This window comes from Bubalus kerabau, chromosome 5, assembly GCF_029407905.1.
Source record: "Bubalus kerabau isolate K-KA32 ecotype Philippines breed swamp buffalo chromosome 5, PCC_UOA_SB_1v2, whole genome shotgun sequence".
NCBI lineage: Eukaryota > Metazoa > Chordata > Mammalia > Artiodactyla > Bovidae > Bubalus > Bubalus kerabau.
The window spans coordinates 14204199-14276287 of NC_073628.1; the positions used below are offsets into that span (position 1 = coordinate 14204199).

Consider the following 72089-nt stretch of genomic DNA (forward strand, 5'->3'; position numbering starts at 1 on the left):
ATCCCCTGGAGTAGGGCATGGTGACTCACTCCAGTACTTTTGCTTGGAGAATCTCAAAGACAGAGGAGCCTGGAAGGGCTGCAGTCCATGGGATCGCAAAAACTTGGACACAACTGAAGAGACTTAGCACACCACACAGATAGAGACTAGATCTTCTCACATGGACTACAAGTAGGTTAAGTGAGAGCCATGTCCTCCAGAACGTGTGGTCTAGCATGGGCTTCAGAAACTCAGTTCAGTTGCTCAGTTGTGTCCAACTCTTTGAGACCCCATGGATTGCAGTACACCAGGCTTCCCTATCACCAACTCCTGGAGCCTACTCAAACTCATGCCCATCACATCGGTGATGCCATCAAACTATCTCATCCTCTGTCATCCCCTTCTCCTCCCGCCTTCAATATTTCCCAGCATTAGGGTCTTTTCCAATGAGTTGGTTCTTCGCATCAGGTGACCAAGGTATTGGAGTTTCAGCCTCAGCATCAGTCCTTCTAATGAATATTCAGGACTGTTCTGCCTTAGGATGGATCGGTTGTATCTCCTTGCAGTCCAGGGGAGTCTCAAGAGTCTTCTCCAACACCACAGTTCAAAAGCATCAATTCTATACTGCTCAGCTGTCTTTATAGTCCATCTCTCACATCCATACATGACTACTGGAAAAACCAAAGCCTTGATTAGATGAACCTTTGTTGGCAAAGTAATGTCTCTGCTTTTTAATATGCTATCTAGGTTGGCCATAACCTTTCTTCCAAAGAACAAGTGTCTTTTAGTTTCATGGTTGAAGTGACCATCTGCAGTGATTTTGGAGCCCCCCAAAATAAAGTCTCTTTCTGTTTCCATATTTTACCCACCTATTTGCCATGAAGTGATGGGACCAGATGCCATGATCTTAGTTTTCTGAATGTTGAGCTTTAAGCCAACTTTTTCACTCTCCTCTTTCACTTTCCTCAAGAGGCTTTTTAGTTCTTCACTTTCTGCCATAAGGGTGGTATCTGAGATGCTGATATTTCTCCCAGCAATCTTGATTCCAGCTTGTGCTTCATCCAGCCCGGCATTTCTCATGATGTACTCTGCATATAAGTTAAATAAGTAGGATGACAATATACAGCCTTGATGTACGCCTTTCTGGATTTGGAACCAGTCTGTTGTTCCATATCCAGTTCTAACCGTTGCTTCCTGACCTGTATACAGATTTCTCAGGAGGCAGTTCAGGTAGTCTGGTATTCCCATCTCTTTAGGAATTTTCCACGGTTTATTGTGATCCACACAGTCAAAGTTTGGCATAGTCAATAAAGCAGAAATAGATGTTTTTCTGGAACTCTCTTGCTTTTTCAATGATCCAGCAGATGGTGGCAATTGTATCTCTGGTTCCTCTGCCTTTTCTAAAACCAGCTTGAACATCTGGAATTTCATGGTTCATGTACTGTTGAAGCCTGCCTTGGAGAATTTTGAGCATTACTTTGCTAGCATGTGACATGAATTGTGCAGTAGTTTGAGCATTCTTTGGCATTGCCTTTCTTTAGGATTGGAATGAAAACTGACATTTTCCAGTCCTGTGGCCACTGCTGAATTTTCCAGATTTGCTGGCATATTGAGTGCAGCACTTTCACAGCATCATCTTTCAGGATTTGATATAGCTCAACTGGTATAGCTTAATTTTATATAGCTCAAGAGTAGAGGTTAGACTCTCAAAAATACAATATTAAAAAAATTAAAAATAAAAAATATAAATATATATATGAAGTTTGCTTTTAAAATAGGGTCTTTTTTTGTAAGGTAATAGTAGGTTATAAAAATAAAAATTAAAGGAGTAATACAGGACTTAAAATTTTTAAATAATTTAAAAAATGATAATAGTAAAAATATATCTAGGAATTTCTCTGAAGATGTTGTGGGTGGTGTGGGGTCAGTTCAGTTTCAGATAGTTCCTTGTTCCAGCTTATACTTTTCAAGATCTATAGGCCCCTTCCAACGTAGTCAGTGCTAACTACAGGGTTTTACTCTTGCACCTGCCTTTCCAAAATGGATCCCTCTCTTTGTTTCGGCTTCTTCTATTTGCAAGTCTCTTCCATGTCTAATTTCCGCCCTGACACAAGGAGGTGAAGGTGGTCATTTATTTAGGCTCACTTATTCAGTTGTGCTTTGTGGAGGGAGCAGCACTGCAAACAAATATCACTGGCATGTGTGGGGAGTGCTTGCAGTGTTTGGCCACACTGGGTTTGCCCCGCTCACGGCATGTGAGCTTTCCCAGACTACACTGCTCAGGTTCCAGGTTGCTCTGCAGGGGAACTGTCTAAAGTGGGCCCTGGGTTGTGTGCACTTCCCAGGTCTAAGCCACTCAGGTTCAGGTTCTCAGATAGTCCACAAAGATGCAGATGTGATTGGGCCTGCCTTTTGTGCCCTTCCCAGGTCCCAGCAGCTCAGACAACCATGTGCTTGACGAGTGCCCTTTCCCCGATAAGGTGCGCTGCATCTTATCACCTCCCCTATCCCAGCCACTCAATTTCCTGGGTGCACAGTGGGAGCGCCGTCTCAGGTATGCCGTTGTCTCCTCTGGGGAGCTGGTATCTGGCTGTGACCCTCCCAGCTGATGTCAACCATCCAGGATCCTAAGAAGACTAAGAAGACTTGGTTAGCAACTGGGAGCCTGCTCACAGTTTGGTAGATGATGTCATCTCTGTGGCTAAAATCACCCCTTTCCATCTCTGGCTGCCACCATCTTCCTCCCTGCTTCTGGCAGGGGATGGGCCAGTCCAAGCTGGCTTGCTGTCCTCTGGTATTTGCTCAGTCCTTTGTTCTGTGAGCCTGCCAGCAGTGCCTTAGCTTAAGGCTTTTCAAGGGAAAGTTCTCTCTTGCTCTCTCTCTCTCTCTCTCTCTCTTTTTTTTTTTTTTTTTTTTTTTTTTTTTTTTTTTGTCTCTCTCTGGCTGTCCCACAGTTTGAGTTGCTATGTCACCTTAGTTCCCTCAGATTGACCTCAGGGCATTGAGGCCCCGTCCTAGCCCTAAGCAAGGCAGCCCATGAAAAGGCCAGCATCTGGGCTACTTCTCCACTGGGAGTTGCCATTAAGCATGTAATCTGTGGGTTTATTTATTTATTTATTTTTCCTACTTCCAGTTATGTTGCCCTCTGAGATTCCAAAATTCCCCACAGACCCACCAGTGAGAGGGTTTCTTGGTGTTTGGAAACTTCTCCTCTTTTACACTCCCTCCCAGGATGGGTCTCCGTCCCTAGCTCTTTTCTCTCTCTTTTTATCTTTTATATTTTGTCCTACCTCCTTTCAAAGAAATGTGCTGCCTTTCTGGGTGTCTGGTGTCCTCTGCCAGCGTTCATAAGTTGTTTTGTGGAATTTGCTCCACATTTAAATATTCTTTTGAAGAATTTGTAGGGGAAAAAGAGGTCCCCCCGTTCTATCGCTCTGCCATCTTAGAACCGCCCCCTAGATAGTATTTTAAATGCTTTACATGACCTGCCATGTTGCTGTCCAGCTTGGGATGATGCCCACAGTTAGCTAGAATCAAAAAGCCCCTGAGTGTGACTCTTCCTCTGGCCAGCTCTGTCCCCTCTGCATCTAGAGCAAGAATTCCAGCAGAAAGGACAGGAACTCTAGCAAGGTTTACTGGAAGACCCAGGTGGGTCTAGACCTCTGGCAGGTACCATTCTTTCCCCAGTATGTCTTCCTTCCCTCCTGGATCCTGAGCAATCTTCCCACATGTTGGTTCCTGGCTAGTGAACTCCTCCTCCCTTCCCTTACAAATATCCCCAAAGCCCCACGCCATGGCTCCCTCCCTACACAGGCCTATCCCTCACCTGCAGATGGCACTAAAGAGGAGAAAACTAGGGAAAGTAATGCCCAGTTCATTCTTTCTAAAGATGTCCCTGGGGAGGAGCCAAGATGGCAGAGGAGTAGGACGGGGAGAACACTTTCTCCCCCACAAATTCATCAAAAGAGCATTTAAACGTCGAGTAAATTCCACAAAACAACTTCTGAATGCCGGCAGAGGACATCAGGCACGCAGAAAAGCAGCCCAACTCTTCTAAAGGAGGTAGGAAAAAATATAAAAGATTAAAAAAAGAGACAAAAGAGGGAGGGATGGAGTTCCGTCCCGGGAAGGGAGACTTAAAAAGAGAGAAGTTTCCAAACACCAGGAAACCTTCTCACTGCCGAATCTGTGCCGAGCTTTGGAAGCACAGAGGGCAACATAACATGGAGGAAAAAATAAATACACAATTAAAACTCACAGATTGCAAGCCCTACAGTAACTCCCCCAGCAGAGAAGCAGCGCGGACACCTGCACACGCCATTAGCAAGCGGGGGTTGGACAGGGAGGCACCGCATGGGCTGCATCACTTAGAGTAAGAATCTGGCCTGAATATCCTGAGAGCTATCTGAGTGAAATAATTTGGGCTAGCAAACCAGACTGTGGGATATCTACCACGCGAAAAGCCAGCCCTAACCTAAGACACCGCCAGGCCCGCGCATGGAACAAAGGACTGAACAGAGATAGCCGGCTGCAGACCTTCCCCCTCTGGTGACAGGCAGCCAGAGCCGGAAGGGAGCAATCCCAGCCCCAGAGAGACATTATCTATAAAACTGTAAGCAGGCTTCTTTGCTAACTAAAACTTCTTGGGGGTCTGGACAGTCAATATCTGCCTGAGAAGGTGCGCCGGTTTTACACCCAGATAACCGAGTGGCAGGGAGGCGATAAGTAGCAGCATTGGCACTTGCCAAACACCTCATCACCTGAGCTGCTTGGACCTGGGAAAAGCACAAAACGCAGGCCCAACTGAGTCTGCGCCTCTGAGGACTACCCGAGCGCCTGAACCTGAGCGGCTTGGACCTGGGAGGTGCATGCAGCCCAAGGTCGGCCTCGGATTATTCCCAGCAGAACAACCTAGAACCCGAGCAGTGTGGGCAGGGAGGCTACACGCGCCGTGAGCGGGGGCAGACCCAGTGTGGCTGAGGCACTGCAAGCACACGCCAGTGTTATTTGTTTGCAGCATCCCTCCCTCCCTCCCCACAGCACAACTGAACAAGTGAGCCTAAATAAAAAAAATTTAAAAAAAAGTGTCCTCCACCGTCCCCTTTGTGTTAGGGCGGAAACCAGACACTGAAGAGACCAGCAAACAGAAGAAGCTATAACAGAGGGAAACACCTTGGAAGCTACAGGCAATAGATTAAAACCCTGTGGTTACTACGGACTACAAAGGAAGGGGCCTATAGATCTTGAGAAATATAAGTAGGACCAAGATTGTAGCCAAAAATGAACTGAACCCACAATACTCACAACAAAACCAGAGAAAGTCCTAGGTATATTTTTACTATTTTTACGATCATTCTTTCTTTCTTTTTTTTTTCTTTTTTAATTTTTTTTAAAAAAATTTTAAGTCCTCTATTGTTCCTTTAATTTTCACTTTTATAACCTATTACTTTGAAAAAAAAACCCTATTTTTTTCTTCTTCAGCAAACTTCATATATATATATTTTATAATTTTTTGACCTTGTTTTTTTTTTCTTTCTTCTTTTCTTTAACATTGTATTTTTGAAATTCCAGACTCTACTCTAGATTTTTAATTTTAGGTTTTTGGTATATGTTATCAATTTTGTACCTTTAGTTTTTTTTTATAATTTCTGTGACTTTTTTTTTCTCTGTTTCTTTCTCTTCTTCTTTTATATAACATAGTATATCTGAAATTCCAAACTCTACTCTAGATTTTTAATTTATGCTTTTTGGTATTTGATATCAATTTTGTACCTGTATTTTCTTTATAATTTTTGTGACATTGTTTGTTTTTGTTTGTTTGTTTTCTCTCTTTGTTTTTCTTCTTTTTTTTAACATTGTATTTTTGAAATTCCAAACTCTACTCTAGATTTTTAATTTTTGCTTTTATGTATTTGTTACCAATTTTGTACCTTTAAGAACCCAATCTTCAGGACCCATTTTTCACTAGGGAGCGAGATTACTGGCTTGACTGCTCTCTCTCTCTTTGGACTCTCCTTTTCTCCACCAGGTCGCCTGTGTCTCCTCCCTAACCTCTCTCTACTTTACCCAACTCTGTGAATTTCTGTGTGTTCCAGACGGTGGAGAACACTTAGGGAACTGATTACTGGCTGGATCTGTCTCCCTCCTTTTCATTCCCCCCTTTTAGCCTCCTGGCCACCTCTGTCTCCTTCCTCCCTTTTCTATTCTCTGTATAACTCCGTGAACATCTCTGAGCGGTCCAGTTGTGGAGTACACATAAGGAAGTGATTACTGGCTAGCCCACTCTCTCCTCTATTGATTCCACCTCATCTCATTTGGGTCACCTCTAACTCCCTCCTCCCTCTTCTCTTCTCCATGTAACTCTGTGAACCTCTCTGAGTGACCCTCACAGTAGAGAAACTTTTCATCTTTAACGTAGATGTTTCATCAATGGTACTGTATAGAAGGAGAAGTTTTGAAACTACCATAAAAATAAGACCGATAACTGGAAGCAGGAGGCTTAAGTCCAAACCCTGACTCCAGGGTACTCCTGAATCCAAAGAACATTAATTGACAGGAGCTCATCAAACGCCTCCATACAGACACTGAAACCAAGCACCACACAAGGGCCAACAAGTTCCAGGGCAAGACATACCAAGCAAATTCTCCAGCAACAAAGGAACACAGCCCTGAGCTCCAAGATACAGGCTGCCCAAAGTCACCTCAAAACCATAGACATCTCATAACTCATTACTGGACATTTCATTGCACTCCAGAGAGAAGAAATACAGCTCCACCCACTAGAACACCGACACAAGCTTCCCTAACCAGGAAACCTTGACAAGCCACCTGTACAAACCCACACACAGCGAGGAAAAGCCACAATAAAGAGAACTCCACCAACTGCCAGAATACAGAAAGGACACCCCAAACGCAGCAATTTAAACAAGATGAAGAGATAGAGGAATACCCAGCAGATAAAGGAACAGGATAAATGCCCACCAAACCAAACAAAAGAGGAAGAGATAGGGAATCTACCTGATAAAGAATCCCGAATAATGATAGTGAAATTGATCCAAAATCTTGAAATCCAAATGGAATCACAGATAAATAGCCTGGAGACAAGGATTGAGAAGATGCAAGAAAGGTTTAACAAGGACCTAGAAGAAGAGTCAATATATAATGAATATTCAGCCAGTCTTTGTCTTTTGGTTGGGGCATTCAACCCATTTACGTTTAAGGTAATTACTGATAAGTATGACCCCGTTGCCATTTACTTTATTGTTTTGGATTCGAATTTATACACAATTTTTGTGTTTCCTGTCTAGAGAATTTTGATATTTGGCAAATCTAATACAGTTATGTAAAGTTTAAAAATAAAATAAAATTTAAAAAATATATATATATATAATGAATAATGCAATAAATGAAATTAAAAACACTCTGGAGGCAACAAATAGTAGAATAACAGAGGCAGAAGATAGGATTAGTGAATTAAAAGATAGAATGGTAGAAATAAATGAATCAGAGAGGATAAAAGAAAAGCAAATAAAAAGAAATGAGGACAATCTCAGAGACCTCCAGGACAATACTAAACGCTACAACATTCGAATCATAGGGGTCCCAGAAGAAGACAAAAAGAAAGACCATGAGAAAATACTTGAGAAGATAATAGTTGAAAACTTCCCTAAAATTGGGAAGGAAATAATCACCCAAGTCCAAGAAACCCAGAGAGTCCCAAACAGGATAAACCCAAGACGAAACACTCCAAGACACATATTAATCAAATTAACAAAGATCAAACACAAAGAACAAATATTAAAAGCAGCAAAGGAAAAACAACAATAACACACAAGGGAATTCCCATAAGGATAACAGTTGATCTTTCAATAGAAACTCTTCAAGCCAGGAGGGAATGGCAAGACATACTTAAAGTGATGAAAGAAAATAACCTACAGCCCAGATTATTGTACCCAGCAAGGATCTCATTCAAGTATGAAGGAGAAATAAAAAGCTTTTCAGACAAGCAAAAGCTGAGAGAATTCTGCACCACCAAACCAGCTCTCCAACAAATACTAAAGGATATTCTCTAGACAGGAAACACAAAAACGGTGTATAAATTCAAACCCAAAACAATAAAGTAAATGGCAACGGGATCATACTTATCAGTAATTACCTTAAACATATATGGGTTGAATGCCCCAACCAAAAGACAAAGACTGGCTGAATGGATACAAAAACAAGATGCCTACATATGTTGTCTACAAGAGACCCACCTCAAAACAGGGGACACATACAGACTGAAAGTGAAGGGCTGGAAAAAGATTTTCCATGCAAATAGGGACCAAAAGAAAGCAGGAGTAGCAATACTCATATCAGATAAAATAGACTTTAAAACAAAGGCTGTGAAAAGAGACAAAGACGGTCACTACATAATGATCAAAGCATCAATCCAAGAAGAAGATATAACAATTATAAATATATATGCACCCAACACGGGAGCACCGCAGTGTGTAAGACAAATGCTAACAAGTATGAAAGGAGAAATTAACAATAACACAATAATAGTGGGAGACTTTAATACCCCACTCACACCTATGGATAGATCAACTAAACAGAAAATTAACAAGAAAACACAAACTTTAAATGATACAATAGACCAGTTAGACCTAACTGATATCTATAGGACATTTCATCCCAAAACAATGAATTTCACCTTTTTCTCAAGCGCACATGGAACCTTCTCCAGGATAGATCACATCCTGGGCCATAAAGCTAGCCTTGGTAAATTCAAAAAAATAGAAATCATTCCAAGCATCTTTTCTGACCACAGTGCAGTAAGATTAGATCTCAATTACAGGAGAAAAACTATTAAAAATTCCAACATATGGAGGCTGAACAACACGCTGCTGAATAACCAACAAATCACAGAAGAAATCAAAAAAGAAATCAAAATTTGCATAGAAATGAATGAAAATGAAAACACAACAACCCAAAACCTGTGGGACACGGTAAAAGCAGTCCTAAGGGGAAAGTTCATAGCAATACAGGCACACCTCAAGAAACAAGAAAAAAGTCAAATAAATAACCTAACTCTACACCTAAAGCAACTAGAAAAGGAAGAAATGAAGAACCCCAGGGTTAGTAGAAGGAAAGAAATCTTAAAAATTAGAGCAGAAATAAATGCAAAAGAAACAAAAGAGATCATAGCAAAAATCAACAAAGCTAAAAGCTGGTTCTTTGAAAGGATAAATAAAATTGACAAACCATTAGCCAGACTCATCAAGAAACAAAGGGAGAAAAATCAAATCAATAAAATTAGAAATGAAAATGGAAAGATCACAACAGACAACACAGAAATACAAAGGATCGTAAGAGACTACTATCAACAATTATATGCCAATAAGATCGACAACTTGGAAGAAATGGACAAATTCTTAGAAGAGTACAACTTTCCAAAACTCGACCAGGAAGAAATAGAAAATCTTAACAGACCCATCACAAGCACGGAAATTGAAACTGTAATCAGAAATCTTCCAGCAAACAAAAGCCCAGGTCCAGATGGCTTCACAGCTGAATTCTACCAAAAATTTAGAGAAGAGCTAACACCTATCCTGCTCAAACTCTTCCAGACAATTGCAGAGGAAGGTAAACTTCCAAACTCATTCTATGAGGCCACCATCACCCTAATACCAAAACCTGACAAAGATGCCACAAAAAAAGAAAACTACAGGCCAATATCACTGATGAACATAGATGCAAAAATCTTTGACAAAATTCTAGCAATGAGAATCCAACAACACATTAAAAAGATCATACACCATGACCAAGTGGGCTTTATCCCAGGGATGCAAGGATTCTTCAATATCTGCAAATCGATCAATGTAATACACCACATTAACAAATTGAAAAATAAAAACCATATGATTATCTCAATAGATGCAGAGAAAGCCTTTGACAAAATTCAACATCCATTTATGATGAAAACTCTCCAGAAAGCAGGAATAGAAGGAACATACCTCAACATAATAAAAGCTATATATGACAAACCCACAGCAAACATTATCCTCAGTGGTGAAAAATTGAAAGCATTTCCTCTAAAGTCAGGAACAAGACAAGGGTGCCCACTTTCACCATTACTATTCAACATAGTTTTGGAAGTTTTGGCCACAGCAATCAGAGCAGAAAAAGAAATAAAAGGAATCCAAATTGGAAAAGAAGAAGTAAAACTCTCACTATTTGCAGATGACATGATCCTCTACATAGAAAACCCTAAAGACTCCTCCAGAAAATTACTAGAACTAATCAATGACTATAGTAAAGTTGTAGGATATAAAATCAACACACAGAAATCCCTTGCATTCCTATACACTAATAATGAGAAAACAGAAAGAGAAATTAAGGAAACAATTCCATTCACCATTGCAACGGAAAGAATAAAATACTTAGGAATATATCTACCTAAAGAAACTAAAGACCTATATATAGGAAACTATAAAACACTGGTGAAAGAAATCAAAGACGACACCAATAGATGGAGGAAATATACCACGTTCATGGATTGGAAGAATCAATATAGTGAAAATGATTATACTACCCTAAGCAATTTATAGATTCAATGCAATCCCTATCAAGCTACCAACAGTATTCTTCACAGAGCTAGAACAAACAATTTCACAATTTGTATGGAAATACAAAAAACCTCGAATAGCCAAAGCTATCTTGAGAAAGAAGAATGGAACTGGAGGAATCAACCTACCTGACTTCAGGCTCTACTACAAAGCCACAGTTATCAAGACAGTATGGTACTGGCACAAAGACAGAAATATAGATCAATGGAACAAAATAGAAAGCCCAGAGATAAATCCACGCACATATGGACACCTTATTTGACAAAGGAGGCAAGAATATACAATGGATTAAAGACAATCTCTTTAACAAGTGGTGCTGGGTGCCGAGGTCCAGCCCCGGCTGATCCAGGGTATTCGAAGGGGAGACGGAGTAGGCGACCTATTTATTTATTTATTCAGAGATATAAAGAATAATAGAATAAGGATAGCTCAGTAGTAAAATTCAGTGGAGAAAAGAAGCTGAGTAGCTTGGTTTACGCGGAAAATCAATATAACCCGTGACACCAGGTTAGCTCTGACCACAGAGGCCGCAGGCGCCCTCTCAAATAGTGGAAGGTGCCCCACCTTAGACACCTTCTCGAGTGGGTCTTAGAAGCCCAGGCAAATAAGTGGTCACAGAGGATATCCGCGCTCCAGATGGATACTCAGCTGAAGGTTTAGGGGAAGAATGACATGGGGAGACCAAGCGTTGGTGAGCAAGGCCCGTAGCTTTATTTTCAACAGGGGCTTTTATACACTAAGTTACACATAGAGGATAATAGGGGATGCAAAGTCAGCAGTTTTTGATCCTTATCAAAAACCAGGGTTTCTTTCCTGTAAATTTATCTTATACAAATGGTTTAGGTGATTTACATCATCTTCTGGCCAGAAGGCCTATTAACATTTTATGACTCTTGACAAGGACTTATCAACAAAGACTTATTTTCTCTAAGAGTAATTATTTTAAGGTTTGGCGCCATCTTTCAAAGATAAAATTACATTCCTATAGGGCGGATGTGTAATGGCTTTACAACAAAGGAAAGAATTTATTACCTTAAGGGTCTAAAGTTACTAACACCAAGGCCACTACTTATTTTTTCTACATAGCAACTATATTAATTAATACACATTCAAGGATACAATACAGGGGATGTGGAAACTTGGCAACAAGCATTGGCTCATCAATGAAATCTTTTACTAGTTTCATTCTGACAGTTTCTAACTCTCTGAGAGGCTCTAAGCTATTTGAATATCTTAAGCTTCCCATGCCTCTCGAGGCTGGGAGACTGTAAACAATCATATGCATAGCTGTAGGTGTCCGGGTAAACTTGTCAGGCGACTTAGAGAGCCATCTGAGGGGTTTGGATTTAAACACTCCTAATTGCCCAGGAACTTTATTAATTGGAGCTGTAAGTTAACTCTTTGACAGAGAGAGCGAGATCGTGGTAGGGGACAGCCCCCAGTAAAGTCAGAGGTGAGAGCACAAAGCAATAAAGTAGGCAGACTCTGGTTTTTGGGGGTAGATGCTCGAGAATATCCGGGGGGACTTCCTAGGCTCGATCCTGCCTTTGCGTATGCCGAGCCTCCTTCCTCATGACCTTTGTCATGAGTGGAATGTCTCTCGCCAGCTCCCGGCAACTGGGAAATCTGGTCAATCACTTGTAAAAGAATGAAACTAGAACACTTTCTAACACCATACACAAAAATAAACTCAAAATGGATTAAAGATCTAAACGTAAGACCAGAAACTATAAAACTACTAGAGGAGAACATAGGCAAAACACTCTCTGACATACATCACAGCAGGATCCTCTATGACCCACCTCCCAAAGTATTGGGAATAAAAGCAAAAATAAACAAATGGGACCTAATTAACCTTAAAAGCTTCTGCACATCAAAGGAAACTATTAGCAAGGTGAAAAGGCAGCCTTCAGAATGGGAGAAAATAATAGCAAATGAAGCAGCTGACAAACAACTAATCTCAAAAATATACAAGCAACCCCTACAGCTCAACTCCAGAAAAATAAATGACCAAATCAAAAAATAGGCCAAAGAACTAAATAGACATTTCTCCAAAGAAGACATCCAGATGGCTAACAAACACATGAAAAGATGCTCAACATCACTCATTATCAGAGAAATGCAAATCAAAACCACTATGAGGTACCATTTCACACCAGTCAGAATGGCTGCGATCCAAAAGTCTACAAGTAATAAATGCTGGAGAGGGTGTGGAGAAAAGGGAACCCTCTTACACTGTTGGTGGGAATGCAAACTAGTACAGCCACTCTGGAGAACAGTGTGGAGATTCCTTAAAGAACTGGAAATAGAACTGCCTTATGATCCAGCAATCCCACTGCTGGGCATACACACTGAGGAAACCAGAAGGGAAAGAGACACATGTACCCCAATGTTCATCGCAGCACTGTTTATAATAGCCAGGACATGGAAGCAACCTAGATGCCCATCAGCAGATGAATGGATAAGAAAGCTGTGGTACATATACACAATGGAGTACTACTCAGCCATTAAAAAGAACACATTTGAATCAGTTCTAATGAGGTGGATGAAACTGGAGCCTATTTTACAGAGTGAAGTAAGCCAGAAAGAAAAACACCAATACAGTATATTAACGCATATATATGGAATTTAGAAAGATGGTAACAATAACCCTGTGTACGAGACAGTAAAAGAGACACTGATGTATAGAACAGTCTTATGGACTCTGTGGGAGAGGGAGAGGGTGGGAAGATTTGAGAGAATGGCATTGAAACATGTAAAATATCATGTACGAAATGAGTTGCCAATCCAGGTTCGATGCATGATACTGGATGCTTGGGGCCAGTGCACTGGGACAACCCAGAGGGATGGTATGGGGAGGGAGGAGGGTTCAGGATGGGGAATACATGTATACCTGTGGCGGATTCATTTTGATATTTGGCAAAACTAATACAATTATGTAAAGTTTAAAAATAATATAAAATTTAAAAAAATAAAAAAAAAAACAAAGATAACAAAAATATAAAAGAATAATATTGTGAACCCTGTATTTCAAGACTTGGCATCAAGAACCATTAATACAACTCTAATCTGTTAGTTAGCCCAGGCTGTCATAGACTGGAGGCTACAGGTCCAAGATTAAGGTACTGGTCAACTGAGTTCCTAGTGGAGTGTTCTACTGAAGAGTGTTCTTCAATATTGGACTGTTCTTGGCTAGCAGACAGTTCTATCTTGCTGTATCCTCAATGTCTCTGGGGTAGAGAGAAAGAATGAGAGACTTAGAGGGAAGGAGAGGGAGGATCAGAGAGGGGAAAAGAGAGAAATAGATGAAGCTCTCTGGTGGCTCTTCTAAAACCTCTAATCCCATCATGAGGGCCCCACCATCAAGACTCCATCTCAAGATAATCACCTCCCAAAGGCCCCTCCTCCTAATGCCATCATATCAGGAGTTAGGGACACAGCATTTGAATTTGGTGTGTTGGTTGCTTGATCGTGTCTTACTCTTTGCAACCATGGACTGTAGCCTGCCAGGCTCCCCGTCCATGGAATTTTCCAGGCAAGAATACTGGAGTGGGTAGCCATTCCCTTCTCCAGTGGATCTACTGACCTAAGGATTGAACTAAGTTCTTCTGCATTGCAGGCAAATTACAGTCTGAGCCACCAGGAACGCCCTTGAGTTTGGGGGTAGACACAATTCAATACAGAGCAACTACACAGATGTTCCTTTTAAAATCAAGACAGACCCTCATTTAAAATGTGTTCTCCATCCTAAACCCCCTTCCCACCTCCCTTCCCATCCCATCCCTCTGGGACATCCCAGTGCACCAGCCCCGAGCATTCTGTATCATGGATCAAACCTGGACTGGCGATTCGTTTCACATATGATAATTTACATGTTTCAATACTATTCTCCCACATCATTCCACCCTCACCCTCTCTCACAGAGTCCAATAGACTGTTCTATACATCAGTGTCTCTTTTGCTGTCTCGTATGCAGGGTTATCATTACCTTCTTTCTAAATTCCATACATATACGTTAGTATACTGTATTGGTGTTTTTCTTTCTGGCTTACTTCATTCTGTATAATAGGCTCCAGTTTCATCCACCTCATTAGAACTGATTCAAATGTATTCTTTTTAATGGCTGAGTAAAATTCCATTGTGTATATGTACTACAGCTTTCTTATCCGTTCATCTGCTGATGGACATCCAGATTGCTTCCATGTCCTGGTTATTATAAACAGTGCTGCGATGAACATTGGGGTACATGTGTATCTTTCGATTCTGGTTTTATCAGTGTGTAAGTCCAGCAGTGGGTTTGCTGGGTCATATGGCAGGGTTTTTTCTTTTTTCTTTTTTTTTTTTTTTTTACATTTATTTAAGGAATCTCTAGGGAGGAGCTAAGATGGTGGAGGAATAGGACAGGGAGACCACTTTCTCCCCCACAAATTCATCAAAAGAACATTTAAACCCAGAGTAAATTTCACAAAACAACTTCTGAATGCCAGCAGAGGACATCAGGCACACAGAAAAGCAACCCATTGTCTTCGAAAGGAGGTAGGAAAAAATATAAAAGACAAAAAAAGAGACAAAAGAGGGAGGGATGGAGCTCCATCCTAGGAAGGAAGGGAGTCTTAAAAAGAGAGAAGTTTCCAAACACTAGGAAACACTCTCATTGCTGAGTCTGTGCCGAGCCTTGGAAGCACAGAGGGCAACATAACAGGGAGGAAAAATAAATAAACAATTAAAACCTGCAGATTACAAGCCCAACAGTAACTCCCCCAGCAGAGAAGCAGCGCCGACGCCTGTACCCACCACTAGCAAGAGGGGGCTGGGCGGGGAGGTGCGGGCTGCATCGCTTAGAGTAAGGATCTGGCCTGAATGCCCCAAGCGCTGTCTGAGCAAACTAATTTGGGCTAGCAAACCAGACTGTGGGATAACTACCACGTGAAAAGCCAGCCCTAACCTAAGACACTGCCATGCCCGCTCATGGAACAAAGGACCAAACAGAGATAGCCAGCTGCAGACCATCCCCCTCCAGTGACAGGCAGCCAGAGCCAGAAGGGGGCAATCGTAGCCCCAGAGAGACATTATCTATAAAACTGTAAGCAGGCTTCTTTGCTAACTACAACTTCTTGGGAGTCTGGATGGTCAACATCTGCCTGAGAAGGTGCGCTGGTTGTACACCTAGATAACTGAGTGGCAGGGAGGCGATAAGTCACAGCAATTGCGCTGGCCAAATACCTCATCACCTGAGCTGCTTGGATCTGGGAAGGGCACAAAATGCAGACCCAACCAAGTCTGCGCCTCTGAGGACTACCCGAGTGCCTGAACCTGAGCGGCTTGGACCTGGGAGGTGCAAGCAGTCTAAGGCCGGCCTCGGATGGTTCCCAGTGGAGCAACCTAGAGCCTGAGCAGTGTGGGCAGGGAGACTACACGTGCCTTGAGCCAGGGCAGACCCAGTGTGGCTGAGGCACTGGGAGCACACGCCAGTGTTATTTGTTTGCAGCGTCTCTCCCTCCCCACAGCGAGACTGAAGAAGTGAGCCTAAAAAAAAAAAAAAAAAAAAAAAAAAAAAGTGTCCACCACCGCCCTCTTTGTATGAGGGCAGAAATCAGACACTGAAGAGACCAGCAAACAGAAGAAACTATAACGGAGGGAACTGCCTTGGAAGCGACAGGCAATAGATTAAAACCCTGTCATTAGTACTGACTACATAGGAAGGGGCCTATAGATCTTGAGAAATATAACCCGAACCAAGGAACTAGCTGAAAATGAACTGACCCCACAATACCTACAACAACATCAGAGAAAGTCCTAGATATATTTTTACTATTTTTATGATCATTCTTTCTTTCTTTTTTTAATTTTTTTAAAGTTTTTAAGTCCTCTGTTACTCCTTTAATTTTCACTTTTATAACCTACTATTACTTTGCAAAAAAAAAAAAAACCCTATTTTTTTAAAGCAAACTTCATATTATATATATATATTTTATAATTTTTGTAACCTTTTTTTCTCTCTCTCTTTCTTTCTCTTCTTCTTTTCTTTAACATTGTATTTTTGAAATTCCAAACTCTACTCTAGATTTCTAATTTTGCTTTTTGGTATTTGTTATCAATTTTGTACCTATATTTTCTTTATAATTTTTGTGACTTTGTTTGCTTTGGTTTGTTTGTTTGTTTTCTCTTTCTTTTTCTTCTTTTCTTTAGCATTGTATTTTTGAAATTCCAAACTCTACTCTAGATTTTTAATTTTTGCTTTTTGGTATTTGTTATCAATTTTGTATCTATATTTTCTTTATAATTTTTGTGACTTTTTTCTTTTCTCTCTTTCTTTTCCTTCTTCTTTTCTTTAACATTATATTTTTGAAATTCCAAACTCTACTCTAGATTTTTAATTTTTGCTTTTAGGTATTTGTTACCAATTTTGTACCTTTAAGAACCCAATCTTCAGTACCCATTTTTTACTTGGGAGCGAGATTACAGGCTTGACTGCTTTCTCCCACTTTGGACTCTCCTTTTTCTCCACCAGGTCGCCTGTGTCTCCTCCCTAACCCCTCTCTACTCTACCCAACTCTGTGTATTTCTGTGTGCTCCAGACGGTGGAGAACACTTAGGGAACTGATTACTGGCTGCATCTGTCTCCCTCCTTTTCATTCCCCCCTTTTAGCCTCCTGGCCACCTCTGTCTCCTTCCTCCCTTTTCTGTTCTCTGTATAACTCCGTGAACATCTCTGAGCGGTCCAGTTGTGGAGTACACATAAGGAAGTGATTACTGGCTAGCCCACTCTCTCCTCTATTGATTCCACCTCATCTCATTTGGGTCACCTCTAACTCCCTCCTCCCTCTTCTCTTCTCCATGTAACGCTGTGAAATCCTCTGGATGACCCTCATGGTGCAGAAACTTTTCATCTTTAACGTAGATGTTTTATCAATGGTGCTGTATAGAAGGAGAAGTTTTGAGACTACTGTAAAAATAAGACCGATAACTGAAAGCAGGAGGCTTAAGTCCAAACCCTGACTCCAGGGAACTCCTGACTCCAGAGAACATTAATTGACAGGAGCTCATCAAACGACTCCATACCTACACTGAAACAAAGCACCACACAAGGGCCAACAAGTTCCAGGGCAAGACATACCAAGCAAATTCTCCAGTAACACAGGAACACAGACCTGAGCTCCAATATACAGGCTGCCCAAAGTTACTACAAAACCATAGACATCTCATAACTGGACACTTCATTGCACTCCAGAGAGAAGAAATCCAGCTCCACCCACCAGAACACCGACACAAGCTTCCCTAACCAAGAAACCTTGACAAGCCACCTGTATAAACCCACACACAGTGAGGAAACTCCACAATAAAGAGAACTCCATAAACTGCCAGAATACAGAAAGGACACCCCAAACTCAGCAATATAAACAAGATGAAGAGACAGAGGAATACCCAGCAGGTAAAGAAACAGGATAAATGCCCACCAAACCAAACAAAAGAGGAAGAGATAGGGAATCTACCTGATAAAGAATTCTGAATAATGATAGTGAAATTGATCCAAAATCTTGAAATCAAAATGGAATCACAGATAAATAGCCTGGAGACAAGGATTGAGAAGATGCAAGAAAGGTTTAACAAGGACCTAGAAGAAATAAAAAAGAGTCAATATATAATGAATAGTGCAATAAATGAGATCAAAAACACTCTGGAGGCAACAAATAGAATAACAGAGGCAGAAGATAGGATTAGTGAATTAGAAGATAGAATGGTAGAAATAAACGAATTAGAGAGGAAAAAAGAAAAACAAATTAAAAGAAATGCGGACAATCTCAGAGACCTCCAGGACAATATTAAACGCTACACCATTCGAATCATAGGAGTCCCGAAGAAGAAGACAAAAAGAAAGACCATGAGAAAATACTTGAGGAGATAATAGTTGAAAATTTCCCTAAAATGCAGAAGGAAACAATCACTCAAATCCAAGAAACCCAGAGAGTCCCAAATAGGATAAACCCAAGGCGAAACACCACAAGACACATATTAATCAAATTAACAAAGATCAAACACAAAGAACAAATATTAAAAGCAGCAAGGGAAAAACAACAATAACACACAAGGGAATACCCATAAGGATAACAGCTGATCTTTCAATAGAAACTCTTCAAGCCAGGAGGGAATGACAAGACATACTTAAAGTGATGAAATAAAATAACCTACAGCCCAGATTATTGTACCCAGCAAGGGTCTCATTCAAATATGAAGGAGAAATCAAAAGCTTTTCAGACAAGCAAAGCTGAGAGAATTCAGCACCACCATACCAGCTCTCCAACAAACACTAAAGGACATTCTCTAGACAGGAAACACAAAAAGGGTATATAAATTCAAACCTAAAACAATAAAGTAAATGGCAATGGGATCATACTTATCAGTAATTACCTTAAACGTAAATGGGTTGAATGCCCCAACCAAAAGACAAAGACTGGCTGAATGGATACAAAAACAAGACCCCTACATATGTTGTCTACAAGAGACCCACCTCAAAACAGGGGACACATACAGACTGAAAGTGAAGGGCTGGAAAAAGATTTTCCATGCCAATGGAGACCAAAAGAAAGCAGGAGTAGCAATACTCATATCAGATAAAATAGACTTTAAAACAAAGGCTGTGAAAAGAGACAAAGAATGTCACCACATAATGATCAAAGGATCAATCCAAGAAGAAGATATAACAATTATAAATATATATGCACCCAACACGGGAGCACCGCAGTGTGTAAGACAAATGCTAACAAGTATGAAAGGAGAAATTAACAATAACACAATAATAGTGGGAGACTTTAATACCCCACTCACGCCTATGGATAGATCAACTAAACAGAAAATTAACAAGGAAACACAAACTTTAAATGATACAATAGACCAGTTAGACCTAATTGATATCTATAGGACATTTCATCCCAAAACAATGAATTTCACCTTTTTCTCAAGCGCACAAAGAACTTTCTCCAGGATAGATCACAATCTGGGCCATAAATCTAGCCTTGGTAAATTCTAAAAAATTGAAATCATTCCAAGCATCTTTTCTGACCACAATGCAGTAAGATTAGATCTCAATTACAGGAGAAAAACTATTAAAAAATCCAACATATGGAGGCTGAACAACACGCTGCTGAATAACCAACAAATCACAGAAGAAATCAAAAAAGAAATAAAAATATGCATAGAAACGAATGAAAATGAAAACACAACAACCCAAAACCTGTGGGACACGGTAAAAGCAGTCCTAAGGGGAAAGTTCATAGCAATACAGGCATACCTCAAGAAACAAGAAAAAAGTCAAATAAAGAACCTAACTCTACACCTAAAGCAACTAGAAAAGGAAGAAACGAAGAATCCCAGGGTTAGTAGAAGGAAAGAAATCTTTAAAATTAGAGCAGAAATAAATGCAAAAGAAACAAAACAGACCATAGCAAAAATCAACAAAGCCAAAATCTGGTTCTTTGAAAGGATAAATAAAATTGACAAACCATTGACAGACTCATCAAGAAACAAAGGGAGAAAAATCAAATCAATAAAATTAGAAATGCAAATGGAGAGATCACAACAGACAACACAGAAATACAAAGGATCATAAGTGACTACTATCAGCAATTATATGCCAATAAAATTGACAACGTGGAAGAAATGGACAAATTCTTAGAAAAGTACAACTTTCCAAAGCTGGACTAGGAAGAAATAGAAACTCCTAACAGACCCATCACAAGCACGGAAATTGAAACTGTAATCAGAAATCTTCCAGCAAACAAAAGCCCAGGTCCAGATGGCTTCACAGATGAATTCTACCAAAAATTTAGAGAAGAGCTCACACCTATCCCACTCAAACTCCTCCAGAAAATTGCAGAGGAAGGTAAACTTCCAAACTCATTCTATGAGGCCACTATCACCCTAATACTAAAACCTGACAAAGATGCCACAAAAAAAGAAAACTACAGGCCAATATCACTGATGAACATAGATGCAAAAATCCTTAACGAAATTCTAGCCATCAGAATCCAACAATACATGAAAAAGATCATACACCATGACCAAGTGGGCTTTATCCCAGGGATGCAAGGATTCTTCAATATCTGCAAATCAATCAATGTAATACACCACATTAACAAATTGAAAAATAAAAACCATATGATTATCTCAGTAGATGCAGAGAGAGCCTTTGACAAAATTCAACATCCATTTATGATGAAAACTCTTCGGAAAGCAGGAATAGAAGGAACATACCTCAACATAATAAAAGCTATATATGACAAACCCACAGCAAACATTATCCTCAGTGGTGAAAAACTGAAAGCATTTCCTCTAAAGTCAGGAACAAGACAAGGGTGCCCACTTTCACCATTACTATTCAACATAGTTTTGGAAGTTTTGGCCACAGCAATCAGAGCAGAAAAAGAAATAAAAGGAATCCAAATTGGAAAAGAAGAAGTAAAACTCTCACTATTTGCAGATGACATGATCCTCTACATAGAAAACCCTAAAGACTCCACCAGAAAATTTCTAGAGCTAATCAATGAATATAGTAAAGTTTCAGGATATAAAATCAACACACAGAAATCCCTTGCATTCCTATACACTAATAATGAGAAAATAGAAAGAGAAATTAATGAAACAATTCCATTCACCATTGCAATGAAAAGAATAAAATACTTAGGAATATATCTACCTAAAGAAACTAAAGACCTATATATAGGAAACTATAAAACACTGGTGAAAGAAATCAAAGACGACACCAATAGATGGAGGAAATATACCACGTTCATGGATTGGAAGAATCAATATAGTGAAAATGAGTATACTACCCAAAGCAATTTATAGATTCAATGCAATCCCTATCAAGCTGTCAACGGTATTCTTCACAGAGCTAGAACAAATAATTTCACAATTTGTATGGAAATACAAAAAACCTCAAATAGCCAAAGCAATCTTCAGAAAGAAAAATGGAACTGGAGGAATCAATCTGCCTGACTTCAGGCTCTACTACAAAGCCACAGTCATCAAGACAGTATGGTACTGGCACAAAGACAGAAATATAGATCAATGGAACAAAATAGAAAGCCCAGAGATAAATCCACGCACATATGAACACCTTATCTTTGACAAAGGAGGCAAGAATATACAATGGATTAAAGACAATCTCTTTAACAAGTGGTGCTGGGAAAACTGGTCAACCACTTGTAAAAGAATGAAAGTAGAACACTTTCTAACACCATCAGATCAGATCAGATCAGTCGCTCAGTCGTGTCTGACCCTTTGCAACCCCATGAATTGCAGCACGCCAGGCCTCCCTGTCCATCACCAACTCCCGGAGTTCATTGAGATTCAGGTCCATCGAGTCAGTGATGCCATCCAGCCATCTCATCCTCTGTCGTCCCCTTCTCCTCTTGCCCCCAATCCCTCCCAGCATCAGAGTCTTTTCCAATGAATCAACTCTTTGCATGAGGTGGCCAAAGTACTGGAGTTTCATCTTTAGCATCATTCCTTCCAAAGAAACCCCAGGGCTGATCTCCTTGCAGTCCAAGGGACTCTCAAGAGTCTTCTCCAACACCACAGTTCAAAAGCATCAATTCTTCAGCACTCAGCCTTCTTCACAGTCCAACTCTCACATCTGTACATGACGACAGGAAAAACCATAGCCCTGACTAGACGAACCTTTGTTGGCAAAGTAATGTCTCTGCTTTTCAATATGCTATCTAGGTTGGTCATAACTTTCCTTCCAAGGAGTAAGCATCTTTTAATTTCATGGCTGCAGTCAACATCTGCAGTGATTTTGGAGCCCAGATAAATAAAGTCTGACACTGTTTACACTGTTTCCCCATCTATTTCCCATGAAGTGATGGGACCAGATGCCATGATCTTTGTTTTCTGAATGTTGAGCTTTAAGCCAACTTTTTCACTTTCACTTTCATCAAGAGGCTTTTGAGTTCCTCTTCACTTTCTGCCATAAGGGTGGTGTCATCTGCATATCTGAGGTTATTGATATTTCTCCCGGCAATCTTGATTCCAGCTTGTGTTTCTTCCAGTCCATCGTTTCTCATCATGTACTCTGCATATAAGTTAAATAAACACGATGACAATATACAGCCTTGATGAACTCCTTTTCCTATTTGGAACCAATCTGTTGTTCCATGGTTCTAACTGTTGCTTCCTGACCTGAATACAAATTTCTCAAGAGGCCGATTTGGTGGTCTGGTATTCCCATCTCTTTCAGAATTTTCCACAGTTTATTGTGATCCACACAGTCAAAGGCTTTGGCATATTCAATAAAGCAGAAATAGATGTTTTTCTGGAACTTTCTTGCTTTTTCCGTGATCCAGCAGATGTTGGCAATTTGATCTCTGGTTCCTCTGCCTTTTCTAAATCCAGTTTGAACATCAGGAAGTTCATGGTTCACATATTGCTGAAGCCTGGCTTGGAGAATTTTGAGCATTACTTTACTAGCATGTGAGATGAGTGCAATTGTGCGGTAGTTTGAGCATTCTTTGGCATTGCCCTTCTTTGGGATTGGAATGAAAACTGACCCTTTCCAGTCCTGTGGCCACTGCTGAGTTTTCCAAATTTGATGGCATATTGCATGCAGCACTTTCACAGCATCATCTTTCAGGATTTGAAATAGCTCAACTGGAATTCCATCACCTCCACTAGCTTTGTTCGTAGTGATGCTTTCTAAGGCCCATTTGACTTCACATTCCAGGATGTCTGGCTCTAGGTCAGTGATCACACCATCGTGATTATCTGTGTCGTGAAGATCTTTTTTGTACAGCTCTTCTGTGTATTCTTGCCATCTCTTTTTAATATCTTCTCCTTCTGTTAGGTCCATACCATTTCTGTCCTTTTTCGAGCCCATCTAACACCATACACAAAAATAAACTCAAAATGGATTAAAGATCTAAACGTAAGACCAAAAATTATAAAATTCCTAGAGGAGAACATAGGCAAAACATTCTCCAACATACATCACAGCAGGATCCTCTATGAACCACCTCCCAGAATATTGGAAATAAAAGCAAAAAGAAATAAATGGGACCTAATTAAATTTAAAAGCTTCTGCACAACAAAGGAAACTATAAGCAAGGTGAAAAGACAGCCTTCAGAATGGGAGAAAATACTAGCAAATGAAGCAACTGACAAACAACTAATCTCAAAAATATACAAGCAACTCCTACAGCTCAACTCCAGAAAAATAAATGACCCAATCAAAAAATGGGCCAAAGAACTAAATAGACATTTCTCCAAAGAAGACATACAAATGGCTAACAAACACATGAAAAGATGCTCATCACTCATTATCAGAGAAATGCAAATCAAAACCACTATGAGGTACCATTTACACCAGTCAGAATGGCTGCTACCCAGAAATCTACAAGCAATAAATGCTGGAGAGGGTGTGGAGAAAAGGGAACCCTCTTACACTGTTGGTGGGAATGCAAACTAGTACAGCCACTCTGGAGAACAGTGTGGAGATTCCTTAAAAAACTGGAAATAGAACTGCCTTATGATCCAGCAATCCCACTGCTGGGCATACACACTGAGGAAACCAGAAGGGAAAGAGACACATGTACCCCAATGTTCACCACAGCACTGTTTATAATAGCCAGGACATGGAAGCAACCTAGATGTCCATCAGCAGATGAATGGATAAGAAAGCTGTGGCACATATACACAATGGAGTATTACTCAGCCATTAAAAAGAATACATTTGAATCAGTTCTAATGAGGTGGATGAAACTGGAGCCTATTATACAGAATGAAGTAAACCAGAAAGAAAAATACCAATACAGTATACTAAAGCATATATATGGAATTTAGAAAGATGGTAACAATAACCCTGTATATGAGACAGCAAAAGAGACACTGATGTATAGAACAGTCTTTTGGACTCTGTGGGAGAGGGAGAGGGTGGGATGATTTGGGAGAATGGCATTGAAACATGTATAATATCATATATGAAACGAGTCGCCAGTCCAGGTTCGATGCATGATACTGGATGCTTGGAGCTGGTGCACTGGGACGACCCAGAGGGATGGTATGGGGAGGGAGGAGGGAGGAGGGTTCAGGATGGGGAACACATGTATACTTGTGGCGGATTCATTTTGATATATGGCAAAACCAATACAATATTGTAAAGTTAAAAAATAAAATTAAAAAAAAAAAAAAGGAATCTCCACACTGTTCTCCATAGTGGCTGTACTAGTTTGCATTCCCACCAACAGTGTAAGAGGGTTCCCTTTTCTCCATACACTCTGCAGCATTTATTGTTTGTAGACTTTTGGATAGCAGCCATTCTGACTGGCATGAAATGGTACCTCATTGTGATTTCGATTTGCATTTCTCTGATAATGAATGATGTTGAGCATCTTTTCTTGTGTTTGTTAGTTTAGTTAGTACATGTTTGGAACACATGTACACCCATGGTGGATTCAAGTCAATCTAGGGGAAAACCAATACAATATTGTAAAGGAAAATAAATAAATGAAATAATTTTTAAAAATTAAAATAAAAAACACAACTACTGACTTCAGTGATGTTCAGTGACTGAACGTATTCTGTGGGAAAAAAAGACAGACCCTTATTTGAAATGTTCTTTTAAAATATTTTTTTCATTTTTCCTGAAGTTATTTTAAGGAAGAGGTTACCATTTCAAATATATACATAACCACCAAAATCTTTTGTTTCAAATTAAATTAATATCCAATATCTAGTCCATGTTCAAATTTATCTGTGCTGTGCATAGACTCTCAGTCATGTCTGACCCTTTGTGACCCCATGGACTGTAGCCTGCCAAGCTCCTCCATCCATGGGGATTCTCCAGTCAATAATACTGGAGTGGGTTGCCTTGCCCTTCTCCAGGGGATCATTCCAACCTAGGGAAAAACCCAGGTCTCTCTCATTGCAGGTGGATTCTTTACCATCTGAACCACCAGGGAAACCCAAATTTCTCTAATCCTCTGAAAAATGTCTTTTAACAGTTTATTTATTCAAATCAGAGTCTAGACAATGTACACATATATTGCATGAGACCTTTCTCAGACTTTAACTAAATAACAATCTCCCCCCATTTTATGCCATTTATTTGTTTAAAAAGTGGGAGTAGATGGGGTGGTTTGTCTCATAAAATGTTTCAAGTATTAGGTTTAGAGCAGGGCTCCACAACACTGGTACCAGGACCAGTACCAGTCCTTGGTCTATTAGGAACCAGACAGCACAGCAGGAGGTGAGCAGCAGGCCAGTGAGTGAGGCTTCATCTGTATTTACAGCTGCTCCCCAGGGCTCTCCCATCACCCCCAGATGGAACAGTCTAGTTCCAGGAAAACAAGGTCTGGGCTCCCACTGATTCTGCCTTGTGGACAGCTGTCTAATTATTTCATTATATATCACAATGTAATAATAATAGAGATAAAGTACACAATAAATATAATGCCCTTGATTCATCCTGAAATAATCCCCTCGCTCTGCCCTGTGGAAAAATAGTCTTTCAGGAAACCAGTCCCTAGTGCTGATAAAGTTGGGGTCCACTGGCTTAGAGGATTACTTCCCTGTTCCTTTGTCTATGTACTTCCCTGAAAACTGGTAGTTAGATCCAGACTTGAGTTCAGCAAATTTTATTGGAATATTTCATATGTTGTTCCACATATTTCTTAAGGCACCATTCCAAGAGACTCATAATTTCTAGTTGCCCTACTTTGATTGAATCTTAGATACAGCGGGTCCTGAGTTGCCAACCTCTTGCATCCATTATAAACTTCCCCTTTAACATTTCATCTAATGGTTTTAGCATCCATTGATGACCTTGTCCTAGATCCATTGTTTCATGAAGCTGTTGCAAATAGTGGTTTCCTGATTCTAACATTTCTTCTGATTTAATTCATGAAATTCTTCAAGTAAAGAAAACATTTCACCATTAACTATTGTACAAGCTGAGGAGGGGAGTAAGTGAAGCCAGCTCTTTAGCTCCCGGTGGAGCCAGGAAAACAGAAGTCCTGGCTCAGTCAGAGTTCCCATCATGGTTCAGAAACAGCAGTCATTTTGATGACTCAATATTGAGCCCTGTTGGTGGCAGGAGTTGCCTCTAAACAGAAGATTGCCACCCCAAGAGGCAGAATAATTCATATTTGCTCCAGACTCAGGAATTCAAAAAGCTTTCTCAGGGCTACTTGCTCCTCCCAGGCACACATACATTCTCCAAGGTGGAATTATCATCTTGATGCCCACTTTCCTCATGAGGAAACAGGTTAAGGGACTTGATCAAGGCCCCACAACTAGGGATATGAGGAGCCAACGTGCAAACTCAGGACATCAGTTCCCAAATTGTGTGGTTTTGCTCTGCTCCCACCAGAGATGGAGGGTGCTGACCTGCCACTAATTGTGAAGGCAGAAGCAAGCAATATCCAGGCTTAAAATGAAGAAAGTGAGGAAAACAACTAGACCATTCAAGTATCACCTAAATCAAATCCCTTATGGTTATACAGTGGAGGTGACAGATTCAAGGGATTAAATCTGGTAGACAGGGTGCCTGAAGAACTAATGATGGAGGTTTGACAGTGATCAAACCATTCCCAAGACACAGAAATGCAAGAAGGCAAAGTGGTTGGTTATCTGAGGATGGCTACAAATAGCAGAGAAAAGAAGAGAAGTGAAAGCAAACGGAAAAGAGAAAGTTAAAACCAAAGGAATGCAGACTTCCAGAGAAGAGCAAGGAGAGATAAGAAAGCCTTCTTAAGTGAACAGTGCAAGAAATAGAGAAAAACAATAGAATTGCAAAGACAAGACATCTCTTCAAGAAAATTGGAGATACCATACGGACATGTGATCTGAGGTGGACTAGTCAAAGCACTCCCTTGAACCTTCAGGTCTCTGAGCTTCTTTCCTTATGGGTTAGATGCCTTAGGGATATAAAACCCTAGGGCAGGTAGCTCTGGTCTCCCTCACTAGGTGTAGAAGCCTTAAGGAAGAAAGCTGTCAGGCTAAGACAATCAAAGAAGAGAGAGGGGAAAGAGCGAGGGTGAGAAAGAGAGAACTGATGACTTCTGATTTCTTGGGTCCAGTCACTGAGATCTTTCTATCTGCTCTGGTTCCTATGTACAGGATCTCCAGTGTTCTTCTGAAAAGTCTCCCCTTTACTTGAAACCAGCTGGAGTTGAGCTCCTCTCCCTAGTGCTTCAAACTTGGTTCTAGATCCTCCCTGATTATGATGCACCTCCCAGACCCAAAAAGAGGCACCCATTTGTTTTAGCACCATTAAGAGTAAAACATTTTATTCTTTACTGAGAATAGAGTTTGCAGAGCACCAAACACAGTTCACCAGCATCTCTGGGCAGGAGTGCCCTAGTGTGAGCGAGTGTGTGTTAGGAGCAGCCTGATTGATTCCTGAACGAGTCCAAGCATTTACACTGCTGGAGCCAGGCCAATCCTGTCATTTCTTCGATCAAAAACTGCGAAGTACTGTCTCAGGAAGGCGTCACCCAGGATCCAGGTCTCTGGAGAGCTAGTTTCTGTGCCCCCATGAAAGATGCTAAGGCAGAAGTTTTGAGCCTTGGGGAGTTAAGAGAGACACACCAGTCAGCCTGTGTGCTTACTGCAACTCCCTCCTCAATATCCAGACCTGGCATACTTCTTGGTTTTATTTCCCTCTTTTGGTAAGTATCAGGTGATTTTCTCAGAAGCTGGGGATATGAGGGTTCATCCAAAACCAAAAAGGACCAAAGCATGTGGTTGCAATATGGCAGGAGTGTGGGGAGGGGAGGATTGGGAGTTTGGAATGATCAGATGCAAAGTAATATACAGAGGAATGATAAGCAACAAAGTCCTACTTCTGGAGCAAGGAACTGTATTCAATATTTATTGACTAACTGATGAAAAAGAATATATATATTTGTATATGTACAGCTAAAACACTTAGCTGTGCAGCAGAACTTAAGGCAAAGCTGAAGATCAGCTATACTGCAACACGTTTTTTTAAGAAAAGAACAAGAGTGCCTCCTAGTTCTCCTCACACTCTCTGTTTCTTTCCTTCTGACTCCTGCTCCTTGTTTTCTCTGCAGAGAATGCCTGTTCTTCTCCTGCGTCCCCCAAACCAGTTCTTTTTAACTTTTAATTTTGTTTTGGAGTATAGCTGACTAACAGTATTTGAAGTTTCAGGTGGACAGTAAAGGGATTCAGTCATACATATACATGTATCCTTGTCCCAGAGACACACCCCTCCCATCCAGGCTGCCACCTTATGTTGAGCAGTGTTCCCTGTGCTATACAGTAGCTCACTGTTGGTTATGCATGTTAAATACATTCAAAGCAGTGCTCACAACATATTCTTTAAGCCTTCTCTCAGCCCCTCTGAGAAGACTGTTTGGACCCACACTCAGCCTTTGGTCACTTCAGGTTTGGCTGGGTGACTTATTCTGGTCTCCATCCCCGCCAGTTGGTCCATAGCCCAAATTACCCCTAATAAATCCCAGGGTCCCTTTGCAGAGCACCACGGGGTGCCATTTGCATGGAACCCAGGGCAGATTTGCCTAGACCCAAGCAGGCCTCCCTATGGTGTCATGAGTCAGGGGTTTTAGAATTACTGCAGTTCCCTCTCTTCCTCAAAGCCTTCTTTGAGCCCAACAGCCTGCTCTGAACTCCCACAGGGAGCTGATGTGAAGCCTCCACCTTGTGTTAGGTCTGAGAAGTCACTGTGCACCCTTTAATCACCTTAGCATCCAACCTCCCCATAGAGGGGCCAGGTAGCCTGACTTACAGAGGGGAAACTGGAGAAGTTGCAGTCAAGATCTATGATAGCCATGTAATTTATTGTAACTGGGACAATTTCAAGAAGGAAAGGGAGACTGTTAATCATTATGGTGGGAGCACACACAGGGACTGCCACCAGCCAACCCCCCTTGTCACATGTCCTATTTTAGGGATCCCTAGAGCTGACTTTCTGTATTTCTGCATCTGAGGGCTCTAGTAGAACTGAAGATCTATGAAGGCAGAGGCCCTTAGTGTTCCCCTCTCCTTGTGACTCCCACCATGCCATCACGGAGTGGTGTCTCCATGTTTATTTCAGGAGGATGGATGTCCCAGACTGTCCTCTACTCTCAAGTGGTTGATTTTGTGGACGTGCTGGCCCACCCATAGTGGATCAGCAGCATCTGCAATGGTGTGGCTTGGCCTGCAGAGGGTGCCCTCCTCCCGGCAGTAGCCCAAGAGTTCCTGAAAACCCCAATTTAGAGAACAAACCCTCAGGGATGGCCCCTCACCTTGATGATGTAGGCTTGAGGGGGCAGTGGATAGTCGATGCCATTGATGTTGAAGATGACAGGAGGCAGGGTCTTGACGGCATCACATGAAACCACATACTGTTAGAGAGAAGGAGAGAGGTTGGCCCAGAGAATCCTTATTTTGTGGGGAGACTGGGAGTGATCCTGTAGCATGACCCTTTACCTCAGAACCCTGGTGCCTGGCATTCATGAGCTTGTGGATGTTGGTGACCAGTCTTGTTGGGCCATGGATCATTGATGTCCCAGTGTCCAAAAGGGCCTGACATCCACGAGAACAAGCAGTAACATTCCCATTTATGCTGATGCTGAGAGACAGTAGGACAAAGCGGGCATCAGGGTCATACGGAAAGCTGCTTCACAGCTGCCCCTTCCCTGACTGTCTCCTGAACAGAGCTTCATCTCTTGCCCTGACTTTTCCTTTGCTCTGATCACAGCACCTTCCTTGACATGCGTGAATGCAGTACTTGAATACACCAGGCTCTTTAATACCTTGACACATGCTTCCTTCCTAGAAGAGCCCCCTCGCCTCTGACTAGCTAATTTCTCCTCATCTTCCAGATTCCAGCTTAACTGTCGTGGTTCCAGGGAAGTCTTTCCCCCAGTGTATATCAGTCTCCTGTCTTCGTCACTCTCTGTATCTCTATAGACCCTTCCTCATGTCTAGCATGTACCAAAGTGACAATTTACTCTGTGTGTGTGTCATTTCTTGTACATTTGCCTTCTTAGATGTGAGGATGAGTTTTATTCTCATCACATCCCTAAAGTGCCTGGCACACAGTGGATGCACAATGCTTGTCTGTTGAATGAGTGAATGAAGACTGTGAAAATAATGAATGAAGACCATCCAGAGAGGTATATCTGATGTCTCACCAACAATGGGACAAACACACAGTAAAGATGGAGGTTCCTGCGGCAGCAGATTCTCATAGGGGTAGGGGAGACCGGCTGCCCTGGGAGGGGATGTCTCTGAGCAGCAACCCCTCACTGGGCTCAGACCCTGAGACACTGACCAGGTGATACCTGACTAGACACAGAACCTCAATGGACCAGTAAGCTTTTATCTGAGGGTCAAACACAGAATCTCATCAATGATTACCTCTTCTTCTCAAGCCAGTCTTGGATCCCACCTTCCCGATTCTCTAACCCCAGCCCCATGTGTGCCCAGGGACATGGGGTGTCTCTTTTTATGAGTCACTTTCGGGTCCCAAGACTGTGGCCAACCTCTCTCCACTGCTGGCTAGCTTCTCCCTAAGGAGACCAGTTTTCCCCATTTCTTCAGGACTTTCCCTATTTTTAAACTGACATTTATCTGTACTAACTTCCTTGGTCCCATGTAGCCCTCGACAGTTGGTCATGTTATCACAGCTCTGTTCAGGCTGAGGAAATTTTCCCTGATCCTCTTTTCATCACACTGTAAAGTCCTATAACCATGCTCCCCACCTCACACTCAGGGGTGCAGTCCTCCCACAGCTGCACAGGCCTCTCTGGACCCTGTGATGGACCCTGTTTAGAGCCCTGGTCAGGAGGCCTGGGGTGATTATGAACCCATGGGTGATTTGTGTATCTGTGTTTCTGTGTTTATATGTGTGTTCATATGTGGCTCTGTGTGTGTACTTGTGTGTCTCTGGCTGGTTATGCATGTTTATTTGTGCCTACTAGTGTCTTTGTATGTGTGCCTGTGTGTCTGTCTGTGTCGTAGTGGTTGGTGTGTATGTTTATTAATTGTGTGTCTGGTAGTGCATTTGTGTGTTTGTCTGTGTCCATGTACAGATATGGGAGCATCACTTGGGGTGATCCTCAGAGGGAGAGGCTTACCGGTTCATGCTTATCTGCCAGTAGCGAGTTTGGGACACTGGCATCCAGTTGAGCTCTCCCTTGTAGTAGCGGTGGTCCACCCCACCAAACATCACCACACTGCCCTCCGGCTTGCATCTATAGAAAGGGGGCAGGGATCCTTTGAGGACAGTAACAACAGCACTGTCTGAGAGTTGTGCTTGTCCACCCATCAAGGCCCTAATAAGGTCCCCACGTACAGATGCAGAAATAGAGTCTAGGAGCAATTGAGAACCAGACTGAGGGTGGTCGCTGGCTAATGAGTGGCACAGAGGAGGTTAGAAGCTGGGCCACCTGGCAGGTCTCTATCCACTCAGTCTTCAGAAGAGGCCCTGGACCTCCTGCGACCTGAGTGGTCAGATACTCTCAGAGGACAGTGTGCTGAAGGCTTTTGGCTTCCCCCTGTACGGTCTGTTTTTTTGTTTGTTTGTTTGTTTGTTTTCAGAAAAACTAAGGCCTGAAAACACTAAGGGTGTGGCTTCAAGTCATTCAGGGTTGGCTTCACTGGCCCGTGACCTGTGCTGTTCATTGGGCCCCACACTCAGCTGGGCCCCCACCTCTGCTCTCCCTGTCTTGAAATTCCCAATAGTTGTTGAAAAAGAAATCCCACACTTTTGTTTTGGGTCTCACGCTTTCATTTTGCACTGGCTCCTGCAAATTGTTTAGCTGGTCCTGGGTGCCCAGTTAAATGTTCGTGAGGAAGGAAAGATTTCCACCATCCCTCTCTTTCCTTCCATGTCAAATTCATCAGCAAATCCTGTTGCCTTTTCTTCCAACTTGTATCCTGACACCTTGCATTAGTTTTCCTTTTCGCTCACCCCCTACCCCAAGCCCCAGCTCTTGCATCCAGGAGCCTGGTTATGTACCAATAAAATTTTATTTATAAAAGCCAGTGGTGAGCCCAGGTGGGGCCCTGGGGCCATAGTTATCCTGGGTTAGATCATCTCTCAGCATACTTCTGTATCAATTGTTGCATAATTTTCATGCAAATGAAAGCATCTTACAACTAATTTGGAGAGGGACTGTCCAGCTCAGACTTACTTGTTCAAGTAGAAGGCAAAGACAGGCTCAGAAAAGGCACCTTGCGACCACAAGTTGTCAAAGATGGGGATGATACCTTTGGTGCTGATGGAGGGGAAGGCCAAGCCCAGGACGCCATCAAAGGGTGCACCATCAAACCCATATTCCTCCAGGCTTAGGCCAAACGACTGTTTAAGGCTAACAAGGTTCCCGATCTGTGGGCGAGAAGAGTGTTCCCACATAAAGTTTTTTTAAGTGGGTCTAGGCTTGGGCTGAGGAAGAGATGCCATTAGCATTGCAGAGATCTGAGGTCTTTGTGTGTCCTTGGTAGACCTCAGATTTTTAGACCTACCCTGAAGGGGAATTTGGGTTCCATTTATGTGGTCTGTGGATTTAGACAGGGTACTCAGGGCTGGTGCACTGGCATGATTCTGAAGGATGGGATGGGGAGTGGGTCTCAGGTTGGAGAACACAGGAACACCCATGGCTGATTCATGTCAATGTATGGCAAAAACCATTACAATACTGTAAAGTAATTAGCCTCCAATTAAAAAAAAAAAAAATCTGCTCCTGTGAAAAACACCATCTGAGTGAGTCAAATTGGCCTCATGCCTTCTTGTACCGATGGGGCAACCGAGTCTGGCCAGGACCCAATGGTGCCCCCTTGTGGACAAAATGAGTCAAGAGCAGGAGAGCCTTCTCGGGCATCTCTCTGAACTGATGACAGAAATGGAGTACCTTGATGGTAATGTATTTTGGATTCTGCATCTGCCCAGAAAGACAGAGGTCCATTATACAATGTTTCTGGCAGGGTTCTTATGAAATTACTGCCTGGGAAATACATTTTTGGGGGTATGTGTATGTTTGTGTGAGTGTCTATGAGAGAGAGAGAGAGAGGCGAACTACTCAGGCACTAGGGGGAGGGAGGCTGTAGGTTTTATTAGACTCCCAAAGGCCCCATACGTTGAGAACACACTTAGGCCCACCTACATCTCTGGCATCCTGATTATCCACCCTGCATACCCGAAGTGCTTGACTGCACCCAGGGTCCCCAGATCAGTTTTATCCTTTCCCCAAATACCCACCACCAGCTTCAGTCCTGACAAGCCAGCCCAGCTCCACCGCTTACCACACCTGTGACCTCAGCAAGCCCTTGCTGTCTGCATCTGTTTCCTCATCTGTATCATTAGTTAGTCAACGCACCTGCTGTGTGGGGTTGTTGCAGATTTAAACAAGTTATTACCACAAAAGTGCCTGGAAGTCTGAGAATATAAAAGTTGGTGCTTTTTCCCCCCTCTTCTGGCTCCCAGCAAAATGAACCCTGAGCTGCTCATGGGCAGAGGAGCTGCAAGTCCACAGCCCAAGCCCCTCTCTGGGTTAGCTAATCCATTTGTTTGTGTGTCACTATGGAGACTGTCTCCCCAGGGACAGGATCCTGTGGGTAAAAGGCCAATATCTATGGGAGTTAGGGTAGGACGGTCCTGCCAGCTTGTCCTGTATCTGTTTTGTAAGCAGTGGTCACTCCATAGTCAGTCCTGACTCAGCTTTTTTTTCCACATTACCCGAACGGTGTCAGAGCCAAGAAATCCCTGAATTATCCCAGGTCCATAGGAGATGCTAATAGGCTGGCGTATTTGCCCGAAGCTGGAAGAATTGTGAAGATTGAAGGTTTTGTGTGTATCTGCAAACACAAGAGATGAGTGTCAGTCAGGTGCCAAGGGTGGAGAAGGGAGAGTCAGGGTGGAGAGAAGGGTGAAGGATGGAGAGGGCAAGTAAAAGATGGGTGGATTGGGGGGTGTTTGTACTCACAACAGGCTGGACTGACACAGCCGATGGAAGGCACCCACAAGTCAGCTGAGCCTGTGTCAAAGATGACCTGGAACTCCTGAGGGGGTGTTCCAATGGTGATATTACCCATGTAGGCCATCTATGGGGACCAGGAAGTGTGGGTTAGTGCAGATCTGGCTCCCCTCAATTTCCACACTGCTGCCTCCGTCTGGGTGTCACATGTCTCCTGAGATCACTTTCCAATCACCATGCAGCTCACAGCCTTTATTCTCAGAGGTGCCTGCATTTGATATTTTTTCTTGCACCACGTGGTATGCGGGATATTCACTCTGTGACCAGGAGTTGAAAAAGTACCTCCTGCATTCAAAGCCCAGAGTCATAAGCACTGGACCTCCAGGGAAGTCCTGGTGCCTTCATTTGAAAAGCTCTCTAGTCTCTTCAAACCCAGTCTGAGCACCCCCTTCTCCAGGAGTTCCTTCTTGATCAATCCCAACCACTCCCTCTAAACTCAGACCACATCCAATCAACACCACACAGATGACCCTTTCCTTTGACATATATTTACTTTTTGCCTTTCTCTCAGGCTAGCCTGCACAATCTTGAAGACAATCTTGCCCTTTTTTCTAATCTAATAACAATAACCACAGTGTTAGATTCTTATGGCCTTATGTGGAATAAGGATTCAGTAACTTTTTACTGCTGTGATTCTTGCATCTGTGGAAGCTGAATTCCTCTGCCTGGGGATTCACACTTGCTTTGCAGCTGGCTTTATCTTTTGACTGGAGATGGCTCACCCTTCATCTGTAACTGAGTGGCTCGCTTAGTTCAGAAGGAACAATCTCCCTCAAACTAATGACACATCTTTGACACAGCAATGGATGTTTACCTGCCACCTGGTCATTGCTGGGCCCAGTCACCACAAACCAAGAGTTGAGGATGAGAGTGCCTTCTCCTCTGGAACGGGGTCCCTGTGCCTCAGTGTTTCTGACTCCTGCAGGAGCCCCAGCCCCAAAATCCCACCTGCTACTTCTGGAAGAACCACAATGCTAGACCAGAGCACCAGGGGGCGCTGTGAAGAGCCATTCTCCCAATAAACTCACATCCAGATAGTTCCTCAAGGGGTGAGTAGCTATTCTGGAGTCTCTCTTGGACAGTCTGTAAGCTTGTTCCTCCAGGAAATTGTTCAGCAAGTTTTTTTCCCTCAGGGTTTCTCGCAAGGTCTTCATTTTCCTTAGAGGCAAACTTTCACCCAGGATTAGGAAAAGAAACAGAGAAGATACAATTAGCTATCCTTGTTAAGGTATATCTGTCATTGTAACACACTGTGTATTTTCCAAGCGTTTTTATGAGTGTCACCTTATTATCGGAATGCCATGCAAATACCATGGCAAGGACGTAGGTTTGGATACAGGTTCAGTTGTGTAACATTGGGTAAGACCATTTGGATTCTCAGCTTACCCCTGGGTAAAAAGGTCGAATTTAATGATCCCCCCCCACCCCCACCCCCGCATATAGAAAATTTGGGAGATAAGTGAAGATGGATATAATGTATCTGATATATCTTAAATCTCAATAATGACAGCCATTAGTATTGCCATTGCCATCACACTATATCCTTCTCAAGGAAGCTCAGGGAGGAAGGTTCTAGAAGAGAACCATTATCTTATTTGTACAGGGAAGAAATCTGAAATTCAAGTAGTTTGTCACTTGGATGTGGTCACAGTGCTTGTGAGATGTAAAACAATGAAGAAGTAGCTCTCCCTATCTTCCTCCAATAGAAATGGAACGAGAATTGAGAGAAGAATCCGGGAGATAGCAAACAAATTAGGGAAATTAAGAGGCTAAAGAAGCAAGGATGAGTCGAAACTGAAAAATTAAAAGAAGGAAAAACAACACGGAGAGATCTGAAAGATTGTTGCTGAATGAAAAGACGGCCGGGATTCTTGGCCTCCAGAGGAGAATTCAATCCGGGGCCAGATATGAGGTTTGATCACTCAGAGCTTTGTGTAATAAGGTTTTATTAAAGTATAAGGGAGATAGAGAAAGCTTCTGACATAGGCATCAGAACGGGGCAGAAAGAGTACCCCCCTGCTAGTCTTCAGCTGGATGTTATATAGTCACTAGCAGTCGGTTAATGAAAGAAAGGAATGTCTTAAAACTCAGAATGGCACTAGGCCCCTCACCCATAAGATGCATTTTGGGATAATCTTGGCATCAAATGTTCATCCTGGGCCATAAAATGATTAACTTGAATCTTGTAGAAGGACAGATTACCATACAAATAGTTTTGTTTGCATAGATTAGGAGAACAATATCTGAGTATAACATGCTGGTTTGTCAAGTAGGTTCTGAGCCATGAGGTGGAACTGACTTGAGACAGAGTTTGGGGTAAATGCATAGCACATTAGCATAGCTGAAGTCAAACATTTCCATAAGAAAAATGCATTGGTTATCTCAATTTTTGAGAATAGTTAACTTCAGGTGAAACCAGGTGTCATTATGGCAATACAGTATTTTAAGAGAAACCTCCTTTTAAATTTGTATAGAGAAGGAAAAAAATATCATTAATTTGTTTCCTCCTGCCGCTTAAGAGAGATAAAAATGTCTGACACTTGCAGGCTACTTCCTCCGTTTGGAGACCCCTGGCCTTCCTGCCTATTATCCTCTCAGATCTGCACTCACAGAGACTTCAAAAGAGATGGAGAGATAAATGAGAGAGATGCAGAGATGCAGACATAGACAAATACACACTGAAGTAGAGAGAGAACAGAGAGGACACCTAGAACAAAATGTAGAAAAATGCTATTCCACGGGACCACACATACATTTGTACAGGTTGCAATTGCAAGGAGTTCCATTTTCAGCAGGCCACCACATGATGGTGGTCCAAGAGTTGTGCAACCATGCAAACCTATACCTCGACCCAGGGGCCCACAGTTTCTATAGCAAGGTGCATGCACGTGTGCTAAGCTGCTTCAGTCGTGTCCAACTCTATATGACCCTATGGACCACAGCCTGCCAGGCTCCTCTGCCCGTGGGACTCTCCAGGCAAAAATATTGGAGTGGGTTGCCATGTCCTTCTCCAGAGGATCTTCCCGACCCAGGGATCAAACCCGCATCTCTTACATCTCCTATATTTGAGCGTGGGTCCTTTACCAATAGCACCACCTGGGAAGCCCAAGGCTAAAGAAGCAAGGATAAGTACCTATAGAAAGGTACTTATCAATAAGTAAGAGTTGAACCTTAAGACTATCAGGGAAATATTCCATTTCTTTCTAACCCAGAAAGGAAGATGATGCCTCTTACAGTCCCCATACTTACATGACTATGCACTCTGAGATGGCCACCAGCCCGAGGAGCACAAGCCACTTCATGCTTCTTTCCTGGCTCCGAGTACTCAGGGAAGCTTTAGTTCCTTAGCATGCAGTGGTGACCAGGAGCTTCTAGTTATATGTGCTCTAACCTGCCCTAATTGTCCGCTTTAGGGCACTAATGGATCTGATAAAAATACAAAGCTCTCGATAAAATTTTTATCTCCATCCTTGTCTTTGGTGAATGGTCTTAGAAAATTCTCAGAATACAGAGACTTCTACTGTGATCTCTTCCTTGAGGCTTGGCTTGAAAACCAAAGTGAACTGCATGGACATCTAAGGGGTGGAGAAACTTGCCAACTTGGAGAAAATAACTGCTAAGGACACCATAAAAATGAGTACTAGGGGCCATGCTAGACATTCATGATCTCATGTGGTCTGCCTAGCCATTTCATGAGGTATGGTTTGCTGTCCTCGTTGGAAAGCTGATTGCTAGGAGGCAAAGAGGTCAAATGGAAAAGTGAGGCTTGAGAGGCAGCCCAGGGACATATGAGTGGTTTTAGGTAGTGGGTCTAATGGCAGAGATCAGGGGCACCTATGATGCCAGTCTGCATCAAAGATTTAGGGCAGAGCAGTATTTCAATTGCATGATTTCAGTATTGGAAGAAGTGCCATATGCATCCACAAGATATTTTATATCATCCAACAAACCTACAAGGAAGACATGTGTGCTGGTGTCTGAGTTAGATGGTGGAAAGTCAAAGTTGATCAAGACACAAGTGGTCTTTATCTTAATCGAGCTATCAGTCTAGTTCTCACAAATTCATGGTCCAGGAGGCAAGAGAAATGATACAAAGCCTAGACAGCTGTGCTCAACACTGGGCAGCACATGCCTTTCCACTGGGAGCAGCCTCTCCTCCACTTCAGCCATGCTGGAAAGTGGGTCAGTTGGCCATGTTTTCGAGAGAAGTCAGAAGTCTGGATATTTATGTGCAAGTTCATGATTTTAATGTTAGTAACTAATTTTTATCCCCCTCAAACATAGTGGGAGCCAAATCTCCACCACAGTGGGCTGGATTCAGCCTTCAGTCTATGCAGGTTTTATTTCTGGCCTAGAAGTAGAAATACAATGTGCACAGAGAGGGATTTTAATTCAAGTTGGTTGATTTAAATGAGACTGAATGTATATTAAACATGTTAGTTTTCTTTCTATTTGCAAAGAAAGATCACCAGGGACATATCAATCAATGACCTTAATAATGCCAATTTGCTGAAGATAAATGGATAGATGTCTGATGTAAGTCTCCAGTAGGGCCCATGCCATGAAAAATGTTGACTGCCAAACAAAACACAGAAAAAATAATTTTGAAGTGTCTTATCAATCAAAGAAGGCAAAGAAAACCACACCAGTCTGGGCTCCAACCCAGACTGAGATGAACAGGGCTATCCGTTAAACTGTTACCACAGCCAAAGGAAAGACAAACATGTTTCCTGGCTCTTCCAGGACTCCCAGGGCCTATTCTTGCATGAGATCTATCCTGGATTGTCCCTTGGATACAACAACAGGGGCCTGGTCTGGACACCAGGTGTGTATAAATGGGGCACAATGTCATAACCCTCATTTTTGCAAATTGTTTAAATCCAGTTTTGGTGGTTCAGTCTCTACAGAGGGAATATGATAGCATCTAACAAATGACACACATATTTGCTCTTTAACTCAGCAATTCTACTCCTAGGGATCTACTCAATGACACACTGGTGAAAACATAAAAAGCCATATGCACAAGCTGTCTACTGCACATTGTTTTTAAAAGCAAAATATCAGCAGCATACCTGAAGTGACCATCCATGGGGGAATCTGCAACAAGACATAGGTCATCCCAACACCGGGGTATAATGTGGATGAAGGAGTAGTGGAATAGGTGACATTGTCAACTGTGTATTTAGCTGCCGGGGTCCAGCCCCAGCTGATCCAGGGTATTCGAAGGAGAGACGACATAGGCGAGGGTCAGGAAACAACTGCTTAATTAAACTTTAATGAAGGATATAAAGAGTAATAGAATAAGGATAGCTCAGTGAGGAAATTCAGTGGAGAAAAGAGGCTGAGTAGCTTGGTTTACATGGGAGACCAATAAAACTTCAAGACAAGAAGTTTGCACCACTTACGTAGGCCACAGGCATCCTTCCGTTCTCCCGAAGGAGAGGAGACACTGAGGCCTCCCCGGTCGGATCTTAGAAGCCCAGGCATAATCAGCAAGCATGGTGGGTTCCGCGCTCCAGATGGAGACTCAGCTAGAATTTGGGAGAGAGAGTGACATGGGGAGACCAAGTTTCAGTGAACAAGGCCCGCACTTTATTTTCCAAAGTAGTTTTTATACCTTAAGGTATGCATAGAGGATAATGGGGGAAGGGGTGGAGTCATGCAAGGACAGCAGTTCCTGGTTCTAATCTAAGCCAGGCTTTCAAACTTATCATATGCAAAAGTTCAGGTGATTGACATCATCTTCTGGCCCGGAGGCCTGTTAACATTTTAAGAAACTTATTTTTCTCTAAAGGTGATTATTCCAAAGTCAGGCACCAGCCTCCAAAAAAGCATTGGACAAAGCTGCATTTTACATTTCTATACACCCATTATATCAATCAATACACTGCCAAGGACACAGTAGGTAAGGAGTATGGAGACTTAGCAGCAAACATTGGCCCAACAAGTGAAAAACCCTTCACCAATACAATTTCTAATCAATCTTTTAACTACTCAAAGGAATCTGTGTTTAGGCAGTTTAGAACATCTCCTGCCTCTCACAGTTGGGAGGCTCTGAACAATCACATGTGGCCGGAAAAACCCATTCAGGAAGGCTAGAGGATTTCCAAAGGAGTTTGTAGGTTGAAACACTGTCACATCCAAGAATTATTAACTGGAGCTGTAAGCTAACTCTTTTTTCAGAGAGAGGTAGTGGGAGACAGCCCCCTGTAAAGTCAGAGGTGTAGGTGAAAGCACAAAGCAGAAAGTAGGCAGACTCTGGTTTTGGGGGTAGATGCTCGAGAATTTCCAGGGGGACTCCTGAGGCTCGATCCCGCCTTTGCGTATGCCGAGCCTCCTTCCTCATGACCTTTGTCATGGGCGGAGTGCCTCACGCTGGCTCCCGGCAGTGATAGAATTCCAGTTGAGCTATTACAGATCCTCACTCAATATGCAATATGCCGGCTCCGGGCATTTAGCTTTTTTAAAAAAGAGGGTTCAAAAAAGTTCTTAGAGTTTGTTGCTTCTTATACACATGTATGTCTATTTTCATTTAGAAAGAGTAAAAGAATTAGCCAAAAACTACTAAAATGTAACTTATTGATGAGGGGTAGGGAAGTGAGATTTTTCTTGTTTTATACTTTGATTTGCAGCCATGAAAATGTGTTACAGAATCAAAAAGTAATCACATGTGTCAAAATTGAGAACAAAGATTAATAAGTCTAATTGTAACAAGTTGGTGATTGGCTGTATATATCAAAACATTGCTTGAGTTGCTGTAAAATTCAAAATTATAGCTGTACATGCAGAGTGGAATATCTTCTAAGGACAAAGACAAACAAAAATACTGACCCATATGAAACAAACCAAAAGAAAAACAGAAGCAAAAAACGCAAAGAAATCTGAAGCTATATTTAACAACTTATTGTTGGTGATATTGCTTCTCTTATTGTGAAAGTATCATATATATGTTACAGGTTAAAGTGAGTCAGCAATTAATGCTGATGTTGTTCTGAGGTAAAAAATTCAGTGGTTAGAGAAAAGAGTTTTACATAAAATAAAGAAGCTTAAGCAAAACCATGCAATCTTAAAACTTGAATTGAAAGACTAAGTTTGTACCATCAATTGCATTCCTTTTTTTTTTTAATAAAGAATGTCTATACTTCCTGCTCTGACAACTGAAAAGCTTAGAAGCAATGACAGCTTGATAACAACGACTATCTTGAAGTCTAACATGTAGCCTCTAAATGCATTTCCCACCAGAGGATCCATGGATTCTTAAACAGATGGCTGATTTCAGGACTGGGTGCAGAAATGCACAATATAATCTTGGGACTCTTGAAGGGCAGGAAAGTTGAAGGACTTCAAAGACAAGTGGGGACTGGACAGAAAGTATAGGAATCCATATGAAGAAGCCAAAATTGGGGTAATTTTAGCATTACATCCATTAACTAGAACAAATTAAATGTATAAAAAGTCAGAAATTCAAAATACTATTAGACAACATCTCATTTGTCACTGTGGCAGATTGCTAGGGCATTAACACCGTTCTGAGCGCTGAGAAAGGAAAATAGTCATCAATATTTATGCCTTTTTATTGGTATGTAGCAGATTCCATGTAACTACAAACAGTTAAAAGAATCTTATTTTTAATGAAGAATTCCAGAAATTAAAACAAAAGGAGTGGTAGAAACAGGAAAGCACTATTTTGCAGCATCCTCATGAAACAATGGATCTGGGCAAAGGTCATCAATGGGTGCTGAAACCATAAGCGAAAGGTAGAAAGGGGAGTGTATAATGGATCCATAAAGGTGGCAACATCAGAAGGCACTGCATTTCAGCAGCTCTCAAAGTGAGGCAACTAGAAATAGTGAGACTCTTTAAGTAGCACCATAAGAAATATATATCTGCCTATGAAATATTCCAATAAAAATTTTGAACTCAAGTCTAGATCTACCTACCAGTCTCCCAGGAAAAACACAGATAAAGATATAGAGAACCAATCCTCTAAACCTACATTCCCCCACCTTTTGTCACAAGGGACTAGTTTCCTGGAAGACAATTTTTTCACAAATGTTGGTAGGGAGATGATTTCGTGATGATTGAAGGATATTTCACTTATTGTGCACTTTATTTCTTTTATTATTACATTGGGATATGTAATGAAATAATTATACAGATCATCATAATGCAGAATCGGTGGGAGCCCTGAGCTTGTTTTCCTGGAATGAGACTGTCCATCTCTGGGTGATGGAAGAGCAATGGGGAGCAGCTGTAAATACAGAGGAAGCCTCACTCACTGGCCTGCTGCTCACCTCCTGCTCTGCAACCTGGTTCTCCATAGACCAAGGAATGGTATTTGTCCTGGTGCTGGCGTTGTGGATCCCTGCTCTAAACCCAATACTTGGGACATTCTATAATACAAATCATGCCACTTCCTCCCAGTTTTTTTAACAAATAAATGGCTTTAAAATTGGGGAGAGAGACAGTTATTTAGTCTTAAAAGAGAACAATTTAAAAGTGAAACATATGAGTACATTCTTTCAATAAACTGTGAAAAGACATCTGTTTTTAGAGAATCAGGGAAATTTGAACATGGACTGGATCAGTTCAGTTCAGTCGGTCAGTCGTGTCTGACTCTATGCGACCCCATTAATCACAGCACGCCAGGCTTCCCTGTCCATCACCAACTCCCAGAGTTCACTAAGACTCACGTGCATCGAGTCAGTGATGCCATCCAGCCATTTCATCCTCTGTCGTCCCCTTCTCCTCCTGCCCCCAATCCCTCCCAGCATCAAAGTCTTTTCCAACGAGTCAACTCTTTGCATGAGGTGGCCAAAGTACTGGAGTTTCAGCTTTAGCATCATTCCTTCCAAAGAAATCCCAGGGCTGATCTCCTTCAGAATGGACTGGTTGGATCTCCTTGCAGTCCAAGGGACTCTCAAGAGTCTTCTCCAACACCACAGTTCAAAAGCATCAATTCTTTGGCACTCAGCTTTATTCACAGTCCAACTCTCACATCCATACATGACCACTGGAAAAACCATAGCCTTGACTAGACAGACCTTTGTTGGCAAAGTAATGTCTGCTTTTCAAAATGCTGTCTAGGTTGGTCATAACTTTCCTTCCAAGATCTAAGCATCTTTTAATTTCATGGCTGCAGTCACCATCTGCAGTGACTTTGGAGCCCAAAAAAATAAAGTCTGACACAGTCTCCACTGTTTCCCCATCTATTTCCCATGAAATGATGGGACCAATGCCATGATCTTAGTTTTTTGAATGGTGAACTTTAAGCCAACTTTTTCACTCTCCTCTTTCACTTTCATCAAGAGGCTTTTGAGTTCCTCTTCACTTTCTGCCATAAGGGTGGTGTCATCTGCATATCTGAGGTGATTAATATTTCTCCTGGAAATCTTGATTCCAGCTTGTGCTTCTTCCAGCCCAGCGTTTCTCATGATGTACTCTGCATAGAAGTTAAATAAGCAGGGTGACAATATACAGCCTTGACATACTCCTTTTCCTATTTGGAACCAGCCTGTTGTTCCATGTCCAGTTCTAACTGTTGCTTCCTAACCTGCATATAGGTTTCTCAAGAGGCAGGTCAGATGGTCTGGTATGCCTATATCTCTCAGAATTTTCCACAGTTTATTGGGATCCACACAGTCAAAGGCTTTGGCATAGTCAATAAAGCAGAAATAGATGTTTTTCTGGAATTCTCTTGCTTTTTCCATGATCCAGTGGATGTTGGCAATTTGATCTCTAGTTCCTCTGCCTTTTCTAAAACCAGCTTGAACATCTGGAATTTCATGGTTCACATATTGCTGAAGCCTGGCTTGGAGAATTTTCAGTATTAATTTGCTAGCATGTGAGATGAGTGCCATTGTGCGGTAGTTTGAGCATTTTTTGGCATTGTCTTTCTTTGGGATTGGAATGAAAACTGACCTTTTCCAGTCCTGTGGCCACTGCTGAGTTTTTCAAATTTGCTGGCATATTGAATGCAGCACTTTCACAGCATCATCTTTCAGGATTTAAAATAGCTCAACTGGAATTCCATCACTTCCGCTAGCTTTGTTCATAGTGATGCTTTCTAAGGCCCACTTGACTTCACATTCCAGGATGTCTGGCTCTAGGTGAGTGATCACACCATCATGATTATCTTGGTCATGAAGATCTTTTTTGTACAGCTCTTCTGTGTATTCTTGCCACCTCTTCTTAATATCTTCTGCTTCTATTAGGTCCATACCATCTCTGTCCTTTATCGAGCCCATCTTTGCATGAAATGTTCCTTTGGTGTCTCTGATTTTCTTGAAGAGATCTCTAGTCTTTGCCATTCTGTTGTTTTCCTCCATTTCTTTGCATTGATCGCTGAGGAAGGCTTTCTTATCTCTTCTTGCTATTCTTTGGAACTCTGCATTTAGATGCTTATATCTTTCCTTTTCTCCTTTGTTTTTGCTTCACTTCTTTTCAAAGCTATTTGTAAGGCCTCCCCAGACAGCCATTTTGCTTTTTTGCATTTCTTTTCCATGGGTATGGTCTTGATCCCTGTCCCCTGTACAAAGTCACGAACCTCCATCCATAGTTCATCAGGCACTCTGTGTATCAGATCTAGGCCCTTAAATCTATTTCTCACTTCCACTGTATAATGATAAGAGATTTGATTTAGTTCATACATGAATTGTCTAGTGGTTTTCCCTACTTTCTTCAATTTAAGTCTGAATTTGGCAATAAGGAGTTCATGATCTGAGCCACAGTCAGCTCCTGGTCTTGTTTTTGTTGACTGTATAGAGCTTCTCCATCTTTGGCTGCAAAGAATATAATCACTCTGATTTTGGTGTTGACCATCTGGTGATGTCCATGTGTAGAGTCTTCTCTAGTGTTGTTGGAAGAGGGTGTTTGCTATGACTAGTGCATTTTCTTGGCAAAACTCTATTGATGTTAATTTTATTTGGAACAAAATACATTGTGGTTGTCTATATTTTGTGAGATGGTAAACTTTTCCTTAAAATACTTCAGCAGAGATGAATAGCAAAAGAAAAAAGAAATTAAGTGAGGATTTGTCTTGATTTGAAAAGAGATCTGCATAGCTACTATAGATGAATCATGTTCCACACAATTCAGATGTTGAATCCTTAACTCCCGATTTGTTGGTATTCGGAGGTAGGGTCTTTGGGAGGTAATTAAATTGATATGGGTTTTTGATGGTGGGGCCCTCATTATGGGATTAAAATCGTCCCCTCTTTTTTTTCTCTTATTCTCCCTCTTCCTCCATCCCCTCCCCTACCACATGTGAGAACATAGAAAGGAGAAAACTGATGTAAGTCAGGAAGATTGTCATCACCAGGAACTGGTTGTCCACCACCTTGACTTGCACTTCTAGTCTCTGCTCTATGACAACCTATGGGACTCAGAGAGTAGTTTTGTAGTTACTGATGCCAAATGATGAAATACAGGGTTCATGATACTATTCTTTCTTATTTCTGTGTTGTTTGACATCGTTTTGTGATAAATTTCCAAAAGGTGCATTTTGAAGGCTCTGTCTTAATGGTACCCTGAGGAGCCCAAGAAAAGCAGATTCAGGTAGGCTCCCCCAAAGACTGAGTGGCTAGAGACCCACATGCTTTCTATCCAGCTCTTCTGTCATCTGATCACCATCACCCACAGCCGACAACCCCACCCTCACCCCCATCTGCACCCACCTGCTAACCTAATTGTTCATCCAGCTGTATACTCTAATGAGCCAGGTCAGGGCCTTGAGGTAGAAGGAATGGGGACAAATTAGAAAGAATGAAATGGGCAGCCCCCTCCCTGGTTTTCTCTTCTTTCATGTCATCTGCAAGTGAGGGAAGGGTAGGGAGGGAGCCACTAGTGGGGCTCTGTGGACCATTAGAAGGAAAGCAAGGAGGAGTTCATAACCCAGAATCCAAGATGTGGGCAGATTGCCCAGGATCCAGGAAGGAGGAAAGAAGCACTAGGAAAAGAATGGTGCCAACCAGAGAGCCAGGTCCACCCAAGCTTTCTGTTTAAACTTACTGGAGGTCATGTTCTTCTTGCTGGAATTCCTGCTCTGGACATGAAGGGGATAGAGCCATACTCACTGTTAATGAGTCATGGGGAGAGGGACAACTTCCCCAAAGGGCCCTTTGATTCCCCTCTAACTATGGGCATCATCCCAATCTGGGAAGCAAAATGGCAGGTCATCCAAGCATTTAAAATACTTCCTAATTTATCTAAGAGTCCTGGCAGGTCTTATGCCCAGAGTTCCTTTCAGAGAGTTAATTCATCAGCCCAACTCGGGTTTCTGCAGAGGAAACTACAACCTTCCCAGTCGATAACTTCTGACTTATAGCTACCTGATCTCATCCCAGAGAACCCAAATTGTGGTAAGTTCCAATGGGCAAGGCCTCTAAAGTCCTCCATCTCACAACAGCTGTGTGCTAAGTTGTCTTCCACTCCCAGTCCTGAGCCCAGGATTCATGGACATCAGCAGGCAGTCACGGACCCCTGGCCACTAGTTGCAGCCTCAGCATCCTCGGTAACTTGTGCCTCTGAGCCACTTGTCCACTGATTGACATTGAACCTCTGTCTGGAACAAGTGTTCTGGAGCAAGTCCAGTCTCCCTCATCCAAGAGATGGGAAACTGGATCCTGGGGTGTATGACTCACTCTAAGGCTGCAGGTAAGTTAGTGAAGACCTGGGAACCAGAAACTCTGGTTCTCAGTATAGGAGACCTCCAGGAAGGGAAAGATGACATAAAGCTCAATTGCATCCACTGCTGGGCAGCTCTCAGAGGTCTGCAGGTACCAGAGTGGAAGTTCCTTTCCCATTGTCCCTCAAGTCTGGCTGCGATTCTATCAGAAGATCTGTCTTCTTGTAGCAGCAGGAAAGCACTATAGGGAGCTGGTTCTGCTAGGTTCCAGACACACTGGGGAAGCCCCAGCTGAAGTGTCCTCAGGAAGCAGTCATGTAGATGGTGCCTGATTGACTCCCAGCTCAGCAGGCCCAGAGCTTCCACTCCTCATTCACACAACACAGACCCTTGAGACACTGGGTCACATGGACCTGCATTCACAAGAAGGAGCATTCCATGTTCAGCCCCCTGAGAACTTAGACACAGTGTCTTACTCTTTCCTCAGGGAACCCCTGCCTGAGTGAGGTTTGGACTGAGACAAGCCTATAATCAAGGGACTTGTTCCCTCTTTGATGCTCAAAAAAGATTGGAGCTTTGCATGCCTTGAGAGGGGGTGAACCAGTCATGTTCTTTGGGGACTTTGCTTCATGGAACTGTTTGGAGAAAAAGTACAAACACACAGGACAAACCTGGACATCTCTGGGTCTCAGCTGGTTGTGAGTTGAGTTCCAGCCATCAGACTTCAGGGTCATGTGCTGATGTTATTCACAAGCCAACTTCGGAGAAGGAAGACAGGAAAGAGATTTTGCCCAGAGAGCAGTGTAGTCAGCCGACCACGGGATCACACAAGGCAAGATGGGACAAGAGCCTTTGTCTCTTGGCTCTATCAGTTCCCTGGAGTTTCCACCCCTGAGGACAAGCACACAGAGATAGCCAGAGTCACTGGTGATGCCCCTGGCACCTGATGTTCCTGGTGATAATCAGCTTGTGTACACAGCCCTGGGCTCAGGGCTGACTCAGCCCTCTGACAGCACAGGGTCTCCCTTCTGGGGAGCATGAGATGGTTCATTGCTGGTAACTCACAAGTGAAGTATGTAATGAGGTCCTGGTTGGTGACTTGTGGCAAAGTTCCCAGCATGAATGCAATATCTGAAGTGCAAAGTAGTCATTCATTAAGCTTGGTTAACTTGGGCCTTTACAGTGACTATTTCTCACATCTGGAATGTTCTTCTCCTAGCTTTTTGCATTGCTGGCATCTTCACAACATATAGCATCATCTCAAATGTGTCTCCCTCAGGCAAGCCTTCCCTGGTCACTCCAATCTCACAAGCACAGAGCCTGATCCATTCAAAGAGCCCATAGACACTGACTGCACTTCTCTCTGTGCTTTCAATGGGCACCTTTAGAGCTTGAAATTGTCCCCGATTTAAAGATGACAAAACTGAAGTTGAGAGGGGTTAAGCATCGCCGTGAAGGACATAGAGCCTGAGAGTGTTAGAGGCAAGATGTGAATCCAGGTCTGTCTGACGGCTAATACAGCTGCTCCTTAGTCCTGGGCTTAGGGGTCCTGGAAGTAATGTAGAGAGGACAAGAGGGTGGGGCATGGAGGGTGACACTGAAAAAGGACCTCACAAACTGGGGCTCTGACCTGGGACATTGTCTTCTGGGGATGCAGAATGTGGACGCTTCACCATCTGCAGAGTCACCAGTTGCCATGGCAGGGGAAGGGGCATGTGCTGATTCATGGACTGATTGTTGTGAATAAAAAGTACTGCCTGCCCTTTGTGTTGCTGTTTAGTCTCTCGGTCATGTCTGACTCTTTTGTGACTCCCATGAACTGTAGTCCACCAGGCTCCTCTGTGCATGAAATTTCCCAATACAGGAGTGGATTGGCTTTTCCCCCTCCATAGCATCTACACATAACCTTACTCAAGGGGCTTGAACGTCCAGAATTTTGACTCTACATTCAGACTGGTGTTTCAACTTCCTGTTGGGGGAGCTGAAATGTCAAAGTGACACCACTGTATCTGCACAAATACCACCCCTCCCCATTTTTCTTTTGACAATGCAATAGTCGGAAAATCTCAAAGGATTCTATGAACGAAGGAGAAGAATGGGAACTATGTTCTCTCCATCCTGAAGGGGAGACACTATTGAACTTGAGTTAAAGACAAAGGTATGTGACACGGCTTACAAAATGAGAGTGAGCAGAACACTTAAGAACAGTGCTAGAGCCAGATGGCCTGCATTCAAATTCCAGCTTGGCCATCTACTAGTTGTGTGTCCTTGGACAAACTACTTACTGTTTTCTATCTTTAAATACAGAATAAAAGCAGAACCAACGGAGTTAATATGTGTAGGGTGCTTTGATTCATGGTAAGTGCCATATGAGTTTTATATAAAGTGTGGATTTAAAAAATACAGCACAGTGTGAGAGCTTTGAGTAAAGTTTTACTTGGGGCAAGCAAGGACTACAGCCAGGGGAGATGGCCTCTCAGTTAGCTCTGAGGAGCTTCACTGAAGAGGTGAGGAGAGGGAGGTCAGTGTGCATTTTATTGGTGAAGAGGGTACAGGCAGGCAAGCACACATTTTGGCAGAAGTTTGTTGCTAGTGAGAAAGAGCAGTTGTCTATGTTAATAATTTTAGTGCTTTTTTAGATATGGGATTATACAAGATATCAAGCATATCAAATCTTCTTTTGAAAATATTTCTTTGAAGTGTTCTTCTTTCTGTTTTCCCAGAGCACTGAGTACCTCATTCCTGACCTCTGCCCTGAAACTCCTTTCATGGTGTGCTGAAAATAAGTGACATCAGTGGCTAGTGACTCCATCCTTGTAGTGCTAGATGGTGAGGAACAATGCTTAGTTGGCAAAGTTAACCAGGTACGTGGGACTCAAATTCATACCTGTTCCACCTGCTGTATGTGAGGAGCTTGTCCAGGACTAGGGAGCCTCTTCAGGGTCATGTCATGATTTAGGCAATCATCCGGTTTTCTCTATGGCTTTCAGATGAGGAATCAAGACCAATAGAGCAGAAGAGACTTGGCCAAGCTCACAGCAGACCAAGGGATGTTAGTGACAAATCAGGGACTGGGCCTCAGGCAAGTCAGAGTCCTGAGTCAGCCTCTTGAAAGCTGTGTGATCTCTGTGCGGGGCTGTCCATCTGTGGAATGAATGGGCTGCATTGAGGGCCCCCAAGTCCAATGGGTTTAAGTGGAGGCTGTCTGACCTACAGCTGCTCTGGGGCCTGACTTTGGACTGCTGCCTGGAGGAGAGGCAATTTTTTCCTTATGACATCTAGCTTGGCCCAAAGTGTTTGGGAACTTTGTTTGACCTCCTGGAGCCTTATAAAACCAGATGCCAAGGTCAGTGGGGATAAAAAGGTAGAGGGCCTGTGGTGTGACACCAAAAGGGGCCGAGCCTGGCCTGTCTTGTCTGATCAGTTGGTAAACAGTCACATCAGACCCTGCATATTCAGATTCACAGAACTCAATAAAGAATTATGTTTAGCAAAGACGATGGATGGGAGAGGGATAAACTGGGAGTTTGAGATTAATATATTTACATTCAGTTCAGTTCAGTTCAGTCGCTCAGTCATGTCCGACTCTTTGCGACCCCATGAATTGCAGCACGTCAGGCCTCCCTGTCCATCACCAACTCCCAGAATTCACTAAGACTCACGTCCATCGAGTCAGTGATGTCATCCAACCATTTCATCCTCTGTCGTCCCCTTCTCCTCTTGCCCCCAATCCGTCCCAGAATCAGAGTCTTTTCCAATGAGTCAACTCCTCACATGAGGTGGCCAAAGTATTGGAGTTTCAGCTTTAGCATCATTCCTTCCAAAGAAATCCCAGGGCTGATCTTCAGAATGGACTGGTTGGATCTCTTTGCAGTCCAAGGGACTCTCAACAGTCTTCTCCAACACCACATTTTAAAAGCATCAATTCTTCGGTGCTCAGCTTTCTTCACAGTCCAACTCTCACATCCATACATATAAAATAGAAAATCAGCAAGGACCTCTTTTATACCACAGGAATTCTACTTAGTATTCTGTAATAACCTGTATGGGAAAGGTTATTCTTCCTTAGAAAGAAAGGAATCTAAGAAGAATGATACATGGATATGTATAAGGGAATTAGTTTCCCATACAACTAATACTAATACAATACTATAAATCAACTATACTTCAATATAAATTGAAAGCCAAATTTTTGAAAAAAGGTAACCTCTAGAGATCTTGGGGCTCTTTTGACTCACAGAGCTCCTGATGTGATGCTGGAGTGGGCAAAGCAAGTGCAGGACACCTCAACATTATCTCAGGTTGCAATTTCCCTGGCTTTGGTGTGCTTCAGCTTCTAGTGGGCACCTTTGACTTGTCTTTGGAGGATCTAATACCCATAGATACCAACTGGGTGCTACTTGAAGGCTGAGAGGTTGGTGCTGCTGGGACTGTGAAAGCCCAGTTCCCTAGCCTTAGGCTGGGGCACTTTTGAGGCACAATTTATGTTCCAGAGTTCCCTGTGGGAACAGGCTGCAGCTTCCCTCTCTGAGCTTTCCCTGTAATCAGACCCAGGCTGATTTCATCCTTTTTCCTGTCCTACTTCCCCTGTGACCTCACTTGTTTCTTTGGGAGAAATTTCTTTTTTAAAATTCTTGGCTGCACTGGGTCTTCATTGCTGCTCAGGATTTCTCTATTTGCACTGAGCAGGGGCTCCTCCGTCATTGCAGTGCGCTCGCTTTTCATTCCAGTGACTTCTCTTGTTGCAGATCACAGGCTCTAGGATATACAGGCTCAATAGTTGTGGCTCATCATGTGCTTTGTGGCACATGGAATCTCCCCGAACCAGATCTCCAAAGCATATCTCTTGCACTAGCAGGTGGACTCCTAACCACTGGATCAAAAGGGAAGTCCTTCTGGGAGGAACTTTGAAATAAATCACTTTTACATGAAACCTGGCATCACGGCCTATTTGTGGAGAGATAAGATTGTCCCGTGCTTCAGGAAACCCCCTGAGGCCAGGACTGATTAAATTTCCCCTGCCAAGTGTTCCTACAGCACCTTGAAGCTGTCCCTGCCATGTGGCTTTGTCCTTGCTTGTTTCTGAAACCCATGCTCTATCTTCTGGAGAGCAGGGCTCTCATTTGACTCACTTGCAAGTATATGTGACTAGATATTGTCTCTATACACCAGACTCTAATATCAAAAGAAGGTTAACCCAAAGTTCAGTTATTAGATTATGAATGCTAGGTTACAAGTTCAACTGCTGTAATCAAACCCTAAATAACATTGTCTTAAATAGAATACAATTTCATTTCCCTTTCATATAATAATAGTCTAGGTTACTCCACAGTGATGGGGACCCACTTCTTTCTTCTTGCTTTGCCATCTTCCACATGTAATACCTCTGGTCTGATATGGTTGCTCCAGCTCCTGTCATTACATCTGCATTCAAGCTAGAGAGAGAAAGAAGGGGAAGCAGGATATGTCCCTTTTGTTTGAGGCATAACCAGAAACTATAAAATTACTTTCTTACTGGTTTCAATGAAATCACAGAGGCATTTTATTGAAATGGCTAGGAAATGGAATTTTTATCTGGGTCACCCTACACTAGGTGTTTAGTGACCTGTTAACACTGTTGCTTCAGTCAAGAATTTCTGACTTACTCTATGAAGGTATAAAACTCTCAAATTCAATGACTCCTCTTATGTAAGGTTTATTTCTCACTCACATCTGTCATGGGTGGGAGGGAGCCCTGCTCATCACAGTCTCTCAGGGAGGAAAGCAGATAGAGAGTCCCTCTGAATGCAGGGGAAGGGAGTGTGTGGCAAATTAGATTCTGGTACTTAAAGGGTTCCACTTGGAAGTGACATATGACTTCTACTAAATTCCATTGGCTGAAGTAACTTCCACAGTCATGGCACATCTGGGGTGCTGGGTACACAGAAGGGCAGGGGCGTGTGATCCTACTGAAGAGCATTCAAGATGAGCAACAAGGGCCACCACCCTTCATTCATGTCCCTGTGCTTCACTCTTCTTTGGGTCTCTCCACCCTGCTCTCAGCCTCTTTTGGCCTGTAGATATGGATTTGGATAAGACTATCAGAGAGGGCATATACTAGGCTGTTAATAAGTGTGGAAGTCAAGCAAAAATAAGTAAATAAAGACAAAAAATCCAAAACTATAAGAAATCACAATTCTGCCCTAATACAAGATTAGGTGTATGGGTGGTTTATGCATCAACTTAATAAAATTACAAAGGAAAGAAAAATTTTAAATATAAATTCATTCACTAACCAACAAAACAATAATAAAGCTGTACCACATTAACTACATACTATTAACAAATTTAAGTTTATACCACATTGCAAAAACCTAGAAGTACCATACTTTGGCCACTTGATGAGAAGAACTGACTCATTGGAAAATACCCTGATGCTGGCAAAGACTGAAGGCAGGAAGAAAAGGGGATGACAGAGGATGAGATGGTTGGATGGCATCACCGACTCGATGGATATGAGTTTGAGCAAACTCCAGGATACAGTGATGGACAGGAAAGCCTGGCATCCTGCAGTCCATGGTATAGCAAAGAGTCGGACATAGCTGAGAGACTGAATTGAACTGAACTGAACTGAAAAGCACCATAACTTGAACGAGGTAAAACTTCATATTTTTTCTGCCACTGTAACAAATCTGGAGGTTGGCCATCCAGAGCATCACTGGTTTCATCTCCAAGGTGACCTGATGGTCTAGTACAATTGCAGGAATTCCAGCCATCACGCCTGAAATCCAGACAGCAGTTAAGAAGAAGGTGGGGAAGGTGAAGAGATTCATCTTCCAGCTGAATCAGCTCCTTGAAAGCAGCCTTCCAAGAAATCCCTCTTTCAGGTCTGCTTATATCACAAAGTCACCAGTCATGACTAAGAGCAAAAAAGAGAGGGAAATGCAGTCTTTAACTACCAGGCACATGATTGTATAACAAATTACATTCTTTTTTTTTTTTTTTTAAGAAATCTCAACAATGGATAATTTTGTAGAGAGCTACCAGCCTGTGCCTCATAGAACAGAACATTTCTGGATAGATCAGACAAAACTACTGGGCACAGTGTAAAAGCCAGGAGGAAGAAGCAGGAATGACAGACAGCTAGATGGATCTGACTTGTGTTCTAGGGGCAAATAAAGGAAAAAGTCTTCCTCTGAGATCTCCTGAAGACTGAACTTCAGATTATACATATCACATGGCCAAGCTTGTTTTGAAAACTGCTTTTCCATCTCAGGTCTGAAATGTAAGTAACTCAGCTTCTTAAATAACTCATCTTGGTTGCCTCACCTGATGACCTACCTATCTCACCTTCCTTACTTCTGTTCACATCACTTCTCCATCTGGTCTACCAGCATAACAAGATCCAGGACTGATGAGCCAAATGAGCATTTTTTAGAAGAAGGTTAAAAACTTTATGGGGCTTCCCTAGTGGCTCAGCTGTAAAGAATGCACCTGCAATTTGGAAGGCCTGGATTCCGTCCCTGGGTTGGAAAGATCCCCTGGAGGACAGCATGGTAATCCACTCTAGTACTGCTGCCTGGAGAATCCTCATGGACAGAGGAGCCTGGTGGGCTGCTCGATGGGGTTGCAATGAGTCAGACATGAATGAGTGACTAAGCACACAGCACAGCAGCACCATGACTATTTCTACCTTAATATTTTGTGTTCCTGATCAAGGTCATCCGACGGGCTGAGATGGCGAGAACAGGGAGAGCTCTTGCTTCCTTTAAAATCCCAACCGAGAAGGTGACTTCCTTGCACCTGAAGATGGTGTGTTCAGGTTGAATCCAGAGTACAGAGAGTCAGTGAATGTACGTGGAGTGAATGAACATGAGAGGAGAGTAAGGAGCAATCTTCTCTTTCTCTCTCACTTTTTGCCTGTATCAGGACCACTGTGAGTAGGAATGACATTGGGTGTAATCGAGGCCTGGCATATGGGGACATAGGTGCAAGTGATAGGGGACCAGGGTCATAGGGAGGCTGAAAGGAGCCAGAAGTGGAAAACAGGAGGAAACAGGTGGGAGGAGCACCCATTTCTAATGCTGCCTGCCTCTGATGACTTGAATTTCCTTCCACATTTATCCCTTCTCTCCTTTACTCTAACTCTCTACCTGTAGTTATTCAGCAGGCCCAGCATCACCCTCTCCCCATCCCCACCCTAAGATAACTTGGCAGTGACCCAGTAGATTCAGAGAGGAGATTGTCTTTTCCTCTCAACACCCTCAGTGGGATTAGTATGTCTGTCACATTTAGAAATTCTTATCATTGTTTCAGAAGTTTCTAGAATCTGTGTAAAAAGATGTATAAAATAGTTTCTGCCTACACTTAGAGAAGTTTCCTTCTGTAGGGATATACATATACTATATTTACACAGAGAGGCAGTGAATCTTCCATTCCAGAAAATTGTAGTAAATGCTAAGAAAGGAAAAGAAAAGTTGTGGTGTTTGAAGAACATACAAGGAAGGGATTTACCCAGTCTTGGGAGTATAAGATGGGCTTTCCAAAAGTGGATTTTAAGACTTAAAAATGTCAGTAACAAGAAACCCAAAACAAAAGTGGCTTACAAAAGTTGTTTACTTCCCTTTCCATAAAAGTCCTGATGTGGGCATCCAGCAGTGTAATGAGGCATGGAGTTCCATGGTGTCAGGGCTCAGGATCCCCCTTTTTTGTTGTGTGGCCAGACATAGCCTTTAGTCTCCTGATCACCTCATGTTTCAAGGTGACAACTCTAGCTCCAACTATGGTGCCCACATTCCACTTTCCTCCACATATCAGTTAGTGAAACGATTCTTGAGCATCAACTCAAGCTAATCTATATTTAGTGCTTTCTAATACGTTACCATAAGTAATACAGATCAGTCAGTTCAGTTCAGTTTAGTAGTTCAGTTGTGTCCGACTCTTTGCAAACCCATGAATCAGAGCACTCCAGGCCTCCCTGTACATCACCAACTCCCGAAGTTCACTCAAACTCATGTCTATCGAGTTTGTGATGCCATCCAGCCATCTCATCCTCCGTCTTCCCCTTCTCCTCCTGCCCTCAAACCCTCCCAGCATCAGGGTTTTTTCCAATGGGTCAACTCTTTGCATGAGGTGGCCAAAGTATTGGAGTTTCAGCTTCAGCATCAGTCCTTCCAATGAACACCCAGGACTGATCTCCTTTAGGATGGACTGGTTGGATGTCCTTGCATTCCAAGAGACTCTCAAGAGTCTTCTCCAACACCACAGTTCAAAAGCATCAAATCTTCAGCGCTCAGTTTTCTTCACAGTCCAACTCTTACATCCATACATGACCACTAGAAAAACCATAGCCTTAACTAGACAAACCTTTGTTGGCAAAGTAATATCTCTGCTTCTTAATATGCTATCTAGGTTGGTCATAACTTTCCTTCCGAGGAGTAAGTGTCTTTTAATTTCATGGCTGCAACCACCATCTGCAGTGATTTTGGAGCCCCCAAATATAAAGTTTGACACTGTTTCCCCATCTATTTGCCATGAAGTGACAGGACCAGATGCCATGATCTTAGTTTTCTGAATGTTGAGCTTTAAGCCAACTTTTTCATTCTCCTCTTTCACTTTCATCAAGAGGCTTTTGAGTTCCTCTTCACTTTCTGCCATAAGGGTGGTGTCATCCACATATCTGAGGTTATTGAGATTTCTCCCAGCAATCTTGATTCCAGTTTGTACTTCTTCCAGCCCAGCGTTTCTCATGATGTACTCTGCATAGAAGTTAAATAAGCAGGGTGACAATATACAGCCTTGACGTACTGGTTTTCCTATTTGGAACCAGTCTATTGTTCCATGTCCAACTCTAACTGTTGCTTCCTGACCTGCATATAGGTTTCTCAAGTAATACAAATGAAGGTGAAATATTATGTAGTACAAAAGGGCATATAACAAAACGTTAAGGTCATCTACCCAGGCCCTCCCCAACCCCGAGAAACAGTTTCAACCCAGCTTTCTGGCAGCTGCTATCAGTGATAGTCACTCTGATGATATTTTCAAAGTGAAATGTTTGGAAAACCAGCTACAGCATCACTCAAAAGAGTTTCTGATGTCTCAGAAGGGTTAATAGCTGAGACAGCCTTCCTCACAAATTCCATCTTTGTTCTAACATGTGACCACTCCTTGGAGAAGGGTGATCACTTGACCCAGTGCCATTCATACATAAGCTGCCTGGCAGCCAATGTGGAGGCAAGAACATATAAATTCTGTCCAGTTTGGGCAACTGTGATTATCCAATAGGGCCCACTCTCTCTAGAATTTGAAATAGAAATTTGAGGTTATCTAGGTAAAGGAGGGGTGGAACACAGTGAAAAAAGAATAGGTCAAATAAGGAGAATGAGGCCAAGAATGACAATGTTCCTGGCATTGTCACCACCCGTGGACTTTATTGCTCTGTGATCCAATAATTTCCAGGTCACAGAAGCTGTCCAAGTTGGATTTCTGTCACCAGCAATGAAGGTCTTAATTCAACACCTAATAAGTTTCTGAATTCGGGTGTCATAGATTTCTTTGGTCTAAGAAGCTGTGCAAGTACTCATCCCAGTGCACCAACCCCAAGCATCCTGTATCATGCATCGAACCTGGACTGGCGATTTGTTTCACATATAATATTATACATGTTTCAATGCCATTCTCCCAAATCATCCCACATTCGCCCTCTCCCACAGAGTCCAAAAGACTGTTCTATACATCTGTGTCTCTTTTGCTATCTTGCATACAGGGTTATCGTTACCATCTTTCTAAATGCCATATATATGTGTTAGTATACTGTATTGGTGTTTTTCTTTCTGGCTTACTTCACTCTGTATAATAGGCTCCACCTCATTAGAACTGATTCAAATGTATTCTTTTTAATGGTGGAGTAATACTCCATTGTGTATATGTACCACAGCTTTCTTATCCATTCGTCTACTGATGGACACCTAGGTTGCTTCCATGTCCTGGCTATTATAAACAGTGCTGCGATGAACATTGGGGTACACATATCTCTTTGAATTCTGGTTTCCTCAGTGTGTATGCCCAGTAGTGGGATTACTGGGTCATATGGCAGATTGATTTCCAGTTTTTTAAGGAATCTCCACACTGTTCTCCAGAGTGGCTGTACTAGTTTGCATTCCCACCAACAGTGTAAGAGGGTTCCCTTTTCTCTGGACAGTCTCCAGCACTTATTGCTTATAGACTTTTGGGTAGCAGCCATTCTGACTGCTGTGAAATGGTACCTCATTGTGGTTTTGATTTGCATTTCTCTGATAATGAGTGATTTTGAGCATCTTTTCATGTGTTTGTTAGCCATCTGTATGTCTTCTTTGGAGAAATGTCTATTTAGTTCGTTGGCCCATATTTTGATTGGGTCATTTACTTTCCTGGAGTTGAGCTGCAGGAGTTGCTTGTATATTTTTGAGATTAATTCTTTGTCACTTGCTTCATTTGCTATTATTTTCTCCCATTCTGAAGGCTGTCTTTTCACCTTGCTTATAGTTTCCTTTGTTGTGCAGAAGCTTTTAATTTTAATTAGGTCCCATTTGTTTCTTTTTACTTTTATTTCCAATATTCTGGGAGGTGAGTCATAGAGGATCCTGCTGTGATTTATGTCAGAGAGTGTTTAGCCTATGTTCTCCTCTAGGAGTTTTATAGTTTCTGGCCTTACATTTAAATCTTTAATCCATTTTGAGTTTATTTTTATGTATGGTGTTAGAAACTGTTCTACTTTCATTCTTTTACAAGTGGTTGACCAGTTTTCCCAGCACCACTTGTTAAAGAGTTTGTCTTTTCCCCACTGTATATTCTTGCTTCCTTTGTCAAAGATAAGGTGTCCATAGGTGTGTGGATTTATCTCTCACCTTTCTATTTTGTTCCATTGATCTATATTTCTGTCTTTGTGCCAGTACCATACTGTCTTGATGACTGTGGCTTTGTAGTAGAGCCTGAAATCAGGCAGGTTGATTCCTCCAGTTCCATTCTTCTCTCTCAAGATTGCTTTGGATATTCGAGTTTTTTTGTATTTCCATACAAATTCTGAGATGATTTTTTCTAGCTCTGTGAAAAATAGAGTTGGTAGCTTGATAGGGATTGCATTGAATCTATAGATTGTTTTGAGTAGTATACTCATTTTCACTATATTGATTCTCCCAATCCATGAACACGGTATATTTCTCCATCTATTAGTGTCCTCTTTGATTTCTTTCACCAGTGTTTTATAGTTTTCTGTATATAGGTCTTTAGTTTCTTTAGGTAGATATATTCCTAAATATTTTATTCTTTTTGTTGCAATGGTGAATGGAATTGTTTCCTTAATTTCTCTATTTTCTCATTATTAGTGTATAGGAATGCAAGGGATTTCTGTGTGTTGATTTTATATCTTGCAACTTTACTATATTCATTGATGAGCTCTAGTAATTTTCTGGTGGAGTCTTTAGGGTTTTCTATGTAGAGGATCATGTCATCTACAAACAGTGAGAGTTTTACTTCTTCTTTTCCAGTCTGGATTCTTTTATTTCTTTTTCTGCTCTGATTGTTGTGGCCAAAACTTCCAAAACTATGTTGAATAGTAGTGGTGAAAGTGGACACTCTTGTCTTGTTCCTGACTTTAGGGGAAATGCTTTCAATTTTTCTCCATTGAGGATAATGTTTGCTGTGGGGTTATCATATATAGCTTTTATTATGTTGAGGTATGTTCCTTCTATTCCTGCTTTCTGGAGAGTTGTGATCATAAATGGATGTTGAATTTTGTCAAAGGATTTCTCTGCATCTATTGAGATAATCATATGGCTTTTATTTTTCAATTTGTTAATGTATATTACAATGATTGATTTGTGGATATTGAAGAATCCTTGCATCCCTGGGATAAAGCCCACTTGGTCATGATGTATGTTGTTGGATTCTGATTGCTAGAATTTTGTCAAGGATTTTTGCATCTATGTTCATCAGTGATATTGGCCTGTAGTTTTCTTTTTTGTGGCAACTTTGTCAGGTTTTGATAGTAGGGTCATGGTGGCCTCATAAAATGAGTTTGGAAGGTTACCTTCCTCTGCAATTTTCTGGAAAAATTTGAGTAGGATAGGTGTTAGTTCTTCCCTAAATTTTTGGTAGAATTCATCTGTGAAGCCGTCTGGACCTGGGCTTTTGTTTGCTGGAAGATTTCTGATTACAGTTTCAATTTCTGTGCTTGTGATGGGTCTGTTAAGATTTTCTATTTCTTCCTGGTTCAGTTTTGGAAAGTTGTACTTTTCTAAGAATTTGTCCATTTCTTCCAAGTTGTCCATTTTATTGGCAAATAGTTACTGATAGTAGTCTCTTATGATCCTTTGTATTTCTGTGTTGTCTGTTGTGATCTCCCCATTTTCATTTCTAATTTTATTGATTTGACTTTTCTCCCTTTTTTTCTTGATGAGTCTGGCTAATGGTTTGTCAATTTTTTTTTTATCCTCTCAAAGAACTAACTTTTGGCTTTGTTGGTTTTTGCTATGGTCTCTTTTGTTTCTTTTGCATTTATTTCTGCCCTAATTTTTAAGATTTCTTTCCTTCTGCTAACCCTGGAGTTCTTCATTTCTTCCTTTTCTAGTTGCTTTAGGTGTAGAGTTAAGTTATTTATTTAACTTTTTTCTTGTTTCTTGATGTATGCCTGTATTGCTATGAACCTTTCCCTTAGCACTGATTTTACAGGGTACCACAGGTTTGGGGTTATTGTATTTTCATTGTCATTCATTTCTATGCATATTTTGATTTCTTTTTTGATTTCTTCTGTGATTTGTTGGTTATTCAGCAGCGTGTTGTTCAGCTTCCATATGTTGGCATTTTTAATAGTTTTTCTCCTGTAATTGAGATTTAATCTTACTGAATTGTGGTCAGAAAAGATGCTTGGAATGATTTCACTTTTTTCGAATTTACCAAGGCTAGATTTATGGCCCAGGATGTGATCTATCCTGGAGAAAGTTCTGTGTGCACTTGAGAAAAAAGTGAAGTTCATTGTTTTGGCATGAAATGTCCTATAGATATCAATTAGGTCTAACTGGTCTATTGTATCGTTTAAAGTTTGTGTTTCCTTGTTAATTTTCTGTTTAGTTGATCTATCCATAGGCATGAGTGGGGTATTAAAGTCTCCCACTATTATTGTGTTATTGTTAATTTCCCCTTTCACACTTGTTAGCATTTTTCTTACATATTGAGGTGCTCCTATGTTGGGGGCATATATATTTATAATTGTTATATCTTCTTCTTGGACTGATCCTTTGATCATTATGTAGTGTCCTTCTTTGTCTCTTTTCACAGCCTTTGTTTTAAAGTCTATTTTATCTGATATGAGTATTGCTACTCCTGCTTTCTTTTGGTCTCTATTTGCGTGGAATATCTTTTTCCAGCCCTTCACTTTCAGTCAGTATGTGTCCCTTGTTTTGAGGTGGGTCTCTTGTAGACAACATATATAGGGGTCTTGCCTTCATATCCATTCATCCAGTCTTTGTCTTTTGGTTGGGGCATTCAACCCATTTATGTTTAAGGTAATTATTGATAAGGATGATCCCGTTGCCATTTACTTTATTGTTTTGGGTTTGAGTTTATACACCCTTTTTGTGTTTCCTGTCTAGAGAAGATCCTTTAGCATTTGTTGGAGAGCTGATTTGGTGGTGCTGAATTCTCTCAGCTTTTGCTTGTCTGTAAAGCTTTTGATTTCTCCTTCATATTTGAATGAGATCCTTGCTGGGTACAGTAATCTGGGCTGTAGGTTATTTTCTTTCATCACTTTAAGTCTGTCCTGCCATTCCCTCCTGGCCTGAAGAGTTTCTATTGAAAGATCAGCTGTTATCCTTATGGGAATCCCCTTGTGTGTTATTTGTTGTTTTTCCCTTGCTGCTTTTAATGTTTGTTCTTTGTGTTTGATCTTTGTTAATTTGATTAATATGTGTCTTGGGATGTTTCGCCTTGGGTTTATCCTATTTGGGACTCTCTGGGTTTCTTGGACTTACGTGATTATTTCTTTCCCCAATTTAGGGAAATTTTCAACTATTATCTCCTCAAGTATTTTCTCATGGTCTTCCTTTTTGTCTTCTTCTTCTGGGACTCCTATGATTCGAATGTTGGGGTGTTTAACATTGTCCCAGAGGTCTCTGAGATTGTGCTCATTTCTTTTAATTCATTTTTCTTTTTTCCTCTCTGATTCATTTATTTCTTTTATTATTATTATTATTATTTTAATTTTATTTTATTTTTAAACTTTACAATATTGTATTAGCTCCGCCAAACATCAAAATGAATCCACCACAGGTACACCTGTGCCCCCCATCCTGAACCCCCCTCCGTCCCCCCTCCCCACACCACCCCCCCGGGTCATCCCAGTGCACCAGCCCCAAGCATCCAGTATCGTGCATCAAACCTGGACTGGTGACTCGTTTCATACATGATATTATACATGTTTCAATGCCATTCTCCCAAATCTCCCCACCCTCTCCCTCTCCTGCAGAGTCCATAAGACTGATCTATACATCAGTGTCTCTTTTGCTGTCTCGTACACAGGGTTATTGTTACCATCTTTCTAAATTCCATATATATGTGTTAGTATACTGTATTGGTGTTTTTCTTTCTGGCTTACTTCACTCTGTATAATAGGCTCCAGTTTCATCCACCTCATTAGAACTGATTCAAATGTATTCTTTTTAATGGCTGAGTAATACTCCATTGTGTATATGTACCACAGCTTTCTTATCCATTCATCTGCTGATGGGCATTCATTTATTTCTACCAATCTATCTTCTACCTCACTAATCCTATCTTCTGCCTCTGTTATTCTACTATTTGTTGCCTCCAGAGTGTTTTTGATTTCATTTATTGCATTATTCATTATATATTGACTCTTTTTTATTTCATCTAGGTCCTTGTTAAACCTTTCTTGCATCTTCTCAATCCTTGTCTCCAGGCTATTTATCTGTGATTCCATTTTGTTTTCAAGATTTTGGATCATTTTCACTATCATTATTTGGAATTCTTTATCAAGTAGATTCCCTATCTCTTCCTCTCTTTTTTTGGTTTGGTGGGCATTTACCCTGTTCATTTACCTGCTGGGTATTCCTCTGTCTCTTCATCTTGTTTATATTGCTGAGTTTGGGGTGTCCTTTCTGTATTCTGGCAGTTTGTGGACTTCTCTTGACTGTGGAGTTTCCTCACTGTGGGTGGGGTTGTACAGGCGCTTGTCAAGGTTTCCTGGTTAGGGAAGCTTGTGTCGGTGTTCTGGTGGGTGGAGCTGGATTTCTTCTCTCTGAAGTGCAATGAAGTGTCCAGTAATGAGTTATGAGATGTCAGTGGGTTTGGATTGACTTTGGGCAGCCTGTATATTGAAGCTCAGGGATACGTTCCTGTGTTTCTGGAGAATTTGCATGGTATTGCTCTCGAACTTTTTGGCCCTTGGGTGGTTCTTGGTTTCAGTGTAGGTATGGAGGCGTTTGATGAGCTCCTGTCAATTAATGTTCCCTGGAGTCAGGAGTTCTCTGGTGTGCTCAGAATTTGGACTTAAGCCTCCTGCTTCTAGTTTTCAGTCTTATTTTTGCAGTAGCCTCAAGACTTCTCCATCTATACAGCACCATTGATAAAACATCTAGGTTGAAGATGAAAAGTTTTGAGGGACACCCAGAGAGGTTCACAGAGTTACATGGAGAAGAGAAGAGGGAGGAGGGAGATAGAGGTGACCTGAATGAGATGAGGTGGAATCAAAAGAGGAGAGAACAAGCTAGCCAGTAATCACTTCCTTATGTGCGATCCACAGTCTGGACTGCTCAGAGATTTTCACGAAGTTATACAGAGAGGAGAAGAGGGAGGAAGGAGACAAAGGTGGTCTGGAGGATAAAGGGGGGAATCAAAAGGAGAGAGACAGATCCAGCCAATAATCAGTTCCCTAAGTGTTCTCCACCGTCCAGAACTCACAAAGAAATTCACAGAGTTGGGTACAGAAGAGAAGGAGGAGGGAGGAGATAGAGGCGACCTGGTGGAGAAAAAGCAGAGTCCAAAGAGGGAGGGAGCCATCAAGCCAGTAATCTCACTCCTAAGTAAAAATGGGTACTGAAGATTGGGTTCTTAAGGGTACAGAATTGATAACAAATACCAAAAGGCAAAGATTAAAAATCTAGAATAGAGGTTGGATTTTCAAAAATACAATATTTTTTTAAAAGTCACAAAAATTATAAAATATATATATATATATGAAGTTTCCTTTAAAAAATAGGGTCTCTCATTTTCTTTTTTTCTTTTTTTTTTTTGGCAAAGTACTGGTAGGTCATAAAAATGAAAATTAAAGGAGTAATAGAGGGCTTACAAATTTTAAAAAATTTAAAAAAAAGAATGATAGTCAAAATAGTAAAAATATATCTAGGGATTTCTCTGGTGTTGTTGTGGGCAGTGTGGGGTCAGTTCTTTTTCGGATAGTTCCTTGGTCTGGCTTATATTTCTCAAGATCTATAGGCCCCTTCCCATGTAGTCAGTACTAACTACAGGGTTTTAATCTATTGCATCTGTCACTTCCAAGGCAGTTCCCTCTGTTATAGCTTCTTCTGTTTGCTGGTCTCTTCAGTGTCTGATTTCTGCCCTGACACAAGGGGGCAGTGGTGGACACTTTTTTAGGCTCACCTGTTCCCTTCCCAAGTCGGAGCAGCTCACATAACCAGATGTTTGGCGAGCAGGGTCGCTGCAATTTATCACCTCCCCTGTCCCTGCCGCTCGGTTTTCTGGGTGTACAACTGGTGCACCTTCTCAGGTGGATGTTGACCATCCAGAATCCCAAGAAGTCTTAGCAATGAAGCCTGCTTGCAGTTTGGTAGATAATGCCTCTCTGGGGCCATGAATGCCCCCTACAGGCTCTGGCTGCCTGTCACCGAAGGGGGATGATCTGCAGCCTGCTAGCTCTGCTCAGCCCTTTGTTCTGTAAGTGAGCCTGACAGGGTCTTAGGCTAGGGCTTTTCATGTAGCTCTAGTCAGTCCTTTGTTCTTTGAGCGAGCCTAGCGGTGTCCTAGGTTAGGGCTTTTCACGTGGTAGCTATCCCACGGTATGGTTTGCTAGCCCAAGTTAGTTCCTTCAGATTGCCCTCAGGGCACTGAGAGCCGGTCCTTACTCTAAGCAATGCAGCTGGCGCCTCCCTGCCCAGCCCCCGCTTGCTAGTGGTGGATGCAGGCGACTGCACTGGTTCTCCACTGGGGGAATTACCATTGGGCACGTAATCTGTGGGTTTTAATTATTTATTTGTTTTTCCACCTGGTTATGTTGCCCTCTGTGGTTCCAAGGCTCACTACAGACTCGGCAGTGAGAATGTTTCCTGGTGTTTGGAAACTTCTTTTTTAAAACTCCCTTCCTGGGACAGAGCTCCATCTCTGCCTCTTTTGTCTCTCCTTTTGTCTTTTATAATTTTTCCAACCTCCTTTTGAAGACAATGGGCTGCTTTTCTGGGTGCCTGATGTCCTCTGCCAGCATTTAGAAGTTGTTTTGTGGAATTTACTCAGTGTTCAAATGTTGTTTTGATGAATTTGTGGAGGAGAAAGTGGTCTCCCCGTCCTATTCCTCTGCCATCTTAGGACCGCCTCCAGAAGGAAGACTTTTTTAGATTTCTTTCTTTCTAAGAAGTTTCTGGGGTGGGATTGCAGTAAGAGATTTCACCACACCCCAGTGCTAAATAGTTAACATGGTGTGAAAGACAGTGAATCGCTTTCAAGGCTTGAGAACCCATATTCTGGATTGAAATAGCAGGTTGACCTTTTACTAGCTATAGGACCTTGGACAAATTATTCAGCCTCTTAATATGTTTCTTATTGATAAAATGGGATTAGTTCTGTAACAGAGTTCGCTCTTTCACAGACCTTAGCAGGTGGTCATTGCTGTGCACCATTGACTCTCACCATGTTACCAGGCAACTGTTACCCCAAGACCATTAGTGATCTTGCTCTGCCATTGGTTGGTGCTGCAAGTGGCCCCTTCCCCAAACAACCAGCTGTCTATGAGCATCGCTTAGAGGCCCATTCAGCCTAAAGTAGTTGGAGAGTTGGTTCTCAGGCTAAAGTGAGATAAGAGTTGGATCCCATTCTTTTACTTGGGTCCCTCCAGGCTACCTGGCCTTGAGCCAATGGGTTAGCTGGCATACACAGGGAACAAGCTTGGGGGCATCCTACAGGGCTCCAGAGCCCTCACCAAGGTCACCCCTGTCCCTGAGTCTGGCCACAAGATAAGTGGTTAACATCTCCCCATTTCCTGTCTCAGAGACCTAAGAGCAGTGGCAGTCTGCCTGGGTCACAGTCTGCAGGACTTGCCTATCCTGCAGATGGGCAGACTGTGCAGCTTGAGGGGCAGTTGGGTCCTGGGAGCCTGGTTCTCTCAGCAATAGCAGCTGGGCAAGGTATGGGGACGTAGCCCTGAAGGAGCAGAAAATTAGAGATACACATAGAGAATGGTATGAGTCTGTACGAGATACCTCTCCAGTTTTCAACTGACTGTTGACAGTACAGTGAACTTGAAGCAACAGCAACAAAAACCATGCAAAACAAACCATAAAGTTTTTTAAAAGATAGTGGGAAAAAATTAATTGTGTGTCAGAGAGCTTTGAAACAACTTTAAGAATCCTAAAATACATGCAACTAGAATCCCACAGGAAGTGAAAGACAAGAGAATAAAGAAAAGAACTGCAAAACTATTGGCTGAAAATTTTCCACATATGATGAAAGCTTTAAACACAGAAACTCAGTTAACTCGAGTACAGGAAATATGAGAAGTATACCAAGGCACATCATAATTCATTCATTTAAAATAGGCAATGAAAGAAATGTAGCCAGAAGGAAAAACAGATACACAACAAAAAATAAGAATGACAGCAGATTAGGCATATGAAACTATTTAGACAGAAGACACTGGTACCACATTTTAAAATGCAGAAAGATATATAATTGATTCAGAATTCTATACCCAAGAAAAATACATTTAAAAAACAAGATAAAATAAAGACTTTCTCAGACCCAAAAGCTATAAGAATTCATCACCAACAGACCAATGTAATAAGAATGCCTCAAGTCAGAAGGAATTTAAAAGGAAGTGGAAATCTGGATCTATGGAGGAATGTAGAGCACCTGAAATGATAAATGTGTAATATATATTTAAAGTATATATAGGGATTTCCCCCAGTGGTCTAGTAGTTGAGAATCTGCTTTGCAATGCAGGGAACACTGGTTCAATCCTTTGTCAGAGAACTTACATCCCACATGCCACTGAGCAAGTAAGCCTGCATGCCTCAAATAGAGACTCTACGTACTGCAACTACTAAGCTTGCCCTCCTCAAGTAAAGAGTCCCTGTGTTACAAGGAAGATCCTGCATGCCATAGCTAAGACCCAACACAGGTAAATAAATAAAATCATTTTTTAAAAGAGATTTTTCTTATTCTACATGTAAGGCAATAGAAGATCACTTGATGATAGACTGTGGCAAAGTAAAGATGCATGGAATGTGAAAGTGTCTATTACTCAGGCATGTCTGACTCTTTGTGATCCCATGGACTGTAGCCCACCAGGCTCTTCTGTCCATGGGATTTCCCAGGCAAGAATACTGCAGAGGGTTGCCATTTCCTTCTCCAGGGGATCTTCCCAACCCAGGAATCAAATCCAGGTCTCCAGAATTGCAGGCAGATTTTGTACCATCTGACCCATCACCTAGAGCCTGAGCCATCACCTACAGCCAGACATCCTGGAATGCAAAGTCAAGTGGGCCTTAGGCAGCATCACTATGAACAAAACTAGTAGAGGTGATGAAATTCCAGTTGAGCTATTCCAAATCCTAAAAGATGATGCTGTGAAAATGCTTCTCTCAATATGCCAGCAAATCTGGAAAACTCAGCAGTGGCCACCGGACTGGAAAAGGTCAGTTTTCATTCCAATCCCCAAAAACAACAATGCCAACAAATGTTCAAACTACCACACAGTTGCTCTCATCTCACACACTAGTAAAGTAATGTTCAAAATTCTCCAAGCCAGGCTTCAACAGTACATGAACTGTGAACTTACAGATGTTCAAGCTGCTTATATAAAAGGCAGAGGAATGAGAGATCAAATTGCCAACATCCATTGGATTATTGAAAAAGCAAGAGAGTTCCAGAAAAAAATATCTATTTCTGCTTTATTGACTATGCCAAAGCCTTTGACTGTGTGGATCACCACAAACTGTGTAAAATTCTTGAAGAGATGGGAATACCAGATCACCTGACCTACCTCATGAGAAATGTGTATGTAGGTCAGGAAGCAACAGTTAGAACTGGTCATGGAACAACAGGCTGGTTCCAAATAGGGAAAGGAGTACATCAAGGCTGTATATTGTCACCCTGCTTATTTAACTTATATGCAGAGGACATCATGAGAAACATTGGGCAGGAAGAAGCACAAGCTGGAATCAAGATTGCTGAGAGAAATAGCAATAACCATAGATATGCAGATGACACCACCCTTATGACAGAAAGGGAAGTAGAACTAAAGAGCCTCTTGATGAAGAAAAAGTTGTCTTAAAGCTCAACATTCAGAAAACTAAGATCATGGCATCTGATCCCATCACTTCGTGGCAAATAGATGAGGAAACAGTTGAAACAGTGACAGACTTTATTTTGGGGGACTCCAAAATCACTGCAAATGGTGAATGCAGCCATGAATTAAAAGACGCTTGTTCCTTGGAATAAAACTTATGACCAACCTAGACAGCATATTAAAAAGCAGAGACATTATTTTATCAACAAAGGTCCATCCAGTCAAGGCTGTGCTTTTTCCAGTAGTCATGTATGGATGTGAGTTGGATTATAAAGAAAGCTGAGCACTGAAGAATTGATGCTTTTGAACTGTGGTCTTGGAGAAGATTCTGGAGAATCCTTTGGATTGCAAGGAGGTCCAACCAGTCCATCCTAAATGAAATCAGTCCTGAATATTCATTGGAAGGACTGATACTGAAACTGAAACTCCAACACTTTGGCCACCTGATGCAAAGAACCAACTCATTGGAAAAGACCCTGATGCTGGGTAATATTGAAGGTGGGAGGAGAAGGGGATGACAGAGGATGAGATGGTTGGTGGCATCACCGACATGATGGACATGAGTTTGAGTAGGCTTCAGGAGTTGGTGATGGACAGGGAAGCCTGGCATGCTGCAGTCCATGGGGTCTCAAAGAGTCAGACACAACTGAGAGACTGAAGTGAACTGAACTGAACTGAGCCATCAGATGAATTAGCATGAATGTTAAAACCATCAAAAAAAGAGTTACAACTAATTAACTGATAAAGTATATAAAAGTATACAAGGAACTTCCCAGGCGACTCAGTAGTAAAAATCTGCCTGTCAGTGTTGGATATGTGGGTTCCATCCCTGATCCTCAAAGATCCCACCGGCAGTGGAGCATTTAAACCCTTGTACCACAGCTATTGAGCCTCTGCTCTAGAGTCTGGGAACTGCAACTACTGAGTCCCAGAGCCCATGCTTTGGGACAGGAGAAACCAAAGCAATAAGAAGCCTGCACACTGCAATGAAGAGTCGCCCTGGCTCATTGCAACTTGAGAAGCAAAAAAAATAAATAAATAAAATTATTTTTAAAATAAATAGAAAATAAAAAGTGTACTGGATGGAAAGAACAGCAGGTTAGACACTACAGAAGACAAAAATCAGTGTACTTGAAGAAGTAGCAGCAGAAACTATGCAAAACAAACCCTAAATTAAAAGAAAAATTGACTGGATGAAAAGTTAATTGTGCGCCAAGAGATCTTTGAAATAAATTTAAGAATACTAAACTACATGTAACTCTAGCCCCACAGGGACTTCATTTCTGTTCCTTTTGCAACTCAAAACCACAATGAGGTACCATTTCACGCCAGTCAGAATGGCTGTTACCCAAAAGTCTACAAACAATAAATGCTGGAGACTGTCCAGAGAAAAGGGAACAACCCTCTTACACTGTTGGTAGGAATGCAAACTAGTACAGCCACTATGGAGAACAGTGTGGAGATTCCTTAAAAAACTGGAACTAGACCTGCCATACGACCCAGCAATCCCACTGCTGGGCATACACATGGAGGAAACCAGAATTCAAAGAGACACATGTACCCAAGGTTCATCGCAGCACTGTTTATAATAGCCAGGACATGGAAGCAACCTAGATGTCCATCAGTAGATGAATGGATAAGAAAGCTGTGATACATATACACAATGGAGTATTACTCAGCCATTAAAAAGAATACATTTGAATCAGTTCTAATGAGGTGTATGAAACTGCAGCCTATTATACAGAGTGAAGTAAGCCAGAAAGAAAAATACCAATACAGCATACTAACACATATACGTTGAATTTAGAAAGATGGTAATGATAACCTTGTATACGAGACAGCAAAAGAGACACAGATGTATAGAACAGTCTTTTGGACTCTGTGGGAGAGGGCGAGGATGGGATGATTTGGGAGAAAGGCTTTGAAATATGTGTAATATCATATGTGAAACGAATCACCAGTCCAGGTTCGATGCATGATACAGGATGCTCAGGGCTGGTGCACTAGGATGACCCAGAGGGATGGTATGGGGAGGGAGGTGGGAGGTGGTTTCAGGATGGGGAACACGTGTACACCCATGACAGATTCATGTTGATGTATGGCAAAACCAATACAATATTTTAAAGTAATTAGCCTCCAATTAAAATAAATAAATTTATATTAAAAAATAAAACCTGTGGGGGAAAAATAAAATTAAAATATGCACATAATTTTTTTTAATGATGCATGCACACATGTGTGTGCTCGGTTGTGTCCAAGTCTCTGCAAACCCACGGACTGTAACCCACCAGGTTCCTCTGTCCATGGGATTCTCCAGGCAGGAATATTGGAGTGGGTTGTCATTTCCTTCTCCAGATTTTTCCCACCCAGGTATCAAACCCATAGCTCCTGTGGCTTCTGCACTGGCGGGTAGTTTCTTTACCACTGAGCCTCCTGGGAAGCCTTAAAAATTATGCTTTTGTTTAAATGTGTGCTTGTTTTTTTTTTTTTTAACTCATTAGTGAGGTGGAGCATTTTTTTCATCTTTTTTTGCCCTTTTTTACTTAGGAATCCTACACAAGCATCCTCAGCCCTTTTTTCGTTGTTGCCCTTTGTCTTCTTACTATATTGAAACAGCTTTGACATATATGACTGGAAACTAAGGCCCTTTAAAACTCTTATTTTAAGAGTTTATTGGGACTTCTCTGGTGGCTCAGTGGTAAACAATCTGCCTGCCAATGAAGGAGACAGGAGTTCGATCCCTGGTCCAGGAAGATCGCACATGCTGCAAAGCAACTAAGCCAGTGTGCCACAACTATTGAGCCTGTGCTCTAGAGCCAGGGAGCCACAACTACTGAGCCCACAAACCACAACTACTGAAGTCTGCACACTCTAGAGCCTGTGGTCTGCAACAGAAGTCACCACAACAAGAAGCCCACACATCACCACTAGAGAAAAGTCTGCACAGCAGCAAAGACCCAGCATAGGCAAAAATAAAAATAAAATTATATGGAGCTTGGGTCTCCCTGATAGCTCAGTTGGTAAAGAATCCAATCCCTGGGTTGGGATAGATCTGCTGGAGAAGGGATAGGCTACCCACTCCAGGATTCATGGGCTTCCATTGTGGCTCAGCTGGTAAAGAATCCGCCTGCAATGTGGGAGACCTGGGTTCAATCCCTGGGTTGGGAAGATCCACTGGAGGGGGGAAGGACTGCCCACTCCAGTGTTCTGGCCTGGAGAATTCCATGGACCAGTTAATGGGGTCGCAAAGAGTTGGACACGACTCAGTGACTTTCACTTCACTTCATAAAGAGCTTAAAATCACCATTATGTAAACATATGTAAACATA

General features: G+C 42.0%; 1 protein-coding gene across 1 annotated transcript; it reads right to left on the reverse strand.

Annotated features, from left to right (window-relative positions):
* Positions 1-27854: 27854 nt before the first annotated feature.
* On the reverse strand, positions 27855-43709 carry LOC129653658 (pregnancy-associated glycoprotein 2-like). The gene is made up of 10 exons (XM_055583390.1): positions 43688-43709; positions 37838-37931; positions 35617-35758; positions 34538-34655; positions 34291-34409; positions 32750-32943; positions 31691-31807; positions 30039-30180; positions 29855-29953; positions 27855-28148 (listed from the first exon to the last, which is right to left on the reverse strand). Exons 1-10 carry the CDS (start codon positions 43707-43709, stop codon positions 28002-28004), a joined length of 1194 nt encoding a protein of 397 aa, XP_055439365.1. The 3' UTR covers positions 27855-28001.
* Between the last annotated feature and the right edge of the window lie 28380 nt (positions 43710-72089).

Bases quoted from the DNA above. Each gene is read 5' to 3' on its own strand.
- LOC129653658 (XM_055583390.1), bottom strand. From the start codon at position 43,709: ATGCTTAGATCTTGGAAGGAAA. The intron at 34,656-35,616 runs GTGAGTTTATTG...TGGTCCCCATAG, and splicing joins CCTTGAGGAACTATCTGGAT to ATGGCCTACATGGGTAATAT. The intron at 29,954-30,038 runs GTAAAGGGTCAT...TCTCTCTAACAG, and splicing joins CCAGGCACCAGGGTTCTGAG to TATGTGGTTTCATGTGATGC.